The 72,089-nt window shown below is 38.8% G+C and overlaps 1 protein-coding gene across 1 annotated transcript; it reads right to left on the minus strand.

Annotated features, from left to right (window-relative positions):
- Window positions 1-28,897: 28,897 nt before the first annotated feature.
- nmbr (neuromedin B receptor) lies at window positions 28,898-58,872 on the minus strand. The gene is made up of 3 exons (XM_066701097.1): window positions 58,414-58,872; window positions 41,019-41,364; window positions 28,898-29,413 (listed from the first exon to the last, which is right to left on the minus strand). Exons 1-3 carry the CDS (start codon window positions 58,815-58,817, stop codon window positions 29,021-29,023), a joined length of 1,143 nt encoding a protein of 380 aa, XP_066557194.1. The 5' UTR covers window positions 58,818-58,872; the 3' UTR covers window positions 28,898-29,020.
- Between the last annotated feature and the right edge of the window lie 13,217 nt (window positions 58,873-72,089).

The following is a 72,089-nucleotide window of genomic DNA, read 5'->3' on the forward strand; positions in this document are numbered from 1 at the left end:
AGCATAACTGCACCCACATAGCCAGGCCTTTTCGTTGCACCAACTATTAGAGAAGCCTCGTGTGTACGGCTTCCATTTTTCACTAGCCTGCTGTCCGATTGTGAGGTCAGGTTGATCTGGGCCCAGCTCTTTCACCTCTAGTTTTTCTGCCAAGGTTCTCCTCTCAAACAGATTTTGGAAGAGAGATTTTACAGAGTTAGGGTTGGGTCTGAAAGCAGTGATAATTGCACTCGCCATTGTCATGTAGTTAAAATGGCGCCCCTACAGACTAGTCCTAACTTTAGCAGTGGCTCGTTAGGGGCGATAAAATAATCGCCCATTTCGGATTAGATTTGAGGATGCTGATTTGCAAAATTTCTTTCATAGACCCACCTCCTGTGGGCGATCCTCTCTATCACCCCAGAGCTGAACTTGAGACATGCGGACAGGCAGGGGGGGGCAAATATTTTGCACAGATGATTTTCTATCATATCATATCATATATCAGTGTATATAATTTATTATTATTATTATTATTATTATTATTATTATTATTGTGTGTGTGTGTGTGCATCTGTGTGTGTGTGTGTGTGTGTGTGTGTGTGTGTGTGGCTCAGTGGGGGGCAGCACCCTAGTGCCCTCTATTGGCCAGCTGCCACTGCTATGTGGAGATTTGCTTCAAGTCTTCAAAATCATCAAACCAGAGGAGCTTTTCCAGATCAGAAGGGACACACGGACCCGGGGACACAAATGGAAATTGGGCTTCAAGGCATTCAAGACATTTCTTCACACAGAGAGTTACAGCGATGTGGTTGAAGCTGAAAACTTGGGAATATTCAAAAATATACTGGACAGGATCCTTGGATCACTACGTTATTAATGTACAACAAACAAGCACAATGTTTTCTTGAGGGCTTGTACTTTTGGCGACAGTTGTTGCCTATCTAAGTTCATCAATACTTTCTGAAGGACCTCAAATGTGCATTTAAGGTCTTGTTGATAGCTGAGTTTGACAACATAAATGAGCCCAAACAGGATTGCACAAGCAAGCGCAACATTGCCAAGATCTTGGAAGACCTCTACACATTTGATTAAGGCACCAATTTCCACAGGATCATCAGTGGCCTCTGCCGCCTCACTTCGAATGACGTACACTGTCATCACAGTCATGTCCCTCTGGGTGCTGGATGGTCCAGAGTCCTAGTAAATTTGTAAGAGACAAAAGACAAATATGAAACAAGGAGTAAGCACAGGTTTGACTGATTTGTCTTTCTAAATCTAGTCCTGTACTACATTCTAGGTCTAATTCTCATAATTTAGCTAGCATTATGTGTGATAGGAGAAGAAGCAAAACCAGTACTGTTAGTGGTACCCCAGGACTGGATTTAGAAACACAAATGTGTGAAACATTATACAGTGGATATAGATATAGAATGTCTAAACACCCTTAAAGTGACAAAGCACCTACATGGAAAAGAAACTAAACATGGACACAATGAAATATTTCACGTTTTTCCTCATTTACGTAAGCACACAGTGTTGTGAGGATGCACTCTCTTCTCATATGAATACTGTCATTCTGTTCAGAAAACAATCAACACAGATAAATCATATCAAGGGTCATTAACAGAAACACACCATGATTGCAATAATGGTAGTTACTATAACAAAGGTTAATGACATACAGTCTAAGTGAAAGATGTAAGAAGTTTTTGTAGTTATGCTGGTGTTCCAAGATTTTACCTGGGAAATGGCTACCATAATTTTCCTGATCTTTCTGTCAGTGACACCACCCATACTGAGGAAGAGCATCATCAGTCAGTCAGAGTATTGGTCAAACATTGTGAACAATCTGTTGAAGAGTGTACGTTGTTATTTGCATTAACTCAGCATTAATCTACAACAAAGGAGGGAAAAAAATGAACATTTTAAGATGGTATTGTTATTTCTAGGCAGAGTATTTAATTTATGCAATATTGATGTAATGATCATCCTCTTAATGGGAACACTGTATACTCACTTCACTGACACTGAAGAATGCTGACCATTGAGTTTTAAACTCTGCTACCATAGGATTTTCAAGCACAACCTCTTGTATGAATGAAAATGTTTTCTGCATTTTCTCCTTCACTTTTTCATTGTTTATTTTTTTGATCTCAGACAGAAGTTTCTCTCTCTCTCTCCAAGTAGTGATGTTTTGGGAGCAGTTTGGTGCTTGGAAAAAGCTCTTGGTAGCATTGTCTATGCTCAAGAAAGGCAATTGACTCATCCGAATGCACTGGAGCTACAACAAGCTCTACAATGTCTTTTAAGTGTCCCTATCATAAAAGGCAACAACCTTTACACATTCCAGTTTCTATGAGCATTACCCCAGTGTTTTTCTTGGTAGTAAAAGTGTGAGCAATCTCGTGAGGCAAATCTCCCCACGTGTTGGGAAATGTCAAGATGGATTAATTAAGAGAATCAAGAGAGAAAAACGTATTGGAGATCAACAGAGATACACAGTGAGATAACTCCACTGGTATAATGACTTCAAATATGTCATGTACTATATCCGCAGGATAACCGCTCAAGACAAAAAAGTTGTTTGGATAAAACACACTCTCTTGACTTCAAAGCAGTTAGTGGCATTTTCAATAGCAGAGGTAAAATGGCCATCATGATTGTTTTTGGTTCTAAGTGTGAATACACCAGATTGAACACTCTCTTTTTGGATTTTAGACTTTTGTGCTGTACAAAACCTGCAGATGAAATTACCTGCAAAACTTTCAACAAACCCTGCTATTTCATGTGCCCCTAGGTTATCTGCAACTACACACAGTAGCGTACCTTTGACAAACTCTGCAAGTTGTGCAACAAAAACACCATGTTGCTCCAAAGTAGCCAAATCCTGCAAAAGAGGTTCAAGCACAAAGCCAAAGGTTTTAACATCATTGCTTCTTCAAAGAACAGCTAGGACAATGGAGGAGAGAGCTGAATGAGAGCCAGGGGGTAGATACCCAATATACACGATAGAGTTTGTGCTTTTTTACTCAAAGGATTGCACATCTGAAAAAGATCTTAGCAGTTTCTTATTACCAAGACTTAAGCTGGTGCTCTCTAGCATGATTTGTCTTTCAATGACCTTGTCAAGAATGTCGTTTTGATTCACACTGCAACACAGGTATGTACTGAAATTTATTTTTTTCCTTTGAATCAGGAACATACTGTATTGGATCTATCACACTGAATTTTGTCCTATAGTACTTTTTACACTTATAAGATGTTGAAAGTCAACTACCCTTTTCTAAATCTTCTCCAACAGGGTTAGACACATACATAGCAGTAGCGACCTCTTCAATGATTGTCTGATCGACATGTTTGAGATGTATTACGTATTGTGACTACACCAGTTTTTAAAGTCTTTCACTGTGTGTGGATGATGTTTTCGGTTCTTGTGTGAGCAAAATGTGCCATAAATATTTGTTTTAAAACTGCAACCTTGAAACATACACATAACTGTCTGACTTTCTCAGATGTGTTCAAATGTAACCCACATGAAGGATTACCATACCAAATAAATACAAATAGAAAAGAAACTAAGTTAATCTCAGAAGAATAGAAATATAAAGAAAAGCTTTATTTATCGTTTGCTCAGTTTTTTATATTCCGAGTGTAACTTCCCCTGGAAACTCTGGTGAGTTTGTTTTAAGTTTGATAAAATGGTGTTTCCGTAAGTACCTACCTTGTTGAAATGATGAAAAGATACAAAAAGTGTAATGAACCTTGTAGAAAGAAAACAAAGCAAAAACAACCAGATGTTAAGTGTGAAAATGTGTGTATCTTTTGCTGATAATGTTAATGTATGTCTTTAATAAGAGTTTCATTACGAGGTAGAAAAATATACTAAAGATAAGAAGTCAAACGGAGAAGAAATTACAGTGTAGATTATGGTTGAATATTAGAGATATGTAATGGAACAAGATATTTTTTAAGTACATAAAATAAATGTTTGTTCCACATGGCGGGTTGGAAATAAAATGGTGGTTCTCATAGCATTCTATTAGCGCTTCCACTAGACGTCAACATTATCCTCTATTTTGTAATTTGTTTATGGTTTGTTTTCCATGACTCACTAATTTGTGTAGTTCACTAGTAATGCTATGCTGTTATGAATCTTAAAACCCACTGTATGCAGGTTGTATTTTTTATGGAGAAACTCTGAGATGGCGAGCCAGGACCCACTTTGTTGACGGCACCGATAGGGAAGGAAGATTTCCACTGAGAACCTGAAGGAATACTGGGACTGCAAACTCTTACACTCCGGTTCAACCTCTGTATTTTTATTTACTAGACTGCCTTGGTAGGATTGAATATAAATATATCCTAGGATATAAATAAGACAAGGAATCTGATTGATTGAAACTGAGTGCACAATCCCTTTCATGTTTTTTTTTTATTATTATTTTTGGTATCTGGTATAATTACACTGGTAATAAACTTGCCATTATTTACCAGAACAAATCTCACTTGTGTTTATCTGAAATCTTACTGAAAATAACCAAATCCACCATATACATTTCAGTCTTACGAACCTTAGAGTACATTAAATTGTAAGCCCTATTATTAGTAGTTACACAAGCTCTGCACATCCACAAACCAGACATTTGAATGTTACAGTTTTGTCTGATGCTTGTGATGATAGTAAACACTATTTCATGTTTTAAAAGTGCATGGGCAATTCACATATGAGCATGGCTATCTATGCCCATAATGCCCATGGACCAACATATAATGTTTCAGCAGTGTGTACTGGCTTGACTCAATTATAGCGCACTCTGCACTGCCACCTTCAGGTCAACTGAAAATAAAAACGATTAGGCAATAGGCAGTTATAACAAATATCAATAATTTTCAATAGTTCAACATTCAACATGAGCCATGATTGTACTTTGGTTTGATCACTACACCAATTGCTTATGATTCTAAAACATTACAACAGAGACATGTATTGACTGATAAATGCTACCTGCTCTCTATTTGTTTTACAATAAATAATAAATAAATTAACTAGCTAATGTACATCAGTGTCAGAGCACTAACATTGCCACATACACCTTAGCCAGCTAGCTAATCTATTACAATCATTAATATCTAACGCTTAGATAGTTAATATATAACGTTAGCAATTAAATCAAAACATAACGAGATTAAATACTTTTCAAGCATTTCTGGCTTGCAAGTTAACATTTTAGTTAACAAGTTAATACATTAAAAAATATTAAAACTAACCATACCGTTGCTTACACTTGCAAGCCGTTCACAGAGTCTCTTTCCTCACTCTGCATTTTGAATGCCTCACCTTTGATAACATTTACCCAAAACAAATCATGAGTATTGCACGTGCTTCACTAATCAACATTACCGACCAAGAGAAATTGATCAGCCTTTCTCTCTGTACATACACTAGTAGACTAGTAGACTTGCTAGTCTCAATGTGCGAAAAGGCAGCAAACTAAGTTCACCTAGACCCACACTCATGTTTATGTAACCATCCACGATAGTACAGACAATACAAACATTAACAATTATCTAAAAAAATTTCTTCACGTTTCCAAATTTAACCATGCAAATGAGATACCATTAATGTTTGACAATAGGGACAGCTAACTAGCTAGCTACCATGCTATATCAAATTGATAGTAGGCTTTTGCATAAACTACACAAAATAATGAATTTCCTCATATCTAGACCGAAATGTACATTGAAAAGACAAGTTCAACATGCGTATAGCACATTTAATCAAGGATGGCGATGAATTACTCACCATTTATTATGTCCAGTGCTTAATCCAGATGCACAATGTGTTTGAAAAATGCCCCTTTCCATTTGAACGTGTCCAATGGCACTACTACTGACATGAGCCTAATTGGCTGGAGCCGTTTCAGTGTCTTTGGTTCAACATAATCAAACTGAATAAATTTAAAACTACGACGCATTATGTACTTTTTTGAGAGTATTTTGACCTTATAGTATCCTACAATTTAAAATACCTAATACAAGCAATAGAGAATTCAGCATAACCTCATCTTATTATCATTTAGCTAACCAGAATATATATATATATATATATATATATATATATATACACTCACCTAAAGGATTATTAGGAACACCATACTAATACTGTGTTTGACCCCCTTTCGCCTTCAGAACTGCCTTAATTTTACGTGGCATTGATTCAACAAGGTGCTGAAAGCATTCTTTAGAAATGTTGACCAATATTGATAGGATAGCATCTTGCAGTTGATGGAGATTTGTGGGATGCACATCCAGGGCACGAAGCTCCCGTTCCACCACATCCCAAAGATGCTCTATTGGGTTGAGATCTGGTGACTGTGGGTGCCAGTTTAGTACAGTGAACTCATTGTCATGTTCAAGAAACCAATTTGAAATGATTCGACCTTTGTGACATGGTGCATTATCCTGCTGGAAGTAGCCATCAGAGGATGGGTACATGGTGGTCATAAAGGGATGGACATGGTCAGAAACAATGCTCAGGTAGGCCGTGGCATTTAAACGATGCCCAATTGGCACTAAGGGGCCTAAAGTGTGCCAAGAAAACATCCCCCACACCATTACACCACCACCACCAGCCTGCACAGTGGTAACAAGGCATGATGGATCCATGTTCTCATTCTGTTTACGCCAAATTCTGACTCTACCATCTGAATGTCTCAACAGAAATCGAGACTCATCAGACCAGGCAACATTTTTCCAGTCTTCAACTGTCCAATTTTGGTGAGCTTGTGCAAATTGTAGCCTCTTTTTCCTATTTGTAGTGGAGATGAGTGGTACCCGGTGGGGTCTTCTGCTGTTGTAGCCCATCCGCCTCAAGGTTGTACGTGTTGTGGCTTCACAAATGCTTTGCTGCATACCTCGGTTGTAACGAGTGGTTATTTCAGTCAAAGTTGCTCTTCTATCAGCTTGAATCAGTCGGCCCATTCTCCTCTGACCTCTAGCATCAACAAGGCATTTTCGCCCACAGGACTGCCGCATACTGGATGTTTTTCCCTTTTCACACCATTGTTTGTAAACCCTAGAAATGGTTGTGTGTGAAAATCCCAGTAACTGAGCAGATTGTGAAATACTCAGACCGGACCGTCTGGCACCAACAACCATGCCACGCTCAAAATTGCTTAAATCACCTTTCTTTCCCATTCAGACATTCAGTTTGGAGTTCAGGAGATTGTCTTGACCAGGACCACACCCCTAAATACATTGAAGCAACTGCCATGTGATTGGTTGGTTAGATAATTGCATTAATGAGAAATTGAACAGGTGTTCCTAATAATCCTTTAGGTGAGTGTAGTGCCTTTCAGCTAACCAGTCAGCTTTCACAACATTAGGAGCTGATAGGTATATTCAAATCCTTTAAAGTGGTATGTATTCATCATATGTTGACCAAGTACAGTATAGTAAAAAATGCCATTATATATTTTTCTTCACAATGTATATCTTAACAAAGCACCAGTGTATTTTGTTGTGTTTGTTTCTTTGTTTGTTAGACACATTCAGCAGCATCATTAGGCCTGGGCAAGTTTATGAATAGCCCTGAATCTCAGAAAATGTTTTTTTTTTTTTTTTGTTTCTTACAAAAATAATAATAATAAAAAAATAGCCCCGGATCTATTCATCTCTCATTCCGATCATGCATTAAAACCCTCGAAAATATGATATCGTTGATCAAAAACACAAGTATGTTTTGGGTCCTCTGTGTGTCATTCAAGCAGCAGATCTACTTCACATTACTTGGCACCCGTGCATTTTGTGTGAGCCGAGAGAGAGAAAGACAGAGAGAGTACACCGGTTACAGGGCTTGTCATTGTTGGCATTTGGTGGTAGCTAATTCACTAAGGCAAGACTTGAGTTGAAGGGCGGCTATGGATATAAGAAGCTTTTTCAAAAAGAAAAAGGATCATGAAGGCAATTACGTGCAGGCGAGGCTAGAGGAGGTAGAGGACGAGGATGAGTATGAGTTATCTCCTGTAGCTGTAGCAGCAGATGCCACTGCCTCATCTAATGTTACAAGTTGGTGAAGAAGAGCTAGTCTAGCTTAGTGGTTCTCAAACATTTTGGTCACAAAGCACACCATTTATGAAAACAATTATTTCCAAGGCACACCTTTACATATGATTATAGCTATGTAAATCATCATAAATAAGACTAATTCCATGGCACACCTGCCCAGCTCCCAAGGCACACAGTTTGAGAACCACTGGTCTAGCTAGCCTGCACTCACTGTGATATTGTGGAACATGGGCTAAGCATAGAAAGAAAGTGGGATGACCTTACTTTGCTTTTGTAGAATCCAATTGATAAATCTTCAAGCCATAATGTATTTTCCCTAAAGCATATGTATGACTCATATGCATGTCTGCAACTGATTTGGCACTCATTTGAAACACTCATTTAGTTTATTTTGATTTCATGTTCACGCACCTGACCGGAACCTATTGGTAGAGCACAGTGTCTCACATCTTATATTCATTTTACTCTAGTATGTTTTGGGTCTTCTCAAACGGAAGCACTGCTCTAAGGTAGCTTGCTGCTAGAAAAGTCGTGCGGTCTGTTTACCACAGTACTGCCAGTGGTAGTGCCTATGCCAGATAATGACGTTGAATGCGGCGAGGTAGCCAGTGAGCTAGCCAATTTGTTTCTAAGCCTCAAGATGAAACCAGCAAAGAGACAAAGATAGACATTAGGGCATTTTTTCCACACAATGTGAGTTCTTATAGCTAAGCTAGATATTTATGATTTAATGAAAATATTCCAAGAACAATATCAGAAGTACAGCTGAAGAGCTAATGTCTGATTGACAATGTATAAGTCTAGCTAGCTAGCTAACATTACTGCTGGCTGGAGATTTTTTTCAGATCAGTTTTTCTTTCCTTTTTCATCCAAAATCTTAGTTAATCTTTTTTATTAATACTCATTAAAAAGTGCACCAGATTAGCTGTTCAAATTTTTTTTTTTTCTTGGGTTGGACTCTGGGCTATGCCCCGAATGTATTGTAAACCTAGCAACGCCTCTGGACCCATTGCATTCAGATTATTATTGTTATTTTGTTTTTAAATCTCATTGCAAATTGATTTGTCTAAATCCATGTCTGATCAAAATAGTGGGTACAATTGCAACCACTATACAAATATTATTACAATGGTGTCTTTTATAATTATAATAATGAACTATGTTCACATCCATTATCATACCCTTTGTTTCTACTTCATTTTGAGTGCAGTTCAATAAAATTCACTTTGTCTTAATTAAGAATTTGTTCCCAATTAATATGGAAATGTAATTTACTTATCTCATAATACAACAAGCCAGACATTACAGATTTACATTACTACATCATAAAAACTAATGGGATGTATTTTTTCTGTTATTACGAAATGTTTTGCTTGTTAATTTAAAAGCTTTTCATTGTTTTTATTATTATTATTATTATTATTATTATTATTATTATTATTATTATTATTATTATTATTATTATTATTATTATTATTCATCACCTTTCAGCAATGCTGTCATATACACTCACCTAAAGGATTATTAGGAACACCATACTAATACTGTGTTTGACCCCCTTTCGCCTTCAGAACTGCCTTAATTCTACGTGGCATTGATTCAACAAGGTGCTGAAAGCATTCTTTAGAAATGTTGGCCCATGTTGATAGGATAGCATCTTGCAGTTGATGGAGATTTGTGGGATGCACATCCAGGGCACGAAGCTCCCGTTCCACCACATCCCAAAGATGCTCTATTGGCTTGAGATCTGGTGACTGTGGGGGCCAGTTTAGTACAGTGAACTCATTGTCATGTTCAAGAAACCAATTTGAAATGATTGGACCTTTGTGACATGGTGCATTATCCTGCTGGAAGTAGCCATCAGAGGATGGGTACATGGTGGTCATAAAGGGATGGACATGGTCAGAAACAATGCTCAGGTAGGCCGTGGCATTTAAACGATGCCCAATTGGCACTAAGGGGCCTAAAGTGTGCCAAGAAAACATCCCCCACACCATTACACCACCACCACCAGCCTGCACAGTGGTAACAAGGCATGATGGATCCATGTTCTCATTCTGTTTACGCCAAATTCTGACTCTACCATCTGAATGTCTCAACAGAAATCGAGACTCATCAGACCAGGCAACATTTTTCCAGTCTTCAACTGTCCAATTTTGGTGAGCTTGTGCAAATTGTAGCCTCTTTTTCCTATTTGTAGTGGAGATGAGTGGTACCTGGTGGGGTCTTCTGCTGTTGTAGCCCATCCGCCTCAAGGTTGTACGTGTTGTGGCTTCACAAATGCTTTGCTGCATACCTCGGTTGTAACGAGTGGTTATTTCAGTCAAAGTTGCTCTTCTATCAGCTTGAATCAGTCGGCCCATTCTCCTCTGACCTCTAGCATCAACAAGGCATTTTCGCCCACAGGACTGCCGCATACTGGATGTTTTTCCCTTTTCACACCATTCTTTGTAAACCCTAGAAATGGTTGTGCGTGAAAATCCCAGTAACTGAGCAGATTGTGAAATACTCAGACCGGCCCGTCTGGCACCAACAACCATGCCACGCTCAAAATTGCTTAAATCACCTTTCTTTCCCATTCAGACATTCAGTTTGGAGTTCAGGAGATTGTCTTGACCAGGACCACACCCCTAAATGCATTGAAGCAACTGCCATGTGATTGGTTGGTTAGATAATTTCATTAATGAGAAATTGAACAGGTGTTCCTAATAATCCTTTAGGTGAGTGTATATAGTGGAGTTAGAAAAGTGAAAAAAACTGAAGCTTTTGAAATAGTGTGAGCATGGGACAGACTACACTCAATGATCTCTAAATGTATATGGAAAGGTAAGCATCCCCATATTAAACTGTTAACTGTTAAATTGCAGGAGGGTTATCACTACCAAATTGTAATTAATTCTGGTCTTTCATGCTCTGTCTGTCCTATCACGGCCTGGCTGGATCCCAACACTCTGGTCTTATGGCGACCAAAGAAACAATTGTTTTTCTACATAGACCACAATATTTTATATACTGTAGTGTACCTCTGAAATACTGCAACTGCATTTTGGCCCTATAATTTCTCATTTAATTACAGTGCGGTGCTCAGTCAAAAAGCATGCCAGACTCTTATTTGAGTGGTTATCTCTTTTCATGCCCACAATGGAGAGATAAGGATATACACATTCTTGCTGAAATATATACAGATAATTATCTATGCAAACTGAAGAACCAGTATAAGTGTCTTGTAGTAACTGTATAATGTTTTATATGAATACTAGCATTAGAAATAATAACATGTACAGTGAGGGAAAAAAGTATTTGATCCCCTGCTGATTTTGTATGTTTGCCCAATGACAAAGAAATGATCAGTCTATAATTTTAATGGTAGGTGTATTTTAACAGTGAGATACAGAATAACAACAAAAAAATCCAGAAAAACGCATTTCAAAAAAGTTATAGATTGATTTGCATGTTAATGAGTGAAATAAGTATTTGACCCCTTCGACTTAGTACTTGGTGGCAAAACCCTTGTTGGCAATCACAGAGGTCAGACGTTTCTTGTAGTTGGCCACCAGGTTTGCACACATTTCAGGAGGGATTTTGTCCCACTCCTCTTTGCAGATCCTCTCCAAGTCATTAAGGTTCCGAGGCTGACGTTTGGCAACTCGAACCTTCAGCTCCCTCCACAGATTTTCTATGGGATTAAGGTCTGGAGACTGGCTAGGCCACTCCAGGACCTTAATGTGCTTCTTCTTGAGCCACTCCTTTGTTGCCTTGGCTGTGTGTTTTGGGTCATTGTCATGCTGGAATACCCATCCACGACCCATTTTCAATGCCCTGGCTGAGGGAAGGAGGTTCTCACCCAAGATTTGACGGTACATGGCCCCGTCCATCGTCCCTTTGATGTGGTGCAGTTGTCCTGTCCCCTTAGCAGAAAAACATCCCCAAAGCATAATGTTTCCACCTCCATGTTTGACGGTGGGGATGGTGTTCTTGGGGTCATAGGCAGCATTCCTCCTCCTCCAAACACGGCGAGTTGAGTTGATGCCAAAGAGCTCAATTTTGGTCTCATCTGACCACAACACTTTCACCCAGTTCTCCTCTGAATCATTCAGATGTTCATTGGCAAACTTCAGATGGGCCGGTACATGTGCTTTCTTGAGCAGGGGGACCTTGTGGGTGCTGCAGGATTTCAGTCCTTCACGGCGTAGTGTGTTACCAATTGTTTTCTTGGTGACTATAGTCCCAGCTGCCTTGAGATCATTAACAAGATCCTCCTGTGTAGTTCTGGGCTGATTCCTCACCGTTCTCATGATCATTGAAACTCCACGAGGTGAGATCTTGCATGGAGCCCCAGACCGAGGGAGACTGACAGTTATTTTGTGTTTCTTCCATTTGCGAATAATCGCACCAGCTGTTCTCACCTTCTCACCAAGCTGCTTGGCGATGGTCTTGTAGCCCATTCCAGCCTTGTGTAGGTCTACAATCTTGTCCCTGACATCCTTGGACAGCTCTTTGGTCTTGGCCATGGTGGAGAGTTTGGAATCTGATTGATTGATTGCTTCTGTGGACAGGTGTCTTTTATACAGGTAATGAGCTGAGATTAGGAGCACTCCCTTTAAGAGAGTGCTCCTAATCTCAGCTCGTTACCTGTATAAAAGAAATTCCACTTGTTTTAAGTTTTTTTTTAAATCCTTACATTCCTTGTAAGTAATATCATTCATGTGGAGCTTTCCACTGGGTTGGTGATGTTTGGGGAGGGTGGAAGTAAGATAATATCCTCCAGTCCACAGTTTTCTATACAACTGACCTGAGAACTAAGATAACCCATGGCTTAAAGTTTAAGTTATAATTTATTTGTTTTGCACACATTTAAAAAATGCATGACCAGACTATGGAGATTTGTCACATTGTTTCACAGCAATGTAGAGGTAGGTAATATAATGAGTAATATAATGCGCTACATTTTAAATGAACTAATATGTAATACTAATATTATTTTTTCTCAAGAAATGTTCGTCTTCTGTCTTCCCGGGTGGAGGTGTGGGACGCGGAAACCAGATGGCTTCCTTTGATGTACTCCAAGAAATCCAGTCCCACAGTCGTCATTAACAACTGTCAGTCAATCACTATGATGCGACCTCTCCAGCCACCTTTGGAAAGACACTTAAGTCCATAAACAGACTCTAAAGAAGCGAGCAGCTGTATGATCCTTTTACCACAGAGAGGAATTTCTAACAGACTTTTGCTAGCCTGGTAGATCCAATTTGGTCAGTCTGTATACATGCTATTATTAATGCTAGTATTCATATAAAACATTATACAGTTGCTACAACCAGTGTTGGGGGTAACGTGTTACTAAGTAATGCATTACAGTAATGTAATTACTTTTTGTAGTAACGAGTAATGTAACACAGTATGGTTCCAAAAGGATTAATAATACAGTTACTGATTAAAAAAAAATCTCGTTACCGCATTACATATTGTAACGATATGGCCTTTTCGTTTACCTTCATTATTGGAGTTCATCACTAATGGCAGGAATAATGGAGAGGACACAGGGTTCAACATGAACAACAGGAACTTTATTGAGCACAGTGTTACTTCAGGCTGGAACAACACTCCTCAAACACGCTGCCCTCCCACACTCTCCACTCTAATGCCCCATTTGTCCGGCCCCGGACGCTTAGACGTGTTTCCACTGCCTTAAGCGTCTGGACGCGTCCACTAAGGAAATACTTTGCATTCAGAAGCAGAGATGTGTGCTCGACTTGTAGACAGATAGGGAAGAGATCAGCTACATTATGTCGGAAGATATAATCTTGAGTTCCGTGTGGGATCCCAAAAGAAATTACAGTTTTATTATAGCAGCATGGAGTGAAATAGACATATGGAAACAATTACTGCTTACAGTTAATATCTGAACACGGATTTCACAGGACCCGGTGCGGTGCCATGACTAGTTAAAAACAAACTGAAGGACAATAATCGGAGCGCTAGCAGGCGATTTTATTAATATTTTATGAATAACTGGACAGTGTTTCAAGCTGTTGTTTTGTGGATGGTTTGCAGGTCTGTTGTATAACAGCCCCGCAGAGGCAATCAGTATGAAGGCGAACACGATTTAGTTAATGTGTGCCCATTTACAAGTTAAATGAATGAATGAATAAGGCTCATTGTTGCATGTGGGGAGCGAAGGCTGGCCCGTGTGGTCCGATTCAGCAGACGAGCTACTGTAGTTCAAATTGCTGAAAAAGTGAATGCTGGTTCTGATAGAAAGGTGTCAGAACACACAGTGCATCGCAGTTTGTTGTGTATGGGGCTGCGTAGCCACAGACCAGTCAGGGTGCTCATGCTGGCTGGATGGCTGGGTGCGTGTGCGTCACTTATCTGGAGAATACATGGCACCAGGATGTACTATGGGAAGAAGGCAAGCCGGTGGTGTGATGCTTTGGGCAATGTTTTGCTGGGAAACCTTGGGTCCTGCCATTCATGTGGATGTTGCTTTGACATGTACCACCTACCTAAGCATTGTTGCAAACCATGAACACCCTTTAATGGAAATGGTATTACCTGATGGCATTGGCCTCTTTCAGCAGGATAATGCACCCTGCAACAAATCAAAAATGTTTCAGGAACGGTTTGAGGAACACAACGAGTTCAAGGTTCACGGAGCAATGGATGAAGGTGGCCTGGTCTGATGAATCACAAGTTCAAGGTGTTGACTTGGCCTCCAATTTCCACAGATTTCAATCCAATCAAGCATCTGTGGGATGTGCTGGCCAAACAAGTCCGATCCATGGAGGCCCCACCTCACAACTTACAAGACTTAAAGGATCTGCTGTTAACATCTTGGTGCCAGATACCACAGCACACCTTCAGAGGTCTAGTGGAGTCCATGCCTCGATGGGTCAGGGCTGTTTGGTGGCAAAAGGGGGACATACACAATATTAGGCAGGTGGTCATAATGTTATGGCTGATCGGTGTATATACACTGCAAAAAATAAAGTCTTATCAAGTATATTTATCTTGATTCCAAGCTAAAAAATCGAACCATCTGTGACAGGCCGCTGTCTGTCACGGCACGGCTGCTGCTGACGTCCGCTGATTAGGTGCTCATGTGCCGCAACTGTGTTGTCCGCTCCCCCACAAGTACCCCAAATGAAATTGGCTATTAAGATGTTAGTGGCTCAGGTAAAAACAATGAAAAGCAAAGGCCATATAGAAATACAATATAAAACCAGTTACAAACAAAACAGTCTGGGGAACGGGTAAGGTTATGAAATGTCCACTCACACAGTTCATTAATTAGTCCAATTGCATGTTGTCCCATTTTTAATTCCTCCGCGGCAGATTGGCAAGCCTCGACCCATCCTTGCTCTTGAAGGACTAGGCCTTTTTTGGAGGCTCCTTATATACTATGATTACATGATTGTTTCACATCACCTTCTTATTTCAACTTGTCACATCGCTATTAGTCCTAAATTGCCCCTGTCCCAACTTTTTTGGAATGTGTTGCGTGCATCAATTTCGAAATAAACGTTTACCTTAAAAAAACTATGCAGTTGATAAGGTAAAACATCAAATACCTTGTCTTTATAAGTTTTTTGTTTAAATACAAGTCAAAGTACATTTATAAATCACTCCTCTTTGTTTTTATTAGCATTTTCCACACTTTTTCAGAATTGGGGTTGTATTATGTAACGTGCAAGCGCTTTGAAATGCTCTCTCTATTACAGCTGCGTATCAATGCAGTAAACGTTCTTTTCAACACTTGTGCCCAATAATATAAAATAATTAGATTTCATGATCAAACTGGTGACTGATCAAAGCATTGATCCAGAGACCTGGGTCTGCAACGTGATCAAGATTGAATTCTAAAGGAAAGTTAGAAACTTGCTTAGCTGGTCACAGGGCAGGCAGACAAGCGCTATAACTTGTGCAAATCTGCTAATAAAATAAATAATGACAATAATAATTAATATATGAATATATGACTTGCAGAAAATCACATTTCAGGAATCAACACGATTTATAACTTTCACAATTACACATTTTTATTAAAAAGCCCAGCTTGGCAGCTATATTGTATTCAGTATATCCTACCACATAAACTGCAGGCTCCTTCATTTATTGGTCTATTTCTATGTCACCCACATTTTTTTTTTCGTGACAGCCTACAAAATTTGTACTCTGTAACGAATGCCTTTTTAAAAGTAGCGAAGTACATACTTAATTAAAAGTAAAATTAGCAAATGTGAAAAATACTCAAAAAAGGTAGTATATTTTGTGTACTAGTCAAGAATTAGCTAAATCACAATTACATAAAACCTAGGTGTGTTTAGGATCTAAATCGTAGGAACGGGTAGCGTAATACTATTATTTTGTTATTTTACATTTTTGGTGCCTCGAGTCCAAACGCAAGTATTATATAGACCTCTCTCTCACTGTCAATATGAGGGTGACTTTGTGAATTCCCTTACTCACAAAATAAGAGTGGTGTATTTCTATATTTGCTTAGTTTTCAAAGCTGTGTCTCTATCTAAAAAGTGCAGTGACTGCTCCACATAATATTAGTAAGCATACATTTGTTTGATACCCTTATTGAGCAACTGAGCATTGCTTAGAAAGCAGGGTCCATCTCCTAATTTGTTATATTTCTAGACCATGCAAAATTTGTCCTACTACCCATGATGCTGTATAAAGCACATTATCTCAAGAATTACATTACACATTTGAATGTAAATTATTTGATAATGGAATGAAAACAAGAAAGTATGTTGTTGGGGTTTTGTTTTTGTAATGCATGTTTATTTCAGCTAATCAGAAGGACAGACCTGTTTGGAAAACCTTAGTATTTTCAAAAGGGTGTGGAAGAGACCTTCCTTTTCCTCCTCATCTTCATCTCCAAAAATGCAAAGAAAAGGATGCAACAGAAGGTTTCCCAGAGAGGTAACAAATTGATATGTGGAAATATATTTTAAATTCTATAATTGTAGTGTGCTAGTCTTTGGTACAGTAAAAACTATTTCAAGCAAAAACAAACAACTATAACACATTGTTTCATGTTTTTTTCCTTAGGTATTTACTTAATGTCACAAATTATCTAGTTTAAATGAGGAAACACATTTTACATAACCATTGCTTTTATTATTTACAAAATGTTTACATCAATCATGCAGTAAAGCCTGTCTCTCTGTAAAACAAGTAGAATATAAAATCTTTAGTCTAATTCTTTTGTAATATTTTTTTCTTTGCAGCTCAGACTCCTGCTAAGGTTATGTAAGGATTCCCAAAAGTCTTGGCTACATAAAAAAAAAAAAAACACTTCCCCAGCACGGAGTGAACAGAAACACCATCGTGTCAGCATCACCAATTGCAGAGCTTACCACTCTAGCTAGGGAGAAGTATGAGGCTGCTTTTGATTTTAAAAAGGAGAAAATACATTAATGAAAAGGGATGGAAAACTGCTTCCATTTAGAAACAATAAGTAGTATATTTTTTTACCATAGCAAATGGGTTTTAAGACTGATTTATTCTAATAGTTTCTAGTGTTTATGCTCCAGATACTTTGTGAATGTGACCTTTCAGTTCTGTTAGTTTCATGTTCTTTATAGCTAGCAGAGTTACAAATTTGCATGGTAAGAGTGTAATGTGTAATGTAAAAGTGTTATGTGTGCACATTCAAACTGAGCCATCTCAATAATACTTCTGAGCACTCTGCACCACACAGCTCCATGCAGAAGTGCAAGAAACCTGCTATGGCAAAAAAAACAGGATGTAGAAAATGTATGCACTCTTCTGAATTCAGAGGGATTACGTCACCTTAATTCCTCTCCGCAACAATTAAGCGACTGAACTAATTCAAAGTAGTGTATACAGGTTTCCATTCAGTTAAATGGCAATTGTAAAAAGTTTAATACTAATAAAATACAATTGTGAGCTATACACTGCAAAAAATACAAGTCTTATCAAGTATATTTATCTTGTTTTTGCTTGAAATTTGCTTGAAATTAGTGATAAAATCTGCCAATGGAACAAGACAAAATACAACATATTCAAGGCATATTTTCTTAGAAACAAGTGTTATTATCTTATGTATCTTATTTTAAGGATGGTGTGAACGCTGGACACAAAGGGGAGAGAGAGAGTCTCGGGCTTTTTTAACAGTCAGGTCCATTCAGGGGACACAGACAAACAGAGGAAACACAAAAGCAAAATAAAGACACAAACGTCCACAAAACAGGGTGCTCCGGGTAGGCAGGGGTTGTAGAAGCAGTTCTCCTTCTCTCTGGTTAGCTGCCTCCATCGTGGAGGGAGAGGTGTTAAATAGACGAGGCACAGATGCAGCTGACGTCACAATCGCCACGGTGCTCATTGCCCGCAGCCGCGAGTCCACAGCCTGTTTGCGAGGGAGCGGCCTGTCACAGATGGTTCAATTTTTTAGCCTGGAATCAAGATAAATATACTTGATAAGACTTGTATTTTTTGCAGTGTATATACACCAATCAGCCATAACATTATGACCACCTGCCTAATATTGTGTAGGTCCCCCTTTTGCCGCCAAAACAGCCCTGACCCGTCGAGGCATGGACTCCACTAGAACTCTGAAGGTGTGCTGTGGTATCTGGCACCAAGACGTTAGCAGCAGATCCTTTAAGTCCTGTAAGTAGCGAGGTGGGGCCTCCATGGATCGGACTTGTTTGTCCAGCACATCCCACAGATGCTCAATTGGATTGAGATCTGGGGAATTTGGCCAAGTCAACACCTTGAACTTGTGATTCATCAGACCAGGCCACCTTCATCCATTGCTCCGTGGTCCAGTTCTGATGCTCACGTGCCCATTGTAGGCGCTTTCGGCAGCGACCGCTGGGATCGGGACCGGGACCTCTGGTTCGGCATTGGCGGGTGGGATCGGGACCGGGATCGGGACCTCTGGTTCGGCGGTGGCGGCCGGGATCAGGACCGGGATCGGGACCTCTGGTTCAGATTACTCACGTCATACAGCATCAAATCATAACCGAGCCAGGGGTCAAAGTGAATCAGCGGCATGTACGGCTTCCGGCGGTCAAACGGGAGGCCATGGCGGAGGAGGTGAGAAAAATGCTGAAACTGGGTGTTATTAGAGAATCATTTAGTGAATGGTGCAGTCCAGTTGTAATGGTGTCAATGCCTGATGGGTCGATATGGTTTTGTAATGATTTCAGAAAACTGAATGGGGTCTCTAAATTTGATGCCTATCCGATGCCTAGAGTAGATGAGCTGCTAGAACATGTGGGAACTGCCCGTTATATATCTACCCTAGACTTAACCAAAGTCTACTGGCAGGTACCATTATCACTAGATTCGTGTGAAAAAACTGCTTTCTCCACCCCTCAGGGTCTTTTTGAATTTGTGGTCCTTCCCTTTGGTATATGCTGGAGCCTATCTAGATGATCTTTAGTCGGGACTGGCCAACTCATTTACGGAGGTTACAGGCGGTTTTAAATTCTGTTAGGCAGGCAGGACTCACAGCAAATAAAAAAAAATGCAGATTGGCTTTCCCAGAGACCCAATATTTAGGATACACGATGGGGCAGGGGTTAATAAATCCCAAAGAAACTAAAGTGAATGCCCTGAAGAATTATCCTCATCCCACTTCCCAAAAGCAGGTTTGGGCTTTCTTGGGGCTAGTGGGGTATTATCAGAAGTTCATCCCACCAGAGTTTGCCACCAGAGCTGTACCCCTTACAGATTTGACCAAGGGTCGTGAGAATCGCTGCATCCAGTGGTCCCCGGACTGTGAAGCAGCATTTCAGGACCTGAAACGTGCCCTGCAGCCCTGTTTTAGTAAAGATTTTATACTTCAAACTGATGCATCCGGAGTAGGTATCGGGGCAGTACTGGCACAGAACTTTGATGGGGAAGAGCATACCCTCATGTTTCTAAGCCGGAAACTTTTACCCTGGGAGCAGCAGTATGCTATCATAGAGAAGGAGTGTTTGGCAATAAAGTGGGCGATCGAGAGCTTGAAATACTATTTGTGGGGGCGCAGTTTCACCCTCTACACGGACCATGCCCCGCTACGCTGGATGTGCAGGGAAAAAGATTCAAACCCTCGTCTCACGCGATGGTTCCTGGCTCTCCAGCCTTACTGTTTTTAGGTGAAGCACCGGGCAGGTAAAGACCATGTTAATGCTGATGTGATGTCATGACTCCCTGAACTGACTTCTTCTCCTTGTTTTAGGATTATGCTGAGGCAAAGGGGGAAGGAATGTGAGCCAGCTCACAGATCCTCCACTAGGGGGAGCTTATGGGGAGGGCTGGAAAAGACCAGAGCAAGCACTCACCCTGGAATCAGCCTTCCTTAATTAGGAGAGAACTGGGAGATTGGCTACAGGTGTGAGTCATCAAGGGTGGGAATCAGACAGCACCTTCAGCCAATGTAATTGATTCTCTTCCCCCCTGCTACACCATTTAAGGGTAGTTTTCTTTTGTTTGGGGAGGGAGAGAGGAGAAGCAACCAGGGCTGCAGACTTATATTTTGGAACAGTGTTTGTTTCTTCTTCTTCTTCTTTGTGTGTGTGTGTGTGTGTGTGTGTGTGTGTGTGTGTGTGTGTGTGTGTGTGTGTGTGTGTGTGTGTGTGTGTGTGTGTGTGTGTGTGTGTGTGGAGAGACTGGATATAACTTGGGACCAGTTGTTTTATTTTATTATTCGTTTTTTTGCGTTTAAACCCTTCTCAGCATTTGTCATTTAAAAAAAGACAAATAAAAAATAAACCCAGCCACTGTTGCCTTCGCTCTGGTGTCTACCACCACTGTGTCCTGCCTAGGGAGCTGTGCTTGCAGCGTGAAAGGTCACAATATATATATATATATATATATATATATATATATATATATATATATATATATATAATACCAGTCCAGTCTGTTATCTGTTCTCAAAAGCCACGTTTTGTTGCCATTGTGTAATCTTTAGTTTTAGTTAGTTTACTTTCTCTCTCTTCTCACTTGCTTATTCTAAGCTTCCTCACCTCCTGCCTTCCAACAACAGGAAGCAGATTGCTGCCTTGTTTTATAGATGTGGGTTCATATATACACTCACCTAAAGGATTATTAGGAACACCATACTAAAACTGTGTTTGACCCCCTTTCGCCTTCAGAACTGCCTTAATTCTACGTGGCATTGATTCAACAAGGTGCTGAAAGCATTCTTTAGAAATGTTGGCCCATATTGATAGGATAGCATCTTGCAGTTGATGGAGATTTGTGGGATGCACATCCAGGGCACGACGCTCCCGTTCCACCACATCCCAAAGATGCTCTATTGGCTTGAGATCTGGTGACTGTGGGGGCCAGTTTAGTACAGTGAACTCATTGTCATGTTCAAGAAACCAATTTGAAATGATTCGACCTTTGTGACATGGTGCATTATCCTGCCGGAAGTAGCCATCAGAGGATGGGTACATGGTGGTCATAAAGGGATGGACATGGTCAGAAACAATGCTCAGGTAGGCCGTGGCATTTAAACGATGCCCAATTGGCACTAAGGGGCCTAAAGTGTGCCAAGAAAACATACCCCACACCATTACACCACCACCACCAGCCTGCACAGTGGTAACAAGGCATGATGGATCCATGTTCTCATTCTGTTAACGCCAAATTCTGACTCTACCATCTGAATGTCTCAACAGAAATCGAGACTCATCAGACCAGGCAACATTTTTCCAGTCTTCAACTGTCCTTTGGTGAGCTTGTGCAAATTGTAGCCTCTTTTTCCTATTTGTAGTGGAGATGAGTGGTACCCGGTGGGGTCTTCTGCTGTTGTAGCCCATCCGCCTCAAGGTTGTACGTGTTGTGGCTTCACAAATGCTTTGCTGCATACCTCAGTTGTAACGAGTGGTTATTTCAGTCAAAGTTGCTCTTCTATCAGCTTGAATCAGTCGGCCCATTCTCCTCTGACCTCTAGCATCAACAAGGCATTTTCACCCACAGGACTGCCGCATACTGGATGTTTTTCCCTTTTCACACCATTCTTTGTAAACCCTAGAAATGGTTGTGCGTGAAAATCCCAGTAACTGAGCAGATTGTGAAATACTCAGACCGGCCCGTCTGGCACCAACAACCATGCCACGCTCAAAATTGCTTAAATCACCTTTCTTTCCCATTCAGACATTCAGTTTGGAGTTCAGGAGATTGTCTTGACCAGGACCACACCCCTAAATGCATTGAAGCAACTGCCATGTGATTGGTTGGTTAGATAATTGCATTAATGAGAAATTGAACAGGTGTTCCTAATAATCCTTTAGGTGAGTGTATATTATTTAACAGAAGAAATGCAAATGTGATTTTTTTTCTCAAATAAATGAAAATATGTAAGCATAAATGTAAACATACATATCAACAACACTGCACAGAGCCATCTTTTACTCATAATGCCATATTGTGTCTTTTGGAAAACAATCACATGTATTCACACCTTTAAATATCTCCAAATATAAATCAAAACCAAAAATAATCATGCATCGACTGCCAAAGGTCATCTGTTTCTACAGGGTATGAAAAGAGGTTGCACAGAGATGCAATTAGTAGCATTCATCAAAGTCAGATTGTTGTCTGACAGTTGCAGGTCATTGACCTTCACAAAATGGGTGATGCCCATAAAAAGTTTCACAAGAAGCTGAACCCATCAGTTCACACTTTAGTGTCACCACCTAGTGGGTGATAGAGGTGACACGCTATGCGACCAAGCCACCTCTTTGGTTAAACATGAGAGGACCTTGTTGTACCCACTCTCTGTCGCTTTACCTGGGCAGGCTTGATGAGACATCCGAAGACACTACCACACAGGTCTACAGGCAATATTTAACAATGATATTTACAGGAATTTACCAAGACAGGGCACAAAGACTACTTTGGCAGGGAACAAAATACAACAGGGTTTGGGGAAAATATATAAAACTGCATTGGGCACATAAAATACTAAAAACCCTACCCAAAAATAACCCAGGAAAATAATATGAAAAGGAGCTAAATAAAATACCATAAAACCAAGTTTCCTTTTTTCCTTGCAGGTGAAGTGCAGCACGACCAACCACCACAGGTAGGTCGCACAAGGATTGCAGCAGAGACCCCCTCCTGGAGAATCTGCTAATCTTTATTCCTTTCTTCTTTCCAGGCAACCCGGACCAGCACTCCATTGGCCAACAGGACACCAGTGAGGCTGCAGGTCGGAATGATATAATTGTATACAGTTCCATATTCAATTCTACTATAATCTCCAAGGAATCCTTTCTAGGTTTTTCACTCCATTATCAGCTCTCTCTCTTTGACCCAGCAGGGCTCCAATGGAACTACAGGAAAGGAGGACCCAATAATTGTTTCACAGTCTTAAACATCTAGTGCTGCATGTCTTAATCCATTCCTTGATTTCTTGCAGATGTGGCTTCAACTGCGGACTACCAGAGGGGAGGCAGTATGGTGGCAACAGTCCTCAATAATAAAGTGCAAATGAAGTTCAAACCTCTAGAGTCGTGGCAAACACAATGTCTTTAAAGTGCAAGTGCAAAACTGCTCAATTGCTTTAAAAAGTATTTTTACATCCACTGCGTATGTCACTTTCTTAGGACTAATCCCCATATAATATAAACTTGTGGTATAGTCCTTGCCGTTGACTCTAGCAGCCAGTACACTTGGTTCCTTATCCACCGTCCCTGGTTCCAGGTTTCTTCTTTATAAATTATAATCCTTAATCCAGGAAGCTTTCACCATTTTCCATGGTTCTGGCGCCTTGAACTGTTACCCCCTCCAGCACCGTGTCTTCTGCTTACTTTCAGGAATAGCACAACTGCACTCCATCCAGTGCATCACTCTGTGTATGTCTGCTCCTGAATGAAATAAACCCCCATCTTAAATACTCAGACAGAGAGTTAGGTCTGCAGGTTTTAAATAGTTTAATGAAATGGAAGGATGCTTATCTGATAAGATACAGCCAAAATGTTGCAATGGACAAATTGTTGTAGTTTAACATTACAGTTATTGTTTTATTAGTACCAACTATGCCTAGGCCTAGGACTTTAAACTGGAGTTTTCGTTTTTATCTGGTATCAAATATCAGAAAAAATAATAATTGCTGAATAAAGAGTCAGAGGAGATCTATCCAATACTCGATTTTTGACATGAGGCACAAAACATGTAAAATAACAAACAAGTATTCCATTCCTACAATTTAGATCTCATACACAACTAGGTTTTATGTAATTGTGAGTTACCTAATTCTTGACTAGTACACAAAATAAACATGGCTTGAGCATGTTTTGGTTCTGAGGTAGAATGACTTAAGTGTCATTAAGTTAGTTTTAAGTCACCTTTTATTGTTTGTTATCAAGCTGAGGAAGAAGCTGGGTAACACTTCTGTTAGCAGCATGTAGTTTGTATTTGGGTTTGTTGCCCTGGTCTATTGAATATATAAAGTACCTTGAATGTCTGTGAAATCCTTAATTGGAATGTGGTGCTAGTCTCTGTGGAGTCGGGGCATGGCAGCCCATATGTCAGTTGGGTGGTCTCCAGCATGGACGTGTTATCTGTCGTACTTTGGTGAGCACAGGCCTGTATTGTAAAATACAGAACTTCGAAGCTGTCTCCTTAAGTCCTTTAATACAAGCCTACATTTCTCAGTTAGGAAGGTATATGCATTTCTGTATATATTTGCCAAAATAAGGTTGTATGATTTACATGGTGAAGATAATTGGTAGAGGGAATACAGGTGAGTCCAGGTGAGAATGCAGGTCAGTGGCATGCACTTGGCAAATGAACAATAATTCAACCCAATCACCAATAAATTGAACAATTGAAAAGAATCATAATAAAACCAAATAAGGCAAAATAAAATAAGCAACAACTTCAGTATAAAAAAGATAACCAGTGCACACATCTAAAAAAAAAGTGAAAAGAGACCATAATTAAGTAATAATAATCGATTAAGTGAATTAAGCCCTTAACACCCCGCTCGTGACACTAGCAACCCATCATCAAGAAGCCCAAGGCCACTTGAACATTTATTTTCTTGCCAGGTGACAATCGTGCTTTGGGGGCAAACTCAAACCCAAGGCCAATAGTTGGAGATCTCCAAGAAAGTCTGGCCTAATCAGAATACAATATCTCAAAAAGTACCATTCATCAGGTGCATAAATCTAGTGTTAGTGTCAGAGTTGGAAAAAGCATCTTCTGAATGCACAACACAAAAAGAAGCAGTATGAAATCCTGGCCAAAAACCGGGTTCCTTATGCATTGAAGCTCAAGCTTCATTAAAAAAGGAAATTCCAGCATGATAATGATCCAAAGCATGTATCCAAGTCTACAAAGAAATGGTCATATGAACATAAAATCAACATTCCTGAATGGCAATCGCAATCTTCAGACCTAAATCTAACAGAACATTTGTGGTTTGACATTATTGCTATTATTAGTAAAACAAACTGTGGAGTGTAATAAACATTTTACATATTTCCATGTATATGAGCATAGAAATGGTTGCACATTTGCATTTCTTCAGTTATATTGTCTTTGTGATACAATTTAGGTATGAATAAATGTGTCTGCTGTATATCTTAAAGGTCTGACAGTTTTGCAGCTACAAGAACTATTTACATAAGATGTTAAGATTAAGTGCTCAAAACAAGCCTCCTGTTTTTGTGAAATCAGAAACATTGAGTTCATAACATTTAGTGATGTTGTGATATCTTGTATAGTATGTGTGTCAATTATAGAAAAAATATATAATTAAAATTAAACAAATAGTTTCTCAGTAAATAAATAAGGAATACATGATTTAGGAAAATTGTTCAAGTCACCACACGTAAACTGTGTTAATTAATTTGTAGTTATCTCCTAGAACAAACATATGAATATCTATTTGTTACATCTGGCAGTCAAAAATAGAAAATGATTGAAACCAGCTTTCATGCCAACTATGCAGAACCCTGGCAAAACACAAGTTCTAAAATGTTGTAAATTAATATTATTATGTATTAGTAGATGCCCTTATATAGGGTGAATTAAAGTTTATAATTTGGTACAAAATACAATCAGCATTATCCTAGTACAATGAGCTAACAAGTGCAGATATAATACAGTTAATGTATTATATGAATAATGTACTTTACCTAGATTACTCCAGAAAGAAATAAAACGTTTTTTTTGTGAAACATTTTACAAAAATATAATTTCAACAAATGGATATGCAAAGTAAGCAATATACAAAGAAAATCTTTAAGTTTCAATACAATTTTATTCGCAACAACAATTACTACAGGGTATTGTTATTACATTAACAGATGTTAACTATGCACATTCAAATAGATCTAGTTGAATGAATGAACTTTTCTAAGTGTTAATTCTGTGTCACTTGATGTTTATGCACTAGCACCAGTAATAAACTTAACATCCAACAGCCATAATCACAAATTCCACCATGTAAATATAATTCTGTAAGCAAGTATGTTAACATATTTTTATATTCAAGACAAGATAAACGCATAAACATAACTATATTTAAAGCAAAACACACATCTACATCTAGAGAACCATTACACTGATGAAAATATGCTGTTATAATACATTTTATTGTCTACACATATATAGCATTACATTCAAATAATTAGATACAGTATACCCTCAGAGACCTGCATCTATACAGACACAAACAAAAACAGCATGATCTTTTTGAAGGCATTTGCTGGATTGATCATTATTGATCATTATGTTCTGTTAGTGTATTAGGATCTGTATATGTTGCCATTGTAAAACATGTTTATAGTTCTGAAATCAAGGTATTACATATGCAACTTAAATTAAGTGCATTGACATAGGCATGTCGGCACACAATACTAAAACGTCAGGCACTTTGGAATAAAATGTAAGAGACACTTACTGCCAAATATTAAAAAGAGTAATATAGCTTTTTCTATTGTTACCTCAACACAAAGCAATTAAAAGGTTGTTTTGTTTGTTTCTTTAACTAAGCAGTTAATAACATTTCATTTACTTTTAGTAGTTAAGACTTTAAAACTAAAAGCAATATATAAACTGTCCCAATGAAGAGGCACAATATATTTTACAGCTGAAATACTAATATCTGTAAAATGCATGATTGAAAAATTGTTCTCTTCCCATAGTCTCTCAGTAGTTTAAGGATGAAAATATAGTATAGACTAAGGGTGCAAACCTTGTGTACTCAAGGGCCCATAGGGTTATCTGGTTTTATTCTATCTTGAGCTACCTAATTAAAGAGTCGATTGCAGCCCTCTCCGTGACCAGAGTCCTTTTGTGTCCCTATCCTCTGCACACCACTGGCCTACCATAGAGGACTATGGTCCAGCAACTGGTATACATTTCTTTAAAATGTACACCTACCTATGATTGTCGAAAAGGTTAAATGAAAACTTTGAAGACCAGAGATTAGGAAGAGAATCCTGTATACACATGGATACACATATTTATGATTAAAAGCATGAGTTAAAAATCTATAAAACGTAGGTATTGTATTGTCTTTTACTTCATTCTACCATTTCTTCTTAATATTGTAAACCATTTGCGCTGAAGTATTTCCTCTGGTTATCATGTATAATTGTGAAATCTCAAGCACTTTAAGAGACCATGGAGGCTGCTTCACGACTACTGTGTTCTGTTTAATTGTTGAATCATGCAGCTGTTGGGCTTTCTTGTCAAACATTCAACATTCATTGAACACAAGAATCATATACTGAATTGTTACACCCTTGACTTCAAATATAGGAAAAAAAAGGGAAAAAAAGTACATGCAGGATAATGTAGATTATGAAATGATAATAAAATGATTATAAAACAGCACGATAATTGTTACATCAAAATGATTCCAGTTTGTTTCTAACAAAATTATTATTATTTTTGTATTTTTTGTTGAAATACATTATTCAATTATTAATATTATTATTTACCTCCTGATACCCTTTTCTTTTTCATTCAATGTAAGATAGTGCCATTTAAACAATTAAAACACAGTTGTGACATTAATTGGATAAACACTATGATAGCACATTGCACACTGCACTATTTTAATGGGAAGCATACCTCTGAATCCTATTAATTTTTTCTTAATTAGCAATTTAAGATTGAATAAGAAAAATACATTATAGGAAAATGGTAATGATGTATGCTCACAAATATTCCAGTGTGAGGCATTAAAGATGTGTAACCTATGTTATGGCAGATTTCTAAATCTTTTAACAGTAACACACAAAGAAATAAAACCAAATTATTGCTGCTATGCAACTGATAAAACAAGTGAATGACACTTCACAAGATGGTAACAATAATTTTAATTATAGGCATGGTATCTTTATGTATCTTTGTTTTTATTCTGATTTGTTTTTATTATTATTTTATTAGTCAATACTTTCCCAAAGGCCTTTGTTTATTCAGTATTATCTGATTTAAATGTGCAGGGAACTCACTCTGTCACACAGACAAATCTTTAGATACTGTTCTTACAGGATTTTTTGTAGCATGTATTTATGCCAATACAAAAAAAATACATGTCATCCACCTCACGAATTCTCTTTTTTCTGGTAAAAAAAACCATTAATGTGTGTCCAGCCAATCTAATTGCCTTGACCCACATATTAGATTTTTTGCTGATAAGCCTCTCTGGCAAAGGGACATATTACCACATTCAATATGTGCTAAACCTAACAATGGTCTCAAACTCTTATCACTTTAAAGCATCGATTGAAATTTCACTTACACTGAATGCTAGAATATTACCATGCATTACACCATCCTTGTAGCAGTATTATGCCAATTCTTCCTCACTGTCCATGTCTACTGTCCATGACAGTCTACAAAATATTTTCCAATACATTTATTATTGACAAATGTTCTGTGATGTCATCATCCTGAAAGAAATTGTTTAAAGTCAAGTCTCACCCTCGCAGCCCCCCACCTGACAACTCCCTCCTCCTGCTGTGACTCACAGCGATACTTCCCGTTTGAGACTGTGTCCATTGAAGAGCGTGGTAGTGGTAGGATTGGTTTTCTTAATGGAAGTCATCCTGATGGCAGAAGAGCTTTGTACATAGCTGGTGGTACGCTCCCGGTATCTATTTCTTCTACAGTGCAGATGGCTGTTGAAATGCCTGCGAAAGCTTTCGCTGAGCAGGTAGAGAGCGAAAGGATTGACACAGGAATTGCAGAAGCTTAGTATACGGGCCACCAGGGTGATGATCATGTGAGCCAATGTTGAATCAATCTTTCTGTAGTTGAAGGAGCGGTACATGTAGAGCATGTGATTGGGGAACCAACACAGGGCGAAGAGGCCCACGAACACCAAGACAATTTTGGCCAGACGTTTCCTTGTCTCCATCTTAGAAAGAAAGAGAAGAAAAAAATGTTATATTTTCTTGTTCTGTGTTCCATAACTCAAAAGCATTGCTAGTGAGGTGATTATGTTTCAGGGGATACACCAGTTTGCATGATTTACAAATAAATAAGTGCATCTAACTGAAGCTTGACACACAAAATGTTACCATACCACTGAATTGCATGTTGACTTACAAGCAATTCATACCTGTTACAATGACCTCTCTTCCTCTGATCCTAAAATCAAAATATTGTGAATCTTATACTCAAGGATTTGAATATTTCCTTTGCATTTATTACTATTACTTTGCAGTACACTTTTCTATTTGTTCTGTCTGGGTTTTTTTTACCAATAATATACATTTTCTCAGAGGGATTTGTATTAGAAATATAATTCACTTTTTTAAATCTTTGCAAATTTATTAAGAATAAAAAACAAAAAAAGCACATGTACATAAGTATTCACAGCCTTTGCTCAATACTTTGTTGAAGCACCTTTGGCACCAATTACAGCCTCAAGTCTTTTTGAGTATGATGCTACAAGCTTGGCACACCTATTTTTGGGCAGTTTCTCCCATTCTTCTTTGCAGGGCCTCTCAAGCTCCATCAGGTTGGATGGGGAGCGTCAATGCACAGCCATTTTCAGATCTCTCCAGAGATGTTCAATCGGGTTCAAGTCTGGGCTCTGGCTGGGCCACTCAAGGACATTCACAGAGTTGTCCTGTAGCCACTCCTTTGTTATCTTGGCTGTGTGCTTAGGGTCGTTGTCCTGTTGGAAGATGAACCTTCGCACCAGTCTGAGGTCCAGAGCACTCTGGAGCAGGTTTTCATCAAGGATGTCTCTGTACATTGCTACATTCATCTTTCCCTCGATCCTGACTAGTCTCCCAGTTCCTGCCGCTGAAAAACATCCCCACAGCATGATGCTGCCACCACCATGCTTCACTGTAGGGATGGTATTGGCCAGGTGATGAGCGGTGCCTGGTTTCCTCCAGACATGACGCTTGCCATTCATGGTCTGAGTGTCCTTCAGGTGACTTTTGGCAAACTCCAGGCAGGCTGTCATGTGCCTTTTACTGAGGAGTGGCTTCCGTCTGGCCACTCTACCATACAGGCCTGATTGGTGGAGTGCCGCAGAGATGGTTGTTCTTCTGGAAGGTTCTCCTCTCTTCACAGAGACAAGCTGGAGCTCTGTCAGAGTGATCTTGGTCACCCCCCAGACTAAGGCCCTTCTCCCCCGATCGCTCAGTTTGGCCGGGTGGCCAGCTCTAGGAAGAGTTCTGGTGGTGGTTCCAAACTTCTTCCATTTACGGATGATGGAGGCCACTGTGCTCATTGGGACCTTCAATGCTGCAAAATTTTTTCTGTACCCTTCCCCAGATCTGTGCCTCGATACAATCCTGTCTCGGAGGTCTACAGACAATTCCTTGGACTTCATGGCTTGGTTTGTCCTCTGACATGCAGTGTTAACTGTGGGACCTTATATAGACAGGTGTGTGCCTTTCCAAATTATGTACAATCAACTGAATTTACCACAGGTGGACTCCAATTAAGTTGTAGAAACATCTCAAGGATGATCAGTGGAAACAGGATGCATCTGAGCTCAATTTTGAGTGTCATGGCAAAGGCTGTGAATACTTATGTACATGTGCTTTTTTTGTTTTTTATTTTTAATACATTTGCAAAGATTTCAAACAAACTTGTTTCACGTTGTCATTATGGGGTATTGTTTGTAGAATTTTGAGGAAAATAATTAATTTAATCCATTTTGGAATAAGGCTGTAATATAACAAAATGTGGGAAAAGTGAAGCGCTGTGAATACTTTCCAGATGCACTGTAAATCATACAAAATGTGTGTCAGGATACAAACAAAATTTAGAACATAATACCTGACACATAGGTACTGGTATTTAATATTGTACAGTGTATGGAAATACAAGATCATTGGAATTCGCTGCCTCACCTTTTCTCTTACACAAGGCAGATATTACAACAGAGACAAATTAAATACATGTAGTAAAACAAAGTACAGAACATATACAAAATTAAAGCATGAAAAAATGCAGGTTTGTATAAACAGCATTAGTAAAACATTATTTCAGATTAATTTTATTATTTTCCTCACTGACGAAGCAGTAGACATTTTCCTGTCATAAAAAATAAGTGTCTGCTCTTGGTTACCTGTCACTGCAATATAAATGGTTCTACAAAAGCTCAAATACCATATGAATAATATATGTGCCTTTTGAAATCTACACATTTTTCAAATCCACAGGATAAATATTCTTGCTTTGTGTAGTGTGTTAAACATATCTATTGAATTAGATATAAATGAGTTGTAAATGACAAGGGGAATGTACTGTTCATGCACTTCTTTATTTTGAAAATATCACAGGAAGACAAGTTACATTTAATTCACTCAAAGTGATTTTCAGCTGCATTGGGATTTAAGTCTGCTAACTATGACTTATTATTTTGTGTTAATATTATTTCTGAATTAATCTGATGGACCAATCAGACAAAATTGGAAACCTAAAGGCAGAGGAAGGAGCCAACAATTTGAGGTGGCTGCAGCTGAAATGCAAAGTGGAAAGAACGTGCTATAGCAGTTGTTCCACGTATGTGTAATTTTAAAATGCATACAAACCACAAATGTAATAACTGCCCAGAAATTCAAAACCCCCCCATCCACAAATGTACCATAACTCCCACAAATAAGGTGCCCACATATATAATGTCTTCCACAAATGATGCAGCTATGATAATGCTGGAGAATGGTTTAACACACCCATGTCCAGATGATCTTTTAAGATAGTTTTACTTAATAAATAACATTGTACAATGTCTGGTACTTCTTCTGTAGTTCTGTAGTGTAGTCTGTAGTTTTTGACTATGTGTTTTGCAAAGCTTTCATTTGCTGTATTTCAATCCTCTGTATTTCAGTCCCCAAGAAGCTTATAAAGCCTCCACATTAATTCACCTATTGAGCAATCATTAACAATCATCACATTGTATTACTTTAATAATTTCCATATTACTATAAATCTTGATTAACAGAACAGTTTATTTACCTAACATTCATAGTGTATTCTCTAATAGTAATATGTAATATTCAATATTATTTTGTTTTTCATATACATTATATTTTATAAATGTAAGCATCATTAATTGGGTGTCCTTGTATGAGGTCATATCATCAGGGCTTCCAGAACCAAACTAGATGCTGTCACTGCTTGCTCCCGCACTTCCCCGCCTCACCCCAGAGGTCATCATCACCAGAGTTTTAACCATGTCAATCCACATTCCTCAAACCCCAGTGCACTCTCTCTCATCTCCCTCCGCTCTCATTCACTCAGCAAAGCCCCAGCACCAATTACCTTACAACTCCTGCCTTGTATACAAACCCCTTGGTCACTTCCACTCATTGCTAAGTCTAGTCTTCTTTCGAGTTGCTATTCTAAGTATTCCCCTTGATTATTGATTGCCTGTTTTCAACCTCCTTTTGTACCTTGACCTTCGATTCCCAGATTCTCCCTACCAGCCAGTTCGCCTCATTGTTGACCCTTGCTTGCCTTATCGACCTCACCTCCTTGGCATTGTTGTTTGCCAGTTTTGACCCTCGCCTGTTCCGGGACTCCCTTAACTCCTGGATTCCTCTCGCCCAAGCTGCTACAATACAGATGCTAGTTGTGTGTCAAATGTCCTACTTGTCAGCATTTGTAGCGTTTAAAGCAATAACATACAGGGAAAAAGAACATGACTCAGAAGACTTGAAAATACATTAATAAACTTAAGTTTAAATTAATATACAAATGAAATGTGCATATAATTAGAATCAGGGCCGTCGTTATAGGGGGTGAACAAAAGGAAGAACCGTCACACAAATCTAGTGGACCAATGGAGACCCATGATCTACACCCACCTCTAAAGCCCCCCTACATGTAAAAACTGTACCAGAACTCGTAATTGGAAAAAAATGTCAGCAAACGCAAAGAAACGGATGGCGAAAGCAAAGAGTCTAGTAATGTAACCAAAGGTAGTAACTCCAGACAAGAATGTAAACTAAATGGATTAAATAAATTGAATAAAATGAGTTGTTTTTGCTTTAAAATTATTTGCGTGCTAGTTTCTTTGTTTTGCTTTTGACATCATTATTTTTGTTTACAATTCTATACATTTTGCTTTCGTTTGTTTTATTTTTGATCTCAACATCCATTATTTTACTTTTCCTAGAAAATATTGTTCCATTTTCAACTATTTTTCTAATTTGCAATATATATATATTTTTTAATGTGTTTCTTATGGCAATAATTTGAGCACATACTTTTTCAAACAGATTTTTTTTTTGTCATAGTGGATTAAGGACTCATGTCAATGACCTTTCGTCTTCAGGATTTCTCTAATATGTGTGTGTTTATTTTTGATGTAACCCAACTACGTGACATGGCAGATGGAGATCTGTGAATGCGTTGCATGAACTTGAACGATAAACTGTCTGACGGAGAATCTCAGGATATAAATGGTGAGAATCTCTATACTGAGCTAAGGTTACTGTGCAAAATGATTGCTAAAATCTGCAATAGAAATCCTTTGGTTCCACAAAAGTATTGAGGGCACTCGTTATGAAATCTTCTGACCACACAGTTGCATTGGGGAGTGCAGTTTTTTACAACTAAACAAAACAAAAAGGACAACAATGTTGCATGAAAGGTTATGTGGACCTTTGGTAAGTTATGCTATTCTTCTATTATTTATTTAGTTTGCCCCATGCAGCATAGTCATTATTTAAATAATCAATCTGATGTCCATGATTTGATTGTTCATTGGTTAACATGGGTTAAGCTGGCAATAGCAATAACACTAAATGTACACAAAATTCATAGGGTTCCGTAAGGCTGATTCGCCTTGGGCGCCACACCTAGGGTTGTCTTCCGAATACCCTAATTGGAATCTGTGCTAAACATCTAATAAAATCTTTCTCTCCAGTGTTTGAAAATACAATCCATTATGTGTGAATATATGTGAAAATAAGGTAAAAATACATAATTAAAACCATGCACGAAGTTGGATAAGAGGATAGATTTAAAAAGTTTGCTTTGTGCTGGTCAAATACACAGATACATAAATAACCACTTTCACAACCCCCAATAATGCCTACTCAATGAGAAATTAGAAATGGACATCCCAAATGTCACGTTTGGAGAGCCTCAAAGTGATCCCTTTATGAAAGGTAAATTTAGCATTTCTTATATCATTAAATATTAACCCCCAGAATAAAATTATGCACTTAAAGTGCACCCTATCCTGATACTAATAAGAAAAAATAGTAGTTAGAAATTATATTTTATGTTTTTAAGATGAAATGAACATGTTTGGACAAGAAGTCAATGTACTAATTATGTCATATTTGCTGGCAATGGTTATAAAAAGAGCAATGTTTCAAGTTGTCTGGACTCAAGACAATGAACTGAATAGATGATCCACTATCACCCACTGATGTTAGATTATTTTAGGTAAATATCAGAACATTTAATTTAATCATCTGCAGATTTTACACTGCAGATTTGGACTTATGTCATGTTAGGTCCAACTAATAACAAAGATCATTCAAAGGGGCCTTGCATCAGCATATGAAAGAGATGCACTTTAATTAGCTGCATTATGTGCAGTTGTATTTAATGATGCTGGAGAGAGGTTTTTCCTTCTGAAAACCTCATTCAAATGGGCTCAGTATCTGCAAAATTCTTATAGTTAATGTATTTCAAATATCTTGGGTAGACTGTATTCAAATATTCTTAGGTCACATTCAATAACTAACCAATTTTGCAACTAGCTTAATATTGCCATTGGATTTTATTTAGTTGCAATTTTCTCTGCTCAAGTCAGACCCTGGATTGCTAGCCTTTCTGTGAACTAGCGGTGCCATGCTACCTGTATTATTATTATTATTATTATTATTATTATTATTTTATTATTATTATTATTATTATTATTATTATTATTATTATTATTATTATTATTATTATTATTGTTTATTTATTGGCAGACACCATTATCCAGGGTGACTTACAAAACATAAGAGCAATACAAAGTGCAAAAATACAGTACAGTTCAAAGCATAATGCAATTTACAAATTCCAATCTACACAAGTCATCCTGTAATCTTAAAAGTACACTTGGGTGAAAATAGTACAAAAATAGTATTCTATACTATTTTTGTACTATTTTCACCAAAGTGTACTTTTAGTATACTTCTTTTTCACAAGGGAGTACTCGTTCTTTCTGAAGACTCAAGACTTGAAAGACCTTTTCATATGCTATTATATGCCTAGGATATAATAAGGACTACATTCAGTGAAATGTCATCCATAAAAGATACAAGCAGCATCTACTCAGACTATTTAATATGGCAAAGGATCACAACTTTTTATTAAAATAAAGTTAAACTTTACATGCATTTCAAGTGTGGAATAACAAATACAGGTCTAGTGTTGCTGTATTCCCTTTATGCTTTATTCAATATTATTTCACTCTTATTACTAAAGACTAGAAAACTCAGCTACTTGACAGATGCATTTAAGATGCTGTTAACTTCCCACATACAAAAGTATATGAGAGGCAATAAATACTTTTTAACCATACTGGATTCCCAAAGAAATGTTTAAAGAAAAGCAATTGTGTGCATTAATATAAAGTGTATATGTGTATATATAATCTAATTTCCAGCATTTTAGTCAAAAATGCATGTATTATTTCCATAACAGATGCATAATACTATTTTTTACTTCCAGTCAGGATGTCCAAAACATATGACATTGGGCCAGATTAAATCAAAACTTTGACCCACCCACTAATAGAAAACTACAAATCTGTACATAGTAGCGGTAACATTTACGATTAGAAGAAAGTGGCATCTTACTACAAATGAAGCAGCAACTGAGTACAGTTTTGTAGTTTTCTATTAGCGGGTGGGTGAAGGTTTTGATTTAATCTGGCACATTATTCATGTGTAAGTAAAGTATATTTCTGACACCTGCATAACTTTCTGTTCTGTGTAATGTAATGTATGTGATTTTGCAATATTCCTATAGATTCCTATTATATACACTTATGTGTTAAGTATAGGATGTTTTTTGTTATTTATATGAATCTTGATGAATTATGAATTACTAATTAATATTATAAAGTTATATAAATAATTACAAATAATAGTTTTATTATTATAAATAGATTATGCTATGCTTTTATAAAAGGCCTGTTATTAGTTTTTGCAATGAAATAGAACATGATTATAAGGGGTAAAGATATAGCCTAACCCTTTGGTTGTCTTATGGGCTCAAATTAACACCATAAGTAACAAATTCAAAATAAAATAAAATAAAATATATCGTAAACAAAACAAAAAATATGTTGAGATAAAAAATAAAACAATTGAAAGCAAAATGTATAGAATATGACGTTTCATATATGTATTGCACTTATATTTTGTAAGTCACCCTGGATAAGGGCATCTGCTAAGAAAATATATATATATATATATATATATATATATATATATATATATATATATATATATATATAATATTATAATATTATATTGTATATATTATAATATTTAAAGTGTACACAGATAGGAGTTACAAGTAAGCTAGGTCTTAATCTGTTTGCTGTAAATCACCTCTACTGCTACAACCTTTAGATTTTACAACATTAAATGCCTCTACCAGTCTACTCTTCAGTCTGCAGTAAGATTGACAGAATTCAAGCCTAACACAGAGAACAATCTACATACTGCTTTTCCAGTATATTACAGTGATCATCTAAAAGTGGATGCATTCAGTGGAGGAATTACATTTTAAAATCCTTCCCAAATGCTGTGTGCTCTTTAATCTTACCACCTATTCTTGATTAGGTTTGCAAAGTGTTTTCTGCACATATACCTTGGCCTAGCCCCAATCAAAATTCTGACCTACCTTAAAGTACCAGATTACTAACTTTTATCCTATCACATTTTGATTTATAAGTGGTATGGGATCAATTCAACTTCAATATTGGTTTATACTTCTTGATTTGTGGATAGGTAAAGGTTTGATTTGGTCTAGTCCCTTGTTTCCATATATTCTAAAACTAGTTAGGAAACCGTGTGACTCTGATTGTGCACAATTGTCCTTGATTTGTTCTGGGCCCTTCTCCACACTGTGCCAATGCAATACAAAAATGCATCACAACATTCACCAATCACAATCATAATTAGTTAGTTAGTTTTAACATTTAATCTACATGCTCCAGTGGGCAATAAAGACAAAGCAGAACAACCAAGGAAACCACAAATGACAATGACAAATGGTTTTGAAAAAAATATAAATAATTAAAATATTATCTGTATGAGGTAAAATATGCTCATCAGAATATAGAAAACCACACTGTTTCAGCACAAATTATTGTCTTATCCAAAAGATGAGACATTCATCTTAAATCTTGAATGTAGTTTATGTGATTTGCTTACCTTTGATGTTGGATCATTCACGTTCTCTCATAAGCAATGCATAGTTTGCACTCAAATGAAGATGCCTGATTGGTAGCAGGCCACAAATAATATCTCTAGTATAACAGCGGATTAATTTATAGTTCTGGATCCATGTATGTTTTCATATTTTATTTTATATGAAAATGCACGTGGCCCAACCAAAGTGCTTCAGACACTTGCTTTTACAGCTAGTCCATTCTTCATATGGAGTTTCTTAGAAAAGTGGCTAAAGATTATTGAGTACAAATGCTTAGTAGTAAAAGTAGTACATAACATAATATAAATCTGATAGCATACAGCAAACTCTTGTATTTCTTTAGTTATGTATCTATCTCTATCTCTCTATCTGTTATTTTTTAACAAAAGCTTTAAAATATTGGTAGGACTGTCTTATTTTTATTTTTTTATATTTTATTTGAAATAATGTCTCCCATACTTCATTAACCAGCATGACATGGAACTAGAGTCACCTTACTTAGTTCAGGAGGAATGTGGGAGAGTCATCATCATGCCATATCACTGGAAACAACATATAGATTATTGTATGCCATGTGAGAACAGAACATATTAATTGAAGCCAGATTATTTTCATAGGTGTAATTTATAAACAACTTGTCTATTTAATCAGTGTATCCAAGGAGTTAAATTACATTCAATCCTTAATAAATATCAGCAATGAATAGTGCTACAGGAAGGAAAGCTTTTGCTTTCAAATTCCCCTTGGAATATAACAGACTACAAATACAAACCCACAGTTCCATAATTGTAATCATAATTTTATTCAATTGTCTTCTAATTGTTGTGGTGGTATTAAAGCAGTAATGCAGGCATATGTGAACTGTTTTTACTGTGTGCTATCTTGCTGTTATATTCCTCCTGGGACATTATTCTAACCCAGTAGTTTGTGGCTAATATGACACTTCCTATATATAAATGAACAAAGAAAGAAGCTGCCTTGTGTGCCTTTTTAAGTTTGTATATATTTCTCCCACTACCCTACTCATACCTCAGCATCCTTCCTGATAGAGCCCAAGGCTTAACCTTCAATTTGGCTTAAACATTTTTTTACTAAAGTAATGGTGAGTGGTTTTCCTCAAGATGGCAACCTACAAGTTAGATTGACAGACTGGCTATAATTAGATGTGGCACAGTCCATTTGTATTTCTTATCTTGAATCCCCTTGATTATAATTATAATAATTATAATTTATAATTATACTATAGACTATAAAAGCTCCTTGAATAACAAAGACTGATTCTAAAAATAAAGACGGATCATTTAACCAATGTTTTTGCAGCATGAGGCTTTTTCTATCAAACAGTATATACAGTGAGGGAAAAAAGTATTTGATCCCGAGCTGATTTTGTACGTTTGCCCACTGACAAAGAAATTATCAGTCTATAATTTTAATGGTAGGTGTATTTTAACAGTGATAGACAGAATAACAGCAAAAAAATCTAGAAAAACGCATTTATAAAAGTTATAAATTGATTTGCATGTTAATGAGGGAAATAAGTATTTGATCCCCTATCAATCAGCAAGATTTCTGGCTCCCATGTGTCTTTTATACAGGTAACGAGCTGAGATTAGGAGCACTCTCTTAAAGGGAGTGCTCCTAATCTCAGCTCGTTACCTGTATAAAAGACACCTGTCTACAGAAGCAATCAATCAATCAGATTCCAAACTCTCCACCACGGCCAAGACCAAAGAGCTGTCCAAGGATGTCAGGGACAAGATTGTAGACCTACACAAGGCTGGAATGGGCTACAAGACCATCGCCAAGCAGCTTGGTGAGAAGGTGAGAACAGCTGGTGCGATTATTCGCAAATGTAAGAAACACAAAATAACTGTCAGTCTCCCTTGGTCTGGGGCTCCATGCAAGATCTCCCTTGGGGAGTTTCAATGATCATGAGAACGGTGAGAAATCAGCCCAGAACTACACAGAAGGATCTTGTTAATGATCTCAAGGCAGCTGGGACCATAGTCACCAAGAAAACAATTGGTAACACACTACACCGTGAAGGACTGAAATCCTGCAGCGCCCGCAAGGTCCCCCTGCTCAAGAAAGCACATGTACAGGTCTGTCTGAAGTTTGCCAATGAACATCTGAATGATTCAGAGGAGAACTAGGTGAAAGTGTTGTGGTCAGATGAGACCAAAATCGAGCTCTTTGGCATCAACTCAACTCGCCATGTTTGGAGGAGGAGGAATGACCCCAAGAACACCATCCCCACCGTCAAACATGGAGGTGGAGATATTATGCTTTGGGGGTGTTTTTCTGCTAAGGGGACAGGACAACTGCACCACATCAAAGGGACGATGGACGGGGCCATGTACCATCAAATCTTGGGTGAGAACCTCCTTCCCTCAGCCAGGGCATTGAAAATGGGTCGTGGATGGGGATTCCAGCATGACAATGACCCAAAACACACAGCCAAGGCAACAAAGGAGTGGCTCAAGAAGAAGCACATTAAGGTCCTGGAGTGGCCTAGCCAGTCTCCAGACCTTAATCCCATAGAAAATCTGTGGAGGGAGCTGAAGGTTCGAGTTGCCAAACGTCAACCTCGAAACCTTAATGACTTGGAGAGGATCTGCAACGAGGAGTGGGACAAAATCCCTCCTGAGATGTGTGCAAACCTGGTGGCCAACTACAAGAAACATCTGACCTCTGTGATTGCCAACAAGAGTTTTGCCACCAAGTACTAAGCTGAAGGGGTCAAATACTTATTTCCCTCATTAACATGCAAATCAATTTATAACTTTTTTGAAATGCATTTTTCTGGATTTTTTTGTTGTTATTCTGTCTCTCACTGTTAAAATACACCTACCATTAAAATTATAGACTGATCATTTCTTTGTCAGTGGGCAAACGTACAAAATCAGCAGGGGATCAAATACTTTTTTCCCCCACTGTATAAGTGCCATCTAAGGATCCAGCAAGCAATTTCTTGAACAATAGTAGTGCACAAGCAATAATTGCACAAAAGATCTGAAGTGGGAGCAATATGCATTTGTCAGTGGCTGCTATATTCACAGTTCCAAACTTAATACATGACTGAACAGACAGAATGGTGATGTTACCTGTCTTTTAGAGTGCTCGCTGAATTCCCCAGGCATGTTGTGTGCGCTCCTGATCAATGTTCTTGCTATGTGGAAATAGTAGATACTGATAATGGCAAGAGGGATGAGGAAATAAACCAAAAATATCATGATTGAGTGGATTTTAGGATGCATCTCATTTGAGAGAGGGTAGGGCACACAAGCAGTGAAGGTGACATTATTGTCCTTGATGTGCATCACTTGGGAGAAGATGGCCTCTGGAATAGCCAGCAACACAGAGATTATCCATATGGTGATAGCCTTTAAACAGGTCCAAAGCACTGCACTCGATGTTTGGATATCCATGGGGTTCACGATGGCTTTGTACCTGATAAAAAATAAAAATAAAAATTGTATTCAGATAATGGTATCTTCAGATCTATTCACATCTATTCTAATATGTTTTGGTAGGTATGTTTTATAGATGAGACGGTGAGAAAAATGTACAACTAATATAGTAAAAAAGCCCACTCTCACTTTCTTTTCCATAGTATAAGAATGAACTTTTCTTTTTATTTTTTGACGAGATATTTTTATTGGGGGAGATAACAGAAGAATATGGCAATGATAATAAAACACAGCGAAAAACTGCTCACTTTTTTATTTATTTATTTATTTTACATTTTCACCCCTCCCACCACATCCCATTTCCCCCTGACACGAACCTTCCCGCCAACCCCAAAAGGACCCCCCCAAGCAGAGAAAAAAACAAAACAAACAGAACAGAGTATATCAAATCAATGTAACATAATCATATCAATATGCTTTGACAGCATCAACGGCCACTGACTATGCCTGCACAGTCCCCTCCTTGGCACCTTGAAACTGTGCGGTAGAACGCTGTAAATTGATAATCTCCAAAAAGGCACGTATCCAATGAGACCAAGGAAGGCAATGTGGGGGCTGCCAATGGAGTGCCAAATTTTTTGGGGCTGCCATGAGACCTGCCAGCAAAACCTATTTCTTTTGTATCGACATTTCAAGAGATGAATTGTCATCTAATAATAATACCCTGGGACTGAAAGGCATCTGTCTATCAAGAATGTGTCCTGTGTCCAAAATGAAGCAACCTCAGGAGACTCCCATAACATATGCATGAAGGAGCCCATGGAAACCTGTGAACAGTGCTCACATAAGGGGGGATTGTTCATTTTCATTAAAAATCATTCATGTGGAGTTAAATAGGTCCTATGAAGAACATTAAAATGAATACATTAATGACTGGGATTCTTAGATGCACATTTTAAGTTATTCAAAATATTGTCCCTTAATGTCTCTTCACCTTTGAGAGATTATTACTCCCATATAGAAGAGTTTATAGGCTTTCATAAGAAAAGTATAAAGTACAGAGACTTGATATTTTGTTTTACCCCTCTTGTCCAGTTTGCAAACAATAAATGTGAAATGTTAGCAAGACTTGCCCATTTATTTATATTTAAACTTTAAATATTATTAAAGTTATTCATCGTGATAGAATGTAGATATAGTCAGATGTCTACCCCCAAGTATTTCAACTGTTTAACGACTGGTACATTTAAAGGTAGGTCATGCTCTCTCATCAAATGATTTAACGGCATTAAAGCTGATTTGGACCAGTTCATTTTGTAATCTGACAGTAGACTAAAATCATAAAAAAATACCTAATATATGGGGGAGAGATTGAGGAGTATTATCAACAAACAACAACACATCATCAGCATACAATGAAATATACTGTTGAGTATTTTTTTAACTAATAGGAGTAACCAGTATAGATTGGTGCAGTCTGAGCAAATGGCTCAAGCAAGAGAGCAAACAAAAGTGTATAAAGTGGGCTTCCCTGGTGGGTGCCTCTAGAGACAGTGAACTGAGATGAGCATTTACTGCCTGTGAGTACCATTACAGAGGGGTTAGTGTATAACACTTTTATCATATTAATAAATTCAGGGCCCAGGCCCATGAAGTCTAACAATGACCACAGATATCCCTATTCCAGACAGTTGAAAGCTTTTTCAGCATCTAGTGTGAGGATTGTGTATGGAGTGTCAATATAAACCACGGAATGTATAATGTGAAAGAGGTGGCAGATATTATCAGATTCTAGACAGTTGTCCTTGATTAAAACAATTGTCTTAAATGTCCTAAATGTTCCCAAAACTTAAGGAAGAGTTTGGGGGTGGGGGTTGTATTCCACCATGTGCAACCATTACATTCTATCCATGTGCCTTTACTGTAGTCAGAGGCACAGCCTAATGATAGGAAACACAATCAGTATCCCCCCAACCGCCCCTGCTTGCATGAAAGAAACACTGTCAGCCCCCTCCCGCTTGCGTGGAAGAAACACCGTCAGCACCCCACCAACCACTTGTGTGAAAGAATCACCGTCAGCAGCACCCCCCCGGCTTGTATAAAAGAAACACCATAAGCACTTGCGTGGAAGAAACGTCAGCACCTCATCAACCGCTTGCGTGAAAGAAACACCACCAGCACAGAATACATTTTGCATCTCATGTTTCCAATTACCAAGTCATTACCATATGTTAATAAGCCACGACATTAAAGGAACAGGACTCTGTAGGTGGATGAATGAAGGCAATGTGCTGGACAGAGGCAAGTGCCATGTTTCACGTTCTATAATTTGTACTTTTATATCTCATTAGAAATCACATCTGGCATCAGTCCACACTGTGCAGTGCACTCAAGTCTGGACATATTATGAATGCACACCTCCTTGGTTATATAGTAGTGGACACCTCTATGCCATTGTCCTGACAGGGCAAATGACAAGCCTCATATGCGTAGTATTGTAGTACAAACACAATATTGTGGATGTAGTAGTATTTAATATTACCCAATATCCATAATTGTCTGTATGTATGTAGGTAGTCACAGACTCAAACATAATATTATGTACATTACTGCTGCTATGTGTCCAAAACAGGCTGTAAAGTAAGATTTGTTTCAGAAATAGACATGTTAATAGATTATATTTATCAATTATCTAGATGCAAAGTGAGTGAACAGAAGAAAAATCTAAATCAAATCAATATTTGGTGTGACCACCCTTTGCCTTCAAAACAGCATCAGTTCTTCTAGGTACACTTGCACAAAGTCAGGGATTTTGTAGGCAGGTGTATGATTAAACAATTATACCAAACAGGTGCTAATGATCATCAATTTATTCAATATGTAGGTTGAAACACAATCATTAACTGAAACAGAAACAGCTGTGTAGGAGGAATAAAACTGGGTGAGGAACAGCCAAACTCAGCTAACAAGGTGAGGCTTCTGAAGAAGTTTACTGTCAAAAGTCATACACCATGGCAAGACTGAGCACAACAACACAATGTAGCTATACTGCATCAGCAAGGTCTTTTCCAGGCAGAAATTTCAAGACAGACAGGGGTTTCCAGATGTGCTGTTCAAGCTCTTTTGAAGAAGCACAAAGAAACGGGCAACGTTGAGGACTGTAGACGCAGTGTTCGGCAAAGGAAACTTACTGCAGAAGATGAAAGACACATCATGCTTTCTTCCCTTCACAATTGGAAGATGTCCAGCAGTGCCATTGGCTCAGAATTGGCAGAAAACAGTGGGACCTACTGTCCAGAGAAGTCTGGTCAGAAGTGGCCTTCATGGAAGCTTAGCAGCCAAAAAGCCATATCTCCGACGTGGCAACATGGCCAAGCAACTATGCATGAAAACACGGGAACTGGGGTGCAGAAAAATGGCAGCAGGTGCTCTGGACTGATGAGTCAAAATTTGAAAAACAGTGCATCCGAAAAGTATTCACAGCGCTTCACTTTTTCCACATTTTGTTATGTTACAGCCTTATTCCAAAAATGGATTAAATTCATTATTTTCCTCAAAATTCTACAAATAATACCCCATAATGACAACGTGAAAGAAGTTTGTTTGAAATCTTTGCAAATTTATTAAAAATAAAAAACAAAAAAAGCACATGTACATAAGTATTCACAGCCTTTGCCATGACACTCAAAATTGAGCTCAGGTGCATCTTGTTTCCACTGATCATCCTTGAGATGTTTCTACAACTTGATTGGAGTCCACCTGTGATAAATTCAGTTGATTGGACATGATTTGGAAAGGCACACACCTGTCTATATAAGGTCCCACAGTTAACAGTGCATGTCAGAGCACAAACCAAGCCATGAAGTCCAAGGAATTGTCTGTAGACCTCCGAGACAGGATTGTATCGAGGCACAGATCTGGGGAAGGATACAGAAAAATTTCTGCAGCATTGAAGGTCCCAATGAGCACAGTGGCCTCCATCATCCATAAATGGAAGAAGTTTGGAACCGTCAGGACTCTTCCTAGAGCTGGCTGCCCGGCCAAACAGCGATCGGGGGAGAAGGGCCTTAGTCAGGGAGGTGACCAAGATCCCGATGGTCACTCTGACAGAGCTCCAGCATGTCTCTGTGGAGAGAGGAGAACCTTCCAGAAGAACAACCATCTCTGCAGCACTCCACCAATCAGGCCTGTATGGTAGAGTGGCCAGACGGAAGCCACTCCTCCGTAAAAGGCACATGACAACCCGCCTGGAGTTTGCCAAAAGGCACCTGAAGGACTCTCGGACCATGATAAACAAAATTCTCTGGTCTGATGAAACAAAGATTGAACTCTTTGGCCTGAATGGCAAGCGTCATGTCTGGAGGAAACCACTGTTTGGCACTGTTCATCACCTGGCCAATACCATCCCTACAGTGAAGCATGGTGGTGGCAGCATCATGCTGTGGGGATGTTTTTCAGCGGCAGGAACTAGGAGACTAGTCAGGATCGAGGGAAAGATGAATGCAGCAATGTACAGAGACATCCTTGATGAAAACCTGCTCCAGAACGCTCTGGACCTCAGACGGAGGCGAAGGTTCATCTTCCAACAGGACAACGACCCTAAGCACACAGCCAAGATAACAAAGGAGTGGCTACAGGACAACTCTGTAAATGTCCTTGAGTGGCCCAGCCAGAGCCCAGATTGAACCCGATTGAACATCTCTGGAGAGATCTGAAAATGGCTGTGCACTGACACTCCCTATCCATTGGTGTCAAAGGCGCTTCAACAAAGATTTGAGCAAAGGCTGTGAATACTTATGTACATTTGCTTTTTTTGTTTTTTATTTTTAATAAATTTGCAAAATTTAAAATGCAAAAGGAAACTTCTTTCACGTTGTCATTATGGGGTATTGTTTGTAGAATTTTGAGGAAAGTAATGAATTTAATCCATTTTGGAATAAGACTGTAACATAATGTGGAAAAAGTGAAGCGCTGTGAATACTTTCCGGATGCACTGTATTTTACTGTAGCAGAAGGCAGTTTGTTCACCGAAGGGCTGGAGAGCGGTACATGAATGAGGGCAACAGTGAAGCATGGTGGAGGTTCCTTGCAAGTATGGGGCTGCATTTCTGCAAATGGAGTGGGGATTTGGTCAGAATTAATGGTCTCCTCAATTCTTAGAAGTACATGCAGATACTTTTTCATCATGCAATACTATCAAGGAGGCATCTGATTGGCTCCAAATTTATTCTGCAGTATGACAATGACCCCAAACATACATCGAAAGTCATTAAGAACTATTTTTGCCAGGACTATAAGGAACAAGATGTTAGACCTAGAAGCCACAGTGCTGGCGTGTGACTATAACATGGCTTACAGAAAATGATGGGGACAAAATCCCTCCTGAGATGTGTGCAAACCTGGTGGCCAACTACAAGAAACGTCTGACCTCTGTGATTGCCAACAAGGGTTTTGCCACCAAGTACTAAGTCGAAGGGGTCAAATACCTATTTCACTCATTAACATGCAAATCAATTTATAACTTTTTTGAAATGCGTTTTTCTGGATTTTTTTGTTGTTATTCTGTCTCTCACTGTTAAAATACACCTACCATTAAAATTATAGACTGATCATTTCTTTGTCAGTGGGCAAACGTACAAAATCAGCAGGGGATCAAATACTTTTTTCCCTCACTGTAAGGTTGTTCGTGGAGTTCTACAGGGATCAGTATTAGGGCCTTTGCTTTTTTCTAATCTATATTAATGATCTGGAATCTGGGATAGTTAACAAACTTGTCAAATTTGCAGATAATATTCAGTTGTGGGCCGACACCTGGCAGATGAAATTCAATGTGGACAAGTGCAAGGTATTGCATGCAGGTAACAAAAATGTCCACTATAATTACACTATGGGAGGAATAGAACTAGATGAAGTAACGCATGAGAAAGACCTAGGAGTCTATGTTAAGACTGTACAATGCGCTAGTTAGACCTCATCTGGAATACTGTGTACAGCTCTGGGCAGCACACTTCAAGAAAGATATCGCTGCTCTAGAGGCAGTTCAGAGGAGAGCAACCAGACTTATTCCAGGTCTGAAGGGAATGTCCTACTCGGAGAGACTGAGGACATTGAACCTTTTCACCCTGGAACAAAGGAGACTATGTGGGGACTTGATTCAAGTCTTCAAAATCATGAAAGGCATCGACCACATCAAACCAGAGGAGCTTTTCCAGATCAGCAGGGACACACGCACCCGGGGACACAAATGGAAATTGGGCTTCAAGGCATTCAAGGCGGAAAACAGGAGACACTTCTTCACATAGAGAGTTGTGACAATCTGTAACAAACTCCCCAGCGATGTAGTTGAAGCTGAAAATTTGGGAACATTCAAAAATAGACTGGATAGGATCCTTGGATCACTTATTTATTAATGGACAGCAAACGATCATGATGGGTCGAATGGCCTCCTCTTGTCTGTAAACTTAATGTTCTTATGTTTATACATTTAATTTGTTATTTTTTAATTGAAAGGCCACTCTGTTAACTGTTAATTTAATAATTTAAATATAGCAGAACATATGTTCCATTTATTTATTTTACATGAGCACAGCAGTTAGGATAAACATTTATTTGGGACCTGGTGCATACGGTGACAATCGTGTGTTCACCGTGATGTAGCTCGACAAACATAACATCAAAATGCACCCCCGATCTCATCCTATGCCACTGCTTTCAATGTGGCTACTATAACTGTCAACAAAGCACTTCCCAAAGCTACAGCTATATTCAACAAAAAGGGGGGTCCTACAGCACTAACTACTTCTGACAGAAATCTAATTAACATACAAAAATAAAAACATTACAATGAGCGTAATTTACTTCGGAAATCCCATCCCATCCCCCAACGTCATATCACCTCACAATTCACACAATATCACATATTATAATGAAATGTCAATCATATTCAATAGAGTTAATTTCCTTCACGAATGGGAATCCCAGTTAGAGTCCAGTGCAGCTTCTGATTTGATGTAAAATTGCATGATCTCACCAGGGAAAGATGAATGGTGATTATGTGAAAAAGGTGGGGGAATGATGATGATGAGAAGGTAGAAGTCTGTTAGCCAAGACTGAGATGTCTGAGATTACAGGATCACCATTTGGTGTGGACAAACCGGCCCTGTTGCAGTCTCGCATGCAGGCCAAGCCTAGCCTAAAATTCCTTCTGCATCAAATACAAAAATAACCATTGAAAAAAAACTAAAAATGCTAACAGGTTTGTGACTGTTACATTACACCCCTTTTCCATAGCATAGAATATGTAAAAGTATTTGTAGATAGATATGGATGAATGATTTTCTTCCCATAACATTTACATGAAACACTTCACATACATAATTCAGGAAAAGCATATGGAGAGGTCTGGATGATATGTATTGGAAAATATGCTTACAAATGTATAGTCTTCTTCCAAGATCTTTAAAGCATCATGTTTGATATCTGTGGTGGCACTGGTGTAAATTTGGAAGCTCTGCATTCATCCCATCTGATTTTTATCCAAAAGAGATTAAGCTTTATGGGGATTTAATACAATAAAATGATGAGTAATGTCTGCATTTTCGTGTCATCTGACCATAAACCATGATCCCAGGTGTCATTGAGATACTGTTTGGCAAATTTATACCACTTCATTTTGTGCTGTTAACACAAGATTAATGCAGTTGACATGATGGTATTTTGAGACATTGTATTTTGATGAGACCAGACTCTCTTGGAGATCTCCACCCTTTGCCCTTGGGTCTGAGTTTGCCTCTCAAACTCACAGCATGCATTGATAATAGTTCCTTGCATCCTGTTGCTGATGTAGATGTAAATGTGAGAAAATTGGTAGGTTCAGCTTTTTGTGAATTATTAATAACCATCACCCAATTTGTGGAGGTCAATACTTGTGTCAAACCCTTTGCCTGCTTTTGCCAGATAGCTCTCTAATGATGATGAATTCTACTAATGGTTGCTTATGTGTGCAACCTTCGTTTATACCCCATGGAAGCAGGTGACCTTTGGACGTTTCTATAAAAGTCCCAGATGCTCCCTATTAACTTCCAGAGAACAGAAAGTTGATGAAGGATTTATTTTTACTGGATTTGTTGATTAGATACTTATAAATAAAATAAAAAAAAAGTGAATTGACTGCTCTGTGAAGTGTGGTTTGTATCAACATTTGGTATATTTTAATTTATTAGGGAATAGAAAAGATTGCACACATTCATTCCGTTAACCATACCGCTACAGCCACTGCTGCCTGTGCTCAAATGAGGATGGCCATACTGGTATGTCCTGAATTATGAAATTGAATTAGAAAGCCTGTACAATTCCAGGGGAAGCTATATGATTACCAATGGATACTATAAATACCTTGCATTCTTATCTGCTGCCATCTGCTGTTGTTTTGTGTATTTATATATACTAATCATTGTTAAACACCCTTCACAAATGGCACATACTGACAAAAATGCATGAGGAAAGGAAGTTAGTGAGCATTTTGATTAGGATAGATTAGATCTGTGCTTTGTTTTTTTGTTTTGCTTTTGATTTGCTTATGCTTTTTGCAAGTGGTGAATTACACTGTGTATAAAGTATATCCCTTTCTCCTACTAGCTCCTGTAATAAGGTGCTCATGAACTCAAACAAAACAAAATACAACTGAGTTTTGTATTGAGCTGCTCAAACAAAATACAGACAAAATTAACATTTGTTGATTACAATTACATTACTAGAAACATAGATTGATAGAATAAGCTTTTTTTAATGCATCTGTCTGGGTTGCAGGGAAAAAATGACTCACAGTAGCACAGCATAGTGTTTAGAGTGTAACTCAGCAGATACTAATACAAAATGTTCAAAGAGCACATCATGAGAACTGAGAAGCTCAGTTTTATTTTGTTTTGTTGGTGTTCAACGAGCACTTTATTATAGGATCTCAGTTTTATTTTACTTTGCTTTTGTCTCACTTTATGCAAGTGTGGAATTACACTGCAACGGTATCAGTATCCATACAGTTGTGCTTGTTTTTGGGGCCATGGCAATTTGTCCCTGTCTATTCACCCCGGCAACAATTCATCCCTGCAATAATTCGTCCCCGCAATAAATGGTCCCCGTGACAATTTGTCCTCATCAATTCACCCCCATCATTATACGTTCTCCAATTTGCATTTGTAACCATGAGTGCAATCACTTATTGTAGAGCCATAGAACACACGTGTCTATATAGTAGGCAGGCTATATATATATATATATATATATATATATATATATATATATATATACACTCACCTAAAGGATTATTAGGAACACCTGTTCAATTTCTCATTAATGCAATTATCTAACCAACCAATCACATGGCAGTTGCTTCAATGCATTTAGGGGTGTGGTCCTGGTCAAGACAATCTCCTGAACTCCAAACTGAATGTCTGAATGGGAAAGAAAGGTGATTTAAGCAATTTTGAGCGTGGCATGGTTGTTGGTGCCAGGCGGGCCGGTCTGAGTATTTCACAATCTGCTCAGTTACTGGGATTTTCACGCACAACCATTTCTAGGGTTTACAAAGAATGGTGTGAAAAGGGAAAAACATCCAGTATGCGGCAGTCCTGTGGGCGAAAATGCCTTGTTGATGCTAGAGGTCAGAGGAGAATGGGCCGTCTGATTCAAGCTGATAGAAGAGCAACTTTGACTGAAATAACCACTCGTTACAACCGAGGTATGCAGCAAAGCATTTGTGAAGCCACAACACGTACAACCTTGAGGCGGATGGGCTACAACAGCAGAAGATCCCACCGGGTACCACTCATCTCCACTACAAATAGGAAAAAGAGGCTACAATTTGCACAAGCTCACCAAAATTGGACAGTTGAAGACTGGAAAAATGTTGCCTGGTCTGATGAGTCTCGATTCAGTCAGAATTTGGCGTAAACAGAATGAGAACATGGATCCATCATGCCTTGTTACCACTGTGCAGGCTGGTGGTGGTGGTGTAATGGTGTGGGGGATGTTTTCTTGGCACACTTTAGGCCCCTTAGTGCCAATTGGGCATCGTTTAAATGCCACAGCCTACCTGAGCATTGTTTCTGACCATGTCCATCCCTTTATGACCACCATGTACCCATCCTCTGATGGCTACTTCCAGCAGGATAATGCACCATGTCACAAAGGTCGAATCATTTCAAATTGGTTTCTTGAACATGACAATGAGTTCACTGTACTAAACTGGCCCCCACAGTCACCAGATCTCAACCCAATAGAGTATCTTTGGGATGTGGTGGAACGGGAGCTTCGTGCCCTGGATGTGCATCCCACAAATCTCCATCAACTGCAAGATGCTATCCTATCAATATGGGCCAACATTTCTAAAGAATGCTTTCAGCACCTTGTTGAATCAATGACACGTAGAATTAAGGCAGTTCTGAAGGCAAAAGGGGGTCAAACACAGTATTAGTATGGTGTTCCTAATAATCCTTTAGGTGAGTGTATATAGTAGGCAGGCTATATAAATATATATATAAATACACACACACACACACACACACACACAACTATTTTGTATTATTTATTATAATGTATGTTTTTAATTGATACAGTCATTTGAGACTATAACCCCAATAATTAAGTTTTATACAATTTGTCATGACAGCTGGCAGCTACGGCTGCAGGCTACTTAAAATAGGTTTCATGCTAAAGTTATATGTTCGTTGGTGTAGTGGATAGGGAACAGTACTGCAAACCTGGAGATTTGGGTTTGATCAGTACTTTTTATTTTCTTATGTGTACATTGTTATTATTTTTTATATATATAATTTACTGGAGTTAAATGGTATCAGAGTAGAAACAAAAATTAGAAGGTGAACAACTTTAACCAGTAGCCTTCAGCCATCACTGCCAGCTGTCATGACTAATTGTATAAAATTATTGGGGTTGTAGTCTGGAATGTCTCAATTAAAAACATAAATTATAAAAAATAATACAAAATAGTATGTGTTTGTATTTATATATATATATATATATATATATATATATATATATATATATATATATATATATATATACACTCACCTAAAGGATTATTAGGAACACCATACTAATACTGTGTTAGACCCCCTTTTGCCTTCAGAACTGCCTTAATTCTACGTGTCATTGATTCAACAAGGTGCTGAAAGCATTCTTTAGAAATGTTGGCCCATATTGATAGGATAGCATCTTGCAGTTGATGGAGATTTGTGGGATGCACATCCAGGGCACGAAGCTCCCGTTCCACCACATCCCAAAGATACTCTATTGGGTTGAGATCTGGTGACTGTGGGGGCCAGTTTAGTACAGTGAACTCATTGTCATGTTCAAGAAACCAATTTGAAATGATTCGACCTTTGTGACATGGTGCATTATCCTGCTGGAAGTAGCCATCAGAGGATGGGTACATGGTGGTCATAAAGGGATGGACATGGTCAGAAACAATGCTCAGGTAGGCTGTGGCATTTAAACGATGCCCAATTGGCACTAAGGGGCCTAAAGTGTGCCAAGAAAACATCCCCCACACCATTACACCACCACCACCAGCCTGCACAGTGGTAACAAGGCATGATGGATCCATGTTCTCATTCTGTTTACGCCAAATTCTGACTGAATCGAGACTCATCAGACCAGGCAACATTTTTCCAGTCTTCAACTGTCCAATTTTGGTGAGCTTGTGCAAATTGTAGCCTCTTTTTCCTATTTGTAGTGGAGATGAGTGGTACCCGGTGGGGTCTTCTGCTGTTGTAGCCCATCCGCCTCAAGGTTGTACGTGTTGTGGCTTCACAAATGCTTTGCTGCATACCTCGGTTGTAACGAGTGGTTATTTCAGTCAAAGTTGCTCTTCTATCAGCTTGAATCAGTCGGCCCATTCTCCTCTGACCTCTAGCATCAACAAGGCATTTTCGCCCACAGGACTGCCGCATACTGGATGTTTTTCCCTTTTCACACCATTCTTTGTAAACCCTAGAAATGGTTGTGCGTGAAAATCCCAGTAACTGAGCAGATTGTGAAATACTCAGACCGGCCCGTCTGGCACCAACAACCATGCCACGCTCAAAATTGCTTAAATCACCTTTCTTTCCCATTCAGACATTTAGTTTGGAGTTCAGGAGATTGTCTTGACCAGGACCACACCCCTAAATGCATTGAAGCAACTGCCATGTGATTGGTTGGTTAGATAATTGCATTAATGAGAAATTGAACAGGTGTTCCTAATAATCCTTTAGGTGAGTGTATACACGTGTGTTCTATGGCTCTACAATAAGTGAATGCACTCATGGTTACAAATGCTGAAGTGGAGAACGTATAATGATAGGGGAGAATTGATGTGGGGATGAATTGTTATAGGGACGAATTGTCGGGGACATATTGACATGGTCCCCTTGTTTTTCTGGTGTGTTTATTGCTGTGGAAAGGGAAAAAAGCAGATGGCAGTAGAAACTAATGCAAAATGTTCATCAATCATTACAACAGTAAAGAAGAGGTCTCAATGAACGCATGTGAATGACCAGATTTGATTCCAGAAGAAGTAGGATAAGCCATAGAGAAGATGAAAAAAATGGAAAAACACCTGAAGATGAAGGAAACACAGTGAAGATCCTGAATGAAACTGGAGAAGAACTGCAGATGATTCTTGCAAAATGCAACTGTCAGTCTCCTTCACAAGAAAGCAAACAAAGATTTGAAGAATTGTAGGCCCATTCGCATACTTCCCATCTTAAACAAAGTATTTACAGAAATATTAACACATTGCCTTCAAGATACACAAGACTTTGCCAAACTAAGGGAACATGCAAGATTTAGAAGTTGATATAACACAATGGATCATATACAAGTTGTCAGGGAAGTATTGGAAATAATATGAGCTTCCTCTGTGCCTAGGCTTTAATGATTACAAGAAAGCATTTAAGTAGATAAATGGATAATCAAAGAAGTCAAAAGTTATTTCTACCTTGGACAACAAATCAGTGCAGATGTATATGTTATTGAAGAAATCAAAAGAAGAGTAAAAATTGGATTTAATTTGGAAGAAATAGTACATTGTTGAAATTAGATCTACCCATTTGCTTGAAAAGACAAGTATTTCATCAATGCATACTACCAGTGTTCACTTATGGCTGTGAAACTTGGTCACTTAATGTAAAAATAATACAGAAAAGGTGGACAACACAAAGGAGTTGTATTCAATTTGGGTTCAATCAGGATCGGAGTGAGACAGATTAATTAGGAAAGAGTGCCTCCAGCAAAAAAAAAAAAAAAAAATGCCCATAATTCAATTTGGAAAAACATATACATATATACACCAATCAGCTATAACATTATGACCACCTGCCTAATATTATGTAGGTCCCCCTTTTGCCGCCGAAACAGCGGCAAAATTGAGGCATGGACTCCACTAGACCTCTGAAAGTGTGCTGTGGTATTTGGCACCAAGCTGATCCTTTAAGTCCTGTAAGTTGCGAGGTGGGGCCTCCATGGATTGGACTTGTTTGTCCAGTACATCCCACAGATGCTCGATTGAATTGAGATCTGGGGAATTTGGAGGCCAAGTCAACACCTTGAACTCATGATTCATCAGACCAGGCCACCTTCCTCCATTGCTCTGTGGTCCAGTTCTGATGCTCACATGCCCATTGTAGGCGCCTTCGGCAGTGGACAGGGGTCAGCATGGGCACCCTGACTGGTCTGCGGCTACGCAGCCCCATACGCAACAAACTGCGATACACTGTGTGTTCTGACACCTCATCAGATTTGTATTTATCAGAATCAGCATTCACTTTTTCAGCAATTTGAGCTACAGTAGCTCGTCTGTTGGATTGGACCACACGGGCCAGCCTTCGCTCCCCACGTGCCTTGGCCACCCATGACCCTGCTGCCGGTTCACCGCTGTAGAACCATCTCGGAAATAAGTGGAGAAGTCGTGGAGATAAAGCAAATTGAATTTTAATCAAGCTGGCTCAGAAGCCCCACGTCAGGAATAATTCCTTCAGTGAGGACTTAATGTTTACAAACATGAGTACAACTTTATAGGAAAAATGACGTAACATCTTATGGCTGTTCATTCAATCAGAAGATACAGGTCCGGGTCCGTTTTACGATCTGTCCTCCCGTGAAGAGGTGATAGATCCAAAGCAGATGTCCGTCTTTGACGTGCACTAGGAAGATGCGATCCCACGGTCGTCATATACCTAGTGTCAATCGCTCGTTAACATAAACAATTCCTGCCTATCTAGAGAAACGATTAAGTCATAAACAAATTTTCAGCAGACAGCTGTAGGCTATTTCAGCACTGTGTAATCTTTCATTACTGACAGGAGTTTCTACCAAATCAACCTTGTTGACCCTTTACTTGCTGCTAGATCTAATCTGCTAAATCTGTATACAAACTACTTCTAATGCTAGTATTATTAAAACATTATATAATTATCACGAAACACTTTCTTCAACTTCCTATACAGAGTCTTCAACCGCTTTTCCTTCCTTGGACCACTTTTGATAGGTACTGACCACTGCAGACCGGGAACACCCCACAAGAGCTGCAGTTTTGGAGACGCTCTGACCCAGTCGTCTAGCCATCACAATTTGGCCCTTGTCAAAGTCGCTCAGATCCTTACGCTCGCCCATTCACTTGCTGCCTAATATATCCCACCTACTGATAGGTGCCATGATAATGAGATTATCAGTGTTATTCACTTCACCTGTAAGTTGTCATAATGTTATGGCTCATCGGTGTACATCACAATATAATCTTTGGTCACACCTACAAAAACCTAAAATAATTGGTTTAAAACCAGTGACATGATCACACACACCTGTTCTAAATACAGTAAGAGCTACATTATTTTTGAAAAGAGGTCTCATTTTGGACAGGCCTGCCTCACTGCTGTACCAGTAAGGTGTGGCCATTCCATGTCAAGTACTAAGTGCAATATGTTTATGCATCTTCAGTCATTCGACCTGTTGCCCTTCATCCATATAGAGCACTCATGACACAGCTTCCGGGTGCTTAACAGCTGAGAGAGAGCTGTGATTATGGTTTCTAATTATGTTCAAATATAATTTGCATGATAAAACCATCATTCTTGTTTTGTTTGGCATGGATATGGATTAAATGCCCAGCAGCCTTATGTGTATGTTTACTTTTGAAGAAACAGATATGAAGACAAATACAAAAATAGCCTTGAAGCATCTGTCTAGTGGCAATAGCAGTTCATAACACATCTTAAATTCATTACCCTAAATACAACAGACAGTGCTCCTTCTTCTGACATTTCTATCACCTTTTGCTTGCATGTGATTTTGATGATAATGCCACATGACAGGTAGAAGGATGTCAACTTGTGCCCTGCAGTTCTACCCACAATTGCATCCCTATGGTTCTTTAGTCTCTAAATTCCATAATAGCTACAGTAAAGGATAATGCCTGAAGCAAAAAAGATAAGCAGTGGCAGTAGCACTGCATTGCTTCATGCATACTCAAGATACATAGGCAACTCTGCATTCATTATGAAATGTGGGATAGACTAGATGAGAGTCCAGGTAAATCAGATAAGGCCAAAATGTGAATATCTTGAATATGCATTAGTAATATTAGGATGCATATTATTTATTTCAACACTTCTGTAACTGATTGTTAAATTCACTAGTCCTCTATCAGAGAACAATGGGATTGCATTGTGTACTTCCATTGGTCAGACAACAACAATCTTTATAATGGTGTCTTTGACAGAAGTTTAAATTATTAATAATAATAATAATAATAATAATAATAATAATAATAATAATAATAATAATAATATATTGCCATGTATCATTATATATTAAAGGGAGTTTTGAATTAATACAAAATATATCTTGTTTGCACTCTTTCTTTCCGCTATATTGTATTAGTCTATGCCGTTGTTAGCGTAAACAAATGGAACCAGAATAAGGTAAGACTCTAAACATGAATACCAAAAGTAAAACAACTGTCAAATGTATTTCTTAGTTAGGCACATAAAGTGTTACATTATTATCAAGGTGAGAACTACCATTTTTCTCTTTATCTCTTTTCTCCCAACCCAGAACTACAGAGGACGTGGTAACTTCAGGATTAATTGGATTAATTGGTCAAAATAAAAATACACATTAGGTCTTACTCAGATATTAAAAGTTACTTATAACACTCTTTAAGACTGAAGCTCCAAAATAATTTGTTTATATGTTTATATACGTGTGTGGCTTAATGGATGGAATGTTTAGTTTATATGGAAGCATGAGACCGCATGTATTTGTTGAGCTTCAAAAGTCACCCGTAACTTTACTTTCACAACGAGTTGCATATCAGGGAGGACTGACTGACAATGTGTGTGTGTGTGTGTGTGTGTATATATGTATATATATATATATATAGTTACATAAACTATATATGGGGCCATCATTTTGTAAAACATTTCTTTCCTACTATTTGTCCCTAGTTTTACACTGGTTATCAAAATGATGGCCCCATTCAGGCAATCAACTGAAATAAAACCAAGGGAAAATGTAGTGAACTATTGATTTGTATAGAAATATATTCACTGAAAATACAAACAAAAAATATGAGTTTGTTAAACAGGATTAAATTTAGGAAACACAGTTCCTTGCATACTGGATATGCATTTAGAGAGTTATCTTGTACAATAGTTTGCCAAGGAGCAAAGTTCATGTTTTAAAAGTCAGTATATAAGGTTGTTGGAAACATATCAATCTATCTAACGATATACCGAACACATAACAAAACAGGAGACCAAATAACAGCACGAAACATATAGAAATCTGGAGATCAAATTCTGATAAAGATATATTAGGTATTTTAAGTATTGTAACGCCTTAATAAAGCGCCATTGGTTGTGTCTTTAAATATATTTTATATTTGACATAATTATATATATATAAACAAAACTAATATAGAATTACCAACAAGCACAGTACAAGTGATACTCTAGCATCAAAGCAAAACGAAAGTACAAATGCACAACATTTGTTCTCTGTGTTCATGAGTTTACTGCATTGCAGCCAGTCTTACCTGTCAGCGCTGAGAGCGGTTAGGGTGAACACGGAGACCCCTACCGAAGTGAGCTGGATCACTGGGATCAGTTTGCATGCCACGGTGCCGAAAATCCACTCCTCGAAGAAGTATCTGAATGCATCTATAGGCACACAAGTCACTAACAACAGGAGATCTCCGGCAGCCAGACTCGATATAAATATATTTGGCACGCTCCTCATTGCACTGTTGGTGATGAAGATTTTGACCAAAGTGATATTCCCTAGCAAACCCACAGTAATGATGAGAATGTATACGGATGGTATTACGCACCGTATAATAAAATCAACGGTTTCTCTGTCATCAGGCATCAAATGGTCGGTGAAATTGAAAGCTATCCATGAATTGTCAGACAACGATAAGTTATTTAAGAATTCTTCCATATTCAAATTAAAGTCACTATCTGTCTACTTTTGTAAAGGAATGGTCAAGAAGGAGAACAAGGAAACAAAGGTGCACCTTAAACGTTAAATACGGAACTCTCAATGTAGTGAAGTCTATGTGCTAAATTGTTCCTTTCTTTTTGCAGCGAAGTGAGCTTCTTCAGTTCACTGCAGTTCACATACACAGTAGCTGTCCTTCCAAGAAAGTGCTGAAATAGCTCCGTTCCGGGCGCTTTTCTGCGAATGAAGATGGCACACTTCAATTGAAACAGGCTCAAAATGTTGCACTCCTCACTTGTAAAAGTATATCATCCCATTTCACATTTGGAAATATTGTCTTCTCACTTTCGATTGTATGTTTTCGATCATTTACGACATCAGTGGAGATGCGTTATTTCCGTGGTAGCTTTCAGAAATCTAAAACGCATCCAGTTTTTCGCCCTCTTTTGCAAAATGATCTTTCGAAGCAAATAGGTGTTAAGTATTAATAACAGCTTCTGATAGAGTCCTTTGTCACTTCTTAATGTGGCATGTTTCCCTAAATGTAACTGTATAAGTGACGGTTGTTTTCGTTGCGTTTTCGCATAGCAGAATTACTACCGTTTTATTGCTAAATAAGTATATAACTTCGGGAGGAGCTCTTGTAGTGCATATAAATTAAACATTCATTGTAACTCATGTTGCACGCCACTTACAATTTGGTCTTGTGATTAGATGCGGGTGGAGATTTACTTCGAGCCGCAGTGATCCTCGATCTAAAGCTCCTTGTGCAAAGAGCCTTTTATGTTCACACAGCCGCCTAGCAAAGTGTTAACATAATATGACCGGAAATAGAAGAAACTAATTAAACCCCTTCCCATTAGACAACTCGTTTCTTGAACATTGACATGACGTTCGTATCAAATATCAAAATTATCAGCTGAACGTCTAAAATGAAAATCATATCAACACCAGATTTAGATGTTGATGTAACACTGTGACAGAGATGTTTGTCTCAAGGTTTTAAACACATATTAAATGAATGTCAGCTTTAGATGTTGAAGTAACATTGGGACCTAAAATCTGTAAAAACACATTGAATAAACGTCAGAATTAAATGCTGATATTAGATCCGGAAGTCGAAACAGTCTAAATAAACAAAGAAACAATGAAAAAAACATACAAATAATAAACTAGCAAGCACTATTCAGCACTGAATATTGTGTTTATTATTTCACTCTGACTTTTATAACATTGACTGTTCAAAACATACGTACATTGTATTTTAACTGTTCATGGTGTTGGTTTTAATTACAACAGAAGACACAAAAGACTGCATAAAAATACCAATGAAAGCGTGGTATTAGAAGAAGAAGAAGAAGAAGAAGAAGAAGAGGAAGAAGAAGGTGTACCACCATATACATTGTTAAATAAATAGTTTATAGTTAAATAGTTATGACATAATAATCACCATAATAAAATACCATATTTCATACCAAGTTAAAGCATTTTCAGACAGACGTCGTGATACAATCATATTTTTTTACATTGACCAATGCTACAAACTTAACAGAAAACTAATACAAAATAATTTGCAAATTCACAAATTTAGCGCAATAGTATCTGTTACACTCTGCAGTCTGTGCATTACCTGTTGGACATTCCCATATGGAAATGTTATACATTAGTGTTCAAAACATTAGGAACACCTCTTCAGATTTTGCCGAGTTCTGATTTTACATATTTACATTCCTCACAGATTTCATTTAAAATTTAGATTTCAGGCGAAATAACAAATTGCATTTGCATGTAGAGACAAATACCTTTTCTCAGTCTGTGAAGGAGCAAAGTGGTGTGCAAGTGGTAATTGTTTGGCATATATTGTGCTGCTATTTTTAAAAACAGCAGTTACCAGATACTTATTCCACAAAATGACTGACATCAGCCAAAGTCTTTGGAAACTGCCAGCAGCATAGATGTTAGGTCAACACTTAATTTGACAGATAACAACATTACATTATACTTACATTACAAGTGATATTATTCAGAGAAGGGCTGGCTCTAGTGGTGGGGGGTGGGGGGCTAAACTGCTTTAAAAATGTATGTATAAAAAGAGGAAGACTAAAATAATAGAAGGTTTAACATGGATTAACAAGAAAGAGTTGTCTGCTTACTGTTACCAATTTGTAATAATGTAACAATGATAATAATTTATATTTAGAGTGACGTTTATAGAGTATGCCAGAAGGACATGAGTTCTGAATGTATTTATTTATTACTTATTACATTTGAAAAACAAAATCTCACATGCAATATATTATTTAAATAAATATATCCAATCCATCATTGTTATATTACTACAATTACATTAACAACATTCCAGAGGTGAATGACATAGTAATTTAGAAAAAAAGGTAAAGTAGTTTTTTATCTCTGGAGGAAAAACATGGAGCAAAGTGAAGAAGTGAGATCTTATTGAGAATAATTAGAACCACTATCTGAAACTTCCAGCTGGTTTATCAGTATTGCTTTGGGCTGCTCGTGTAAACTCAAAAAGTAAGGTAGTAGGGACGACAGTTGGGGGGAATTAAAACAATAAAAAGTGAATATAACTTTCCCTACATGTGGATACAGACAAGATCTTAGAGAGTGGCAGTAATTAGCTTCAATTAATTTGTATGCAGCAATATATCTGGAAATGTGTAACAATTAAATGCATGGACAGTGTGCACTAATAGCATTGATGGATTAACCACTCAATTTGTATTTGAAAATTTGCATATGTCATGACTTGTGTTCGTTGTGCTCATTTTGTTCTGTGGTGTGATCATATTAATAGAATTGAATTTCTTTCCTGTAAAGCCTTTAAAGCCTAAATGCATAGTGCCAATCCCTGCAGAGTGGTACCATACACACAAAAGTGTTTCATTTTCTTTGAAGGGAATTAAGATACAATCTTCAGCTTTTTATAAGACAATATATTAAACCTTTTTTGATAGACATCAGAGGATATGACTTACATTTTCTAGTGTTTATGTACTGACATCTGCTGGCAATCTACAACACAACATGTATACACATATACAGAGTCTACACCCCCTTAAATGTTTTTCACATTTTGATGTCAGTGCCCCAGAGTTTCATGAGCATCTGCATTTAAATTAGGATTTTTTTTTTCCCACACCATACTTCACACTGTTAGGAGGATTTTTTAATCTTATTTTGAAAAATATATATAAAGACAAAATTGAGTTCATGCTTGGTGGAAACACCTTTGGCATCAATTACAGTTGTGAGTCCTTTCGGATAGGTCTCTACCAATTTTGCACTTTGGCATTTTGGGACGTTCTTCTTTATAAAACTGTTCAAGCTATATCAAATTCCTTGGAAAGTGTTGATGGACAGCAATTTTCAAGTCATGCAACACATTTATGATTGGATTTGACTGGGCTACTCAAAGATATTTACCTTTTTGTTCCTTAACCACTCCAGTATAGTTTTGGCTGTGTGCTTCATGTCTTGGTCATGCTGAAAGGTGAACTTCCATCCCAGTTTCAGCTTTCTGGCAGAGGGCAGCAGCTTTTCCTTATGAACTTTTCTGTTCTTTGTTCCATTCATAATCCCTTCTATCCTGACAAGTGCACCAGTCCCTGCCAATGAGAAACATCCCCATAACATGACGCACAGTAGGGATGGTGTTCTTTGGTGATGCACTCTGTTGGGTTTGCAGCAAACATAACAATTTGCATTTAGGCAAGAAAGGTGAATTTTAGTTTTGTCAGACATCCTCATAACATTTGACCAATTGTCTACACAATATCCTGAGTGTTATGTGTATATTCCAATGGGATTCAATGTGGGCTTTCTTGAGTACCATACAGGCCAGATTTGTGAAATGCTTGGAATATTGTTGTCACATACACACTTACCAGTCTTGACCATAAAACTCTAGCTCTTTCAAAGTTGCTATTGCCCTCTTGGTAGCTTCTTCCCCTTCTTGCTTGGTTATCCAGTTTGGAGGGACAGCCTGATCCTGGCAGAGACTTGGTAATGCAATTTATAATCTTTATAATCGCCTTGACTATGTCATACTCCAAAGTATATGCAGGGCCTATTCTTTTAAACCCATCCCCTGAACTGTGCATTTCAACAAAATAGTTCTATTGAAAGCTCCTTGGTGTACCTTGTGCAGTCTTTGCTTTGAAATGTACAACCTGTGCTGAATTTATGTAAATCACTACCATTTAACACAGGTGGAGGCCACTTAATTTGGTGTGTGATTTTGAAGGCAATTGGTTACATGTGAGCACATTTTTGTACTGCTATTACAATGTGGTGGACATTTATCCAACCAAGCTATTCCAGTTTTTGTTGTTAAGACATTTCTAGAATATTTGTTCACTTGGAAGTTGGGGGGTAGGATGTGTAAATAACTTAAAATGTTTTAATTTCAGGCTATAAGGCAATGAAAGGTGAACATTTTGAAACAGGGTCTAGACTTCCTATAGGCACTGTATATACTACCACACTGTGTGGGGTTGGCTCTAAAGGTGGGGGCTTAATCAAGGGGCTAGAGCTAGTCAGGTGCTCTCCCTGTTAATGTACCTACCCCTGAGCTTGATTTATGGATTGCATAAGTATTCACCAGCAAGCACATTTGGACATTTTGTAATGTTACAATCTGGAACTAAAATGCATTTAATTGGGATTTTCTGTCATTGATGTTGGACATTAGTTAACTACTAATTAAAAATTGAAAATAAATGCATTAACCCCCTTTGTTATAACACACTTAAATACGCTGTGGTGCAATTAAATTGTCACATGACCTCATCATGATCTAAATACATTACATGGACAAAGGTATGTGGACACCTGCTCGTCAAATATCTTATTCCAAAATCACGGGCATTAATATGGAGTTGGTCCCCCCCTTTGCTGGTATAACAGCCTCCACTCTACTGGGAAGGCTTTCTACTACACGTTTTCTTACTCATGCTTTACTTTCTCTAGTTCTGTTCCTCCCATAGTGCAATTATAGTGGACATTTTTGTTACCTGCATGTAATACCTTACACTTGTCCACAACTGAATATTATCCAAGTCCCTTTGAATAAGCTGTGCTGCAGCAATTGTATCAGCTGGGCCACCTATTTTAGTATCACCTGCAAATTTGAATTTGCATTGAATGCAACGACAAGAGGGGTTTAAATGGAGAGCAGAGTGAAGCAAGGAACAGGTATGTGAGGTTCTGAGCCAATGAGGGGAGAGGTTGACTGTTGCAAGTGCACATGGTGCTGTGGAATGTTAAGTGGATGATTGATGCTGGTGAAGGAGAAAGATGGGTTAGAATTCGGGGGATGACGACCTCTGGTAGTGAACAGTGGAATTGCAGAGTGTAGATGACAGGAATATTTTAGTTAGTGGCCTAAAAATAATTTCCCTATTTTTTTAAGTACTGTTGGAAATATACCATCTGGTCCAGGTGATTTGTTTGTTTGTAATACTGCTTGTTAACCTGTGGCATGTTATCAATTTTTTCTTCTGTAACAACTTCTGTGAAATACTCATTTAGAACATTTGCTACATCTTGTTCTGTATTGACCTTTATTGACCTCTTGCTGTTGTAGTATTGTTGTACAGTGCAACATCTTTCTGAACATCTGAATTGGGTGGTCTGTAACTCATTCTTCCAACAATTCTCCAGATCTTTTATTCAAAAGTTTAACCCACAAAAATTCTGTTTCGTTACCAGGATCTAATTTGAATTCTTCTGCCTCTATGTCATTATTGACATATAATGCTACCCCACCACCTCTTTGATTATTCCTGTCTCTCCTAACTTGTGTGTATCCTTTCAATTTGTATTCATCCCCATCATTTTCTGTAAGCCATGTTTCTGTCACTCCTACAACATCATAGTCACATACCAGTACTGTCGCTTCTAGGTCTAACAACTTTCCTTATACTCCTGGTATTGATGTACAAACATTCGCTTCCATTCACCCACAGTGTTCTAATCCATTCCAAAGGTGTTCGATGGGATTGAGGCCAGGGTTCTGTGCAGGCCAGTCAAGTTATTTGACAAAGATCTCGTCAAACAATTTCCATATGGACCTCGCTTTGTGAACGTGCACATTGTCATGCTGAAACAGGAAAGGGCCTTCCCCAAACTGTGGCCACAAAGGTGGAAGCACAAAATCATCTAGAATGTCATTGCATGCTGTAGTGTTAAAATTTCCTTCAAGGGAACTAAGGAGACCAAACCATGAAAAACAACCCCAGACCATTATTGTTGCAACCAAGGACAGGCGATTTTTACTTGCTACGCACTTCAGCACTCAGCGATCCCATTCTGTGAGCTTGTGTGGCCTACCACTTCACGGCTGGGCTGTTTTTGCTCCTAGATGTTTCCACTTCATAATAACAGCACTTACAGTTCACCAGGGCAGCTCTAGCAGGGCAGAAATGTGAATAACTGAATTTTGGGAAAGATGGCATACTATGATGATAAAAGTCACAAGCTCTTCAGTACAGCCCATTCTACTACCAATGTTTGTCTATGGAGATTGAATAGTTGTGTGCTTAATTTGATACACTCGTCAGCAATGGGTGTGGCTGTTCCTTGGCCATGTAGTGTACACCTGTTTCTGGAAGGCCCCAGAGTATGTCAGAAAGTATATCCAAACAACCGCACGATGAAGACCAAAACAAGGCGAAGAGAAAGTTCTGGAAAAGCACCAGTCAGGGTTAGGCTATAAAAAATATTGCATATATATATATATACACTCACCTAAAGGATTATTAGGAACACCTGTTCAATTTCTCATTAATGCAATTATCTAACCAACCAATCACATGGCAGTTGCTTCAATGCATTTAGGGGTGTGGTCCTGGTCAAGACAATCTCCTGAACTCCAAACTGAATGTCTGAATGGGAAAGAAAGGTGATTTAAGCAATTTTGAGCGTGGCATGGTTGTTGGTGCCAGACGGGCCGGTCTGAGTATTTCACAATCTGCTCAGTTACTGGGATTTTCACGCACAACCATTTCTAGGGTTTACAAACAATGGTGTGAAAAGGGAAAAACATCCAGTATGCGGCAGTCCTGTGGGCGAAAATGCCTTGTTGATGCTAGAGGTCAGAGGAGAATGGGCCAACTGATTCAAGCTGATAGAAGAGCAATTTTGACTGAAATAACCACTCGTTACAACCGAGGTATGCAGCAAAGCATTTGTGAAGCTACAACACGTACAACCTTGAGGCGGATGGGCTACAACAGCAGAAGACCCCACCGGGTACCACTCATCTCCACTACAAATAGGAAAAAGAGGCTACAATTTGCACAAGCTCACCAAAATTGGACAGTTGAAGACTGGAAAAATGTTGCCTGGTCTGATGAGTCTCGATTTCTGTTGAGACATTCAGATGGTAGAGTCAGAATTTGGCGTAAACAGAATGAGAACATGGATCCATCATGCCTTGTTACCACTGTGCAGGCTGGTGGTGGTGGTGTAATGGTGTGGGGGATGTTTTCTTGGCACACTTTAGGCCCCTTAGTGCCAATTGGGCATCGTTTAAATGCCACGGCCTACCTGAGCATTGTTTCTGACCATGTCCATCCCTTTATGACCACCATGTACCCATCCTCTGATGGCTACTTCCAGCAGGATAATGCACCATGTCACAAAGGTCGAATCATTTCAAATTGGTTTCTTGAACATGACAATGAGTTCACTGTACTAAACTGGCCCCCACAGTCACCAGATCTCAACCCAATAGAGCATCTTTGGGATGTGGTGGAACGGGAGCTTCGTGCCCTGGATGTGCATCCCACAAATCTCCATCAACTGCAAGATGCTATCCTATCAATATGGGCCAACATTTCTAAAGAATGCTTTCAGCACCTTGTTGAATCAATGCCACGTAGAATTAAGGCAGTTCTGAAGGCGAAAGGGGGTCAAACACAGTATTAGTATGGTGTTCCTAATAATCCTTTAGGTGAGTGTATACACACAACGATCAGCCATAACATCATGACCACCTGCCTAATATTGTGTAGGTCCCAAAACAGCCCTGACCCATTGAGGCATGGACTCCACTAGACCTCTGAAGGTGTGCTGTGGTATCTGGCACCAAGACGTAAGAAGCATATCCTTTTAATCCTGTAAGTGGCGAGGTGGGGCCTCCATGGATCAGACTTGTTTGTCCAGCACATCCCACAGATGCTCGACTGGACTGAGATCTGGGGAATTTGGAGGCCAAGTCAACACCCTGAACTCGTGATTCATCAGACCAGGCCACCTTCTTCCATTGCTCCGTGGTCCAGTTCTAATGCTCATGTGCCCATCGTAGGCGCTTTCGGCAGTGGACAGGGGTCAGCATGGGCACGCTGACTGGTCTGTGGCTACGCAGCCCCATACGCAACAAACTGCGATGCACTGTGTGTTCTGACACCTTTCTATCAGAACCAGCATTCACTTTTTCAGCAATTTGAGCTACAGTAGCTCGTCTGTTGGATCGGACCACACGGTCCAGCCTTCGCTCCCTACGTGCATCAATGAGCCTTGGCCGCCCATGACCCCGCTTTTCCTTCCTTGGACCACTTTTGATAGGTACTGACCACTGCAGACCGGGAACACCCCACAAGAGCTGCAGTTTTGGAGATGCTCTGACCCAGTCGTCTTGCCACAATTTGGCCCTTGTCAAAGTCGCTCAGATTCTTACGCTTGCCCATTTTTCCAGCTTCTAACACATCAACTTTGAGGACAAATGTTCACTTGCTGCCTAATATATCCCACCCACTGACAGGTGCCATGATAACGAGATTATCAGTGTTATTCACTTCACCTGTCGGTGGTCATAATGTTATGGCTGATCGGTGTATATATATACACTCACCTAAAGGATTATTAGGAACACCATACTAATACTGTGTTTGACCCCCTTTCGCCTTCAGAACTGCCTTAATTCTACGTGGCATTGATTCAACAAGGTGCTGAAAGCATTCTTTAGAAATGTTGGCCCATATTGATAGGATAGCATCTTGCAGTTGATGGAGATTTGTGGGATGCACATCCAGGGCACAAAGCTCCCGTTCCACCACATCCCAAAGATGCTGTGGGGGCCAGTTTAGTACAGTGATCTCATTGTCATGTTCAAGAAACCAATTTGAAATGATTCCACCTTTGTGACATGGTGCATTATCCTGCTGGAAGTAGCCATCAGAGGATGGGTACATGGTGGTCATAAAGGGATGGACATGGTCAGAAACAATGCTCAGGTAGGCCGTGGCATTTAAACGATGCCCAATTGGCACTAAGGGGCCTAAAGTGTGCCAAGAAAACATCCCCCACACCATTACACCACCACCACCAGCCTGCACAGTGGTAACAAGGCATGATGGATCCATGTTCTCATTCTGTTTACGCCAAATTCTGACTCTACCATCTGAATGTCTCAACAGAAATCGAGACTCATCAGACCAGGCAACGTTTTTCCACTCTTCAACTGTCCAATTTTGGTGAGCTTGTGCAAATTGTAGCCTCTTTTTCCTATTTGTAGTGGAGATGAGTGGTACCCGGTGGGGTCTTCTGCTGTTGTAGCCCATCCGCCTCAAGGTTGTACGTGTTGTGGCTTCACAAATGCTTTGCTGCATACCTCGGTTGTAACGAGTGGTTATTTCAGTCAAAGTTGCTCTTCTATCAGCTTGAATCAGTCGGCCCATTCTCCTCTGACCTCTAGCATCAACAAGGCATTTTCGCCCACAGGACTGCCGCATACTGGATGTTTTTCCCTTTTCACACCATTCTTTGTAAACCCTAGAAATGGTTGTGCGTGAAAATCCCAGTAACTGAGCAGATTGTGAAATACTCAGACCGGCCCGTCTGGCACCCACAACCATGCCACGCTCAAAATTGCTTAAATCACCTTTCTTTCCCATTCAGACATTCAGTTTGGAGTTCAGGAGATTGTCTTGATCAGGACCACACCCCTAAATGCATTGAAGCAACTGCCATGTGATTGGTTGGTTAGATAATTGCATTAATGAGAAATTGAACAGGTGTTCCTAATAATCCTTTAGGTGAGTGTATATACTCAGCAAAGAAAGGAATGTTCCTTTTTCAGGACACTGTATTTTAAAGATAATTTTGTAAAAATCCAAATAACTTTACAGATCTTTATTGTAAAAGATTTAAATAATGTTTTCCATGCTTGTTCAATGAACCAAAATCAATTAATGAACATGCACCTGTGGAACGGTCATTAAGACACTAAGAGCTTACAGACGGTAGACAATTAAGGTCATGGTTATAATAACTTAGGACGCTAAAGAGACCTTTCTACTGACTCACCAAAAGAAAGATGCCCAGGGTCCCTGCTCATCTGCTTGAACGTGCCTTAGGTATGCTGCAAGGTGGCATGAGGACTGCAGATGTGGGCAGGGCAATAAATTGCAATGTCTGTACTGTGAGACGTCTAAGACAGCGCTACAGGGTGACAGGAAGGACAGCTGGTTGTCCTCGCAGTGGCAGACCAACAACACCTGCACAGGATCGGTACATTCGAATATCACACCTGCAGGACAGTTACAGGATGGCAACAACAACTGCCGAGTTACACCAGGAACGCACAATCCCTCCATCAGTGCTCAGACTGTCTGCAATAGGCTGAGAGAGGCTGGACTGAGGGCTTGTAGGCCTGTTGTAAGGCAGGTCCTTACCAGACATCACCGGCAACAATATCACCTATGGGCACAAACCCACCTTCGCTGGACGTGATTTCCTGCAAGACAGGAATGTCAGTGTTCTGTCATGGCCAGCAAAGAGCCCGGATCTCAATCCCATTGAACATGTCTGGGACCTGTTGGATCGGAGGGTGAGGGCTAGGCCATTCCCCCCAGAAATGTCCGGGAACTTGCAAGTGCCTTGGTGGAAGAGTGGGGTAACATCTCGCAGTAAGAACTGGCAAATCTGGTGCAGTCCATGAGGAGGAGATGCACTGCAGTACTTAATGCAGCTGGTGGCCACACCAGATACTGACTGTTACTTTTGATCTTGACCCTCCTTTGTTCAGGGACACATTATTCCAATTCTGTTAGTCACATGTCTGTGAAACTTGTTCAGTTTATGTCTTAGTTTGTTGAATCTTTTTATGTTCATACAAATATTTACACGTTAAGTTTGCTGAAAATAAAAGCAGTTGAAAGTGAGATATATAGAATGGAAAAGGAGTCTTTACCAGCTTTGCACATCTGGCTCCTGTAATTATTGCCTATTCTACTTGGCAAAATTGCTCAAGCTCTCTCAAGTTGGATGGGCACCATTGGTTAACAGCAATGTGACGGATTTTCAAGAATGACTTTCTCTGCATTACTCTTCCATATAGGACAGTTTCCATCACCCTGGTCATGGAACTCTGTAGCTCCTTTAGAGTTACAATTGGCCTCTTGGTGGCTTCTATGGCCATTGACCTACTTGCCCTGTTGCTCAGGTGGACAGCCTGCTCTAGGCAGGGTTGTGGTTATGCCATATAGATATATATATATATATATATATATATATATATATACACTCACCTAAAGGATTATTAGGAACACCATACTAATACTGTGTTTGACCCCCTTTCGCCTTCAGAACTGCCTTAATTCTACGTGGCATTGATTCAACAAGGTGCTGAAAGCATTCTTTAGAAATGTTGGCCCATATTGATAGGATAGCATCTTGCAGTTGATGGAGATTTGTGGGATGCACATCCAGGGCACGAAGCTCCCGTTCCACCACATCCCAAAGATGCTCTATTGGGTTGAGATCTGGTGACTGTGGGGGCCAGTTTAGTACAGTGAACTCATTGTCATGTTCAAGAAACCAATTTGAAATGATTCGACCTTTGTGACATGGTGCATTATCCTGCTGGAAGTAGCCATCAGAGGATGGGTACATGGTGGTCATAAAGGGATGGACATGGTCAGAAACAATGCTCAGGTAGGCCGTGACATTTAAACGATGCCCAATTGTGAAGTTGTGACTTCACAAATGCTTTGCTGCATACCTCGGTTGTAACGGTTATTTCAGTCAAAATTGCTCTTCTATCAGCTTGAATCAGTTGGCCCATTCTCCTCTGACCTCTAGCATCAACAAGGCATTTTCGCCCACAGGACTGCCGCATACTGGATGTTTTTCCCTTTTCACACCATTGTTTGTAAACCCTAGAAATGGTTGTGCGTGAAAATCCCAGTAACTGAGCAGATTGTGAAATACTCAGACCGGCCCGTCTGGCACCAACAACCATGCCACGCTCAAAATTGCTTAAATCACCTTTCTTTCCCATTCAGTCATTCAGTTTGGAGTTCAGGAGATTGTCTTGACCAGGACCACACCCCTAAATGCATTGAAGCAACTTCCATGTGATTGGTTGGTTAGATAATTGCATTAATGAGAAATTGAACAGGTGTTCCTAATAACCCTTTAGGTGAGTGTATATATATATATATATATATATATATATATATATATATATATATATATACTCAAAGCTATATCTTTGTGATCAGGTGAGAAAGCTAGTGTGAGGACAGGTTGCTTAGCAAATTCCTCTGATGTCATTTGTACAACTTTGGGAGAAGTTTCTATACCAACATGTCACAAACTTTTTTTGCTTAAAAGAGACTGATTTTCTGCATACACAATCCATGCAAGATAAGTGTGCATTCTTTTTCAGGATTCAATGTACATAATTTAATACACATATTTTTCAGGAACTGCAATTTAAATAAAAGCAAGCACGATTATAAAAAGAACACTCAGGTGAGAAGGATAAGCCTGCTTGACAGCACACATATTTTTTTATGTCAGAAAGTTTTACCCTCAGATTTGTTTCCATTTTCTGACGATTTCTGTATTTGTTCTTCATGTAAATCAGTGAAGAAAGTCCCGTTTCGCATAGATATGTCATAGAAAAGTGCACAAGCATTTCAATAGCTGTTTGGGACAACTCATGAAACTCTTTTTGAATTGAAGCCAGAACCAATCAAGAAGCTCAACTCAAAATCGTGTCACCAGCAAGATCAATACAATTTTTTTAGGCTTAAAGTAAGTTTGGTTTTTGCTACGAAGTTATCTGTAAAAAAAACATTTTGAATCCAGGAAAAGTCTTGTAATTAATTTGCCTAATTAACTTGCCTAATATGCATTGCAATACCACATCTTCAACTTGGAGGACTGTCACTTTAAACTCTTCAATGACGGACTAAACTGTTGGGAACATTATAACATCATCTTGCATGACACAGTTAC

This window comes from Amia ocellicauda, chromosome 1, assembly GCF_036373705.1.
Source record: "Amia ocellicauda isolate fAmiCal2 chromosome 1, fAmiCal2.hap1, whole genome shotgun sequence".
Taxonomy (NCBI): Eukaryota; Metazoa; Chordata; class Actinopteri; order Amiiformes; family Amiidae; genus Amia; species Amia ocellicauda.

What these genes read in the sequence shown, in the direction of transcription:
- nmbr (XM_066701097.1), bottom strand. Translation starts at nt 58,817, where the DNA reads ATGGAAGAATTCTTAAATAACTTATCGTTGTCTGACAATTCATGGATA. An exon ending in ACCGCTCTCAGCGCTGACAG is followed by an intron (nt 41,365 to 58,413) that starts GTAAGACTGGCT and finishes ATTTTTTATCAG; the next exon opens with GTACAAAGCCATCGTGAACC. An exon ending in GCGAGCACTCTAAAAGACAG is followed by an intron (nt 29,414 to 41,018) that starts GTAACATCACCA and finishes TTTCTTTCTAAG; the next exon opens with ATGGAGACAAGGAAACGTCT.